This window comes from Coptis chinensis, chromosome 9, assembly GCF_015680905.1.
Source record: "Coptis chinensis isolate HL-2020 chromosome 9, ASM1568090v1, whole genome shotgun sequence".
In the NCBI taxonomy this organism is placed as follows: Eukaryota; Viridiplantae; Streptophyta; class Magnoliopsida; order Ranunculales; family Ranunculaceae; genus Coptis; species Coptis chinensis.
The window spans coordinates 64,589,096-64,661,184 of NC_141464.1; the positions used below are offsets into that span (position 1 = coordinate 64,589,096).

The following is a 72,089-nucleotide window of genomic DNA, read 5'->3' on the forward strand; positions in this document are numbered from 1 at the left end:
CTCTCTCATATGCAGGTGGTGACATGCGAACTCTGGGTCCAACCCTGTAACATCCTCTATCGTCCATGCAAAGACGTCTCCATTATCCGACAATAACTGTATCAACTTAGTCCTCCACTCCGCAGGCAAACTTGACCCTATCGACGTGATCTTCTCCTCTCCCCCTATACCAATATTCACTACCTCTATCTCGTCAAGCGTCTTGGGATCCGCCGACGCTTCTTCACCCCCCTCCCCCGAGGTGCACTGTAACTGCTATGTCAGCCTCTTCCTAGGGTTGGAAGTCTCTCCTTCTGACCCGCCGATCAAACGTTTCACGGTTTCTCTGTGACTATTCTTAGCTATTACCTGATCCCAGTAAACCTCATACATGCCGGTAGGCATGGGGAACCGTATAACCTGGTAATACGTAGATGGGACCGCCTTCATCTCATGAATCCACCGCCTTCCCAAGATTGCATTATATTGTGAAGCCGCATCCACTATCATAAAGCGGGTGAAGACGGTCACTGGCCCCGCCGTCACGGGCAATAAAAGTTCCCCCATGGGCTCTGTCATACTCCCGTTAAATCCATACAAGTTAGTGTGCGAAGGGTGCAGCTGCTTGGGATCCACTCTCATTTCCTCCAAGGCTCCTCGGAACAACAGGTCTACTGCACTTCCGCAATCGATCAACACCCTTTTCACCATGTAGTTTCCCATTGCCACTGTAATGACCAGCGTGTCCTCGTGTGGCGAATCCACTGCCTGTAAGTCCGCATTGCTAAAGACAATTTTATCCTTCTCGGCCGCTGCGACCTCTCTTTGCCATGGCCTATTTGTTCTCTCATTAATTTGTTGGATGCTCGTTGTCCACCGTATCTTGTCTCTATGGGCATTATGACTCATCACTTCCCCACTGTAAATCACATTGATGGTTCCCAATATTCTTCCTTGCTGCGGCAGTAGCTCTTCGTTCCGGCCGTCTCTCACAAATTCTCCCATCCTCCCCTTCTCCACCATCCTCTGCACCAACTACTTGAGAGCGTAACAGTCATCCGTCTCATGATTTCTTATCTGATGGTATGCACAGAGTGGTTTCCCAGGTATTTCCGCTGGCATACTTCGCGGTCCTTCATACCCCGGTAACCCCTTTATTAAGGGCAAAATCTCACTGAGTAGTTTGTTCAACGGAGTTTGTTCCACTTGGCGGTATGGCTTCCTCTCCCTGTACTCTCTCCGAATCCCTTCTCGGCTCCTCTCCGTTCGTGCCCCGTATCCGCGGTATTGAGCTCTTTCTTTTTCCGACGCCCCCGATCTCCGCCGTTCATGTTCCTTCTCCAAAGATAACACAGCCTTCCCTGCCCTCTTAGAATCCTTTTGCATAGAGTCTTCATACCTTATATACTTCTCCACTCGTGGATACAGCTCATGCAACGTCGCTATCTCATTTTTTGCTACGGACTGGTGAACCCCAGTTCCCGGACGCAATCCCCTTTCAAACGCTATCACCGCAGTCCTCTCATCTAGATTTTCCACCTTCAGTGCCTCCGCCTTGAATTGACATAGGAACTCTCTGATTGACTCCGCGGATCGTTGTCGCACATTGAATAGCGCCGCGATATCCACCACCTTCTTTTTCTAGTGTATAAAATGATCCACGAACGCCTGCTCCAACTCTTGAAAGTTCTTAATGCTCCCAGACGGCAGTCTGTAGTACCAATCCAATGCGCCCCCTTTCAGACTAGCTGGGAACATCATGCACTGCAGACCGTCAAACCGAGCCTCCTGCCATAGCGGCATCTGCTGTCTAAAATGATGGATGTGGTCTGCCGGGTCTCCTTTGCCGTCGTATCTCTCAAACCTCGGCTGGGCGAATCGCTTGGGAACCTCCGATGCCCATATGTCATCTGCTAGCGGGTTACAGTTCAACCCAGCCACCACCTGGCTGGCCGCTCCCCCACGCTCCTTCGTCTGCCGCCGATTGGCTTCCCTATCATTGTCTATCATTTCTTGGACTTGCTCCATTGTTAATCCCGCCACCGGGTTTTCCACTAAATATGGTCCGGTCTCCTCCTCGTCTCCAGATTCCTCACTCTTCTCTTCCCCTGCCTCCTCCTCCATCTTCTCTCTCTCTCTCCGCAGCTCATCGTTTTCCTCTCTCAGTCTTTCGATCTCTTCGCGCATCAGACGCGCCTCTTCCGCCGCTCGCCCTCCTTCCAGTTCTTCCCCCTCCTCTATCATAGCTTCCAGCGTCGGCTCCTGATCCCTAACTTTCTTTGGCCTTCCCGCTGCTCTCTTCGATGCCATTTCTGAATTGCTCTTCCCGGTTCTCCACAGACGGCGCCAAATGTATAGACCTCTAAATCACTATTCCTTGAATGCCTAAATGTTTCCCTCACTCTTCTCTTTTTCTTTTTGTTCCTCCTCCTCTCTCTTTTTCCAGCGGCCTCTCCCTTTCTTTTCCACATCTTCTCCTTTTTATATTCCCCTTTCCTTCTTCAGGACCGTCCACCTGTCCTGTCATCCTACGACCCGAAGTCGACCGTACACTTGCCACCGTGGACTAAGGTTCCGCGGCCTTGATCCGCTGCTCCTCCTCTCCCTTGCATAGGTTACTCCCTATCAGCTGCACCGCGGACTCGGTCCAAGAGGTGCACCTCATGCTATTAAAGAACAAATTTACGAAAATAACAGTACTGCATTGGGAGATGCTCTTCTGAATGATGCCAACTTCTCACTAAGCCTCATTCGATTTTTCTCATCTACTTTTATATTATCAGAGTAGCGGATAAAAAATTTCTCCAACACGCATGCCCTTTCAAGCAAAAATCTCACAATATCATGTTCTGCCTGCTGCCCTTCAAAATTCTTGACTCCAACTGTCCGAAGGTGCTTCAGGATAGCACCAGCAAGCATCTCATCTGATTGCCAATACTCTTCCATATTTGTGGATGACGAACCCTCCTATTAGCAGTAAAAATTCATGAGTTAAGCATGCCAACCTTGCCTAAATCATAACGCTGAAAGCATGACATGTCAGATGATCTAGTATTACCTCCATAAAACCTTCTAATTCCAGCTCTTCCAGATTGGGAAAAATCCTTAGTAAAAAGGTTATCACTTGGAGATGGTTTGTAGTAGGAAACATGTGGAGATTCAAAATCTTTAGGCTGCAATATGAAGAAGGTAGATATGCTAACAAATCTGGATTCCTGGAGAGGTTCTGAAAAAACACCATAAACGTATATTAACAGTTTTTTTAACTGTAAACAACAACTTCCATGCTACAACAGAATAAAAGGACCATTTATTGGTGTTTAAGGCCATCAAGGATGTATTCGAGAATTAAACTCTCTGTTGCTTGGAAATGGAGTATGGTTGTGCTTAGGTTACATGTCGCCAGAGTGGGCATCTCTCCAAAGGCACAGTAAAGAGCGCAATTGATAAGGCAATATTGAGGGGTTGGGGAGTTACGATCAAACTTCCCAAAGCACCCCAAATCAAAACTTGCTTCTGGAAAGCCCCTAATCATTACACCATCAAAATCAACTGTGATGGTGTTGCAAGGGGAAACCCAGGTCCAGCAACTATTGGAGCAACCTTCAGAAACTCTAATGGAGATTTTCATTTGGTTCTATGGAGGAAAATTGGTGTCAATACCAATTATTTCGCGGAATGTATGGCTATATTGGAGAGTGTAGAAATGGCCGCAGTGGCAAGGGGATGGAGGAAACTCTGGGTAGAATATGATTATGATGTAGCAGTACAAGCATTTAACTCAGATATTTTACCATGGCAGATGCAACAGAGGTGGAAGCAGTGCAAAAAGACAATACAAGAGCTAAGGATCTTCAGCACTTGGAGAGAAGCTAATGCATCAGCTGACACAACAACAAATTATGCATTTACAATGACTAGCAATATGGCTTTCTTGTTTGAAGGGAGACCCAACTGTGTCACCAAATGGGAAATGCCTTTTATGCCAATCTATAGATTTGTAAACTAACCCAGGGGTGTTGTGCATATGATTGGTAAATGTATATAAGACCTACCTAGTAGGGAAGATATGCTATTTACAATGACGCAGTCCTCCCCTTCAACTAACTTGATGTGTAATGTACTTATGTATATTTCAACATATTAATACAATCTGCTCACTTAGCCAAAAAAAAAAAAGGGATATTTAGACTTTGGTCCTAACCATACTTGGTTTATTAGGGTTTGGTCCAGAAAAGGTTGAATATTAGGGTTTAGTCCTAGTTTTGGTTTTTGACCAATAACAAATAACCGAGTTGGACCGTGGTCAATCAGCTTGTATTTTCGAAATGGCAATAATACCCTCGCGTGTAATATCACGTGAATAACTAAAGTTGTCGTTGGAATCTCACTGAAATTGACTTGCCACGTGTCACAAATCTAGCTAACAAATAAATCAACGACCAAAACAATAGATCCGTTGGTGGTCCTCTCTATAAGAGAAACCAAATACCCATTTCATCCTTTGCAAATCTCACTTTCGTAAGGAAATATGGGGAGCCTCTGTCACAAGACTTTTGTTGCCCCGTACACTTTTTTCTACCTCTTCACCTTCAAAATTCAAAATTCTAATGGTCTGACAAGTAGGACTAAGCTCTAATTTTTCAAGTAACAAGAGGGACCAAGTCCTAAAAGATGGCCTTATTTATGTATCAAAGTCTAACTTGTATATAATCTTGGTTTTCACAGATATGTCAGCTATGTTACCAAGAAGACCACACAGCTCGTAAGTGTCCATACCTAAAAAAGAGATGCAATATGGAAAACTGTAGAGGCATTATGGATTTGCACAAGTCTGAAGATAAATCTGGCAAAGTACTTGAGTTATGGCTCTGCTGTGATTGGGTTGGATGTTTCAATAAGGTTCAACTAACTACTGCTGATAACCAGCTTCTACTGCCCATTGAGAAGGAGGTCACACTTGTCATTAATTGTGATGTTTGTGGGCATGAGTGTTGTTGCGTTGTGGGGTACCCATAGGGTTTGTTGTGTCTTTGTCATTTTGTATTTTGAAGGAAGCATGTCTGGTAGTAGGATACTATGTCAGTTTGTCTACATTTTGTTGCAGACGTTTGCATTGCACTGTGGTGTCACATGTACATTTTGTTGCAGATGTTTTTAATGTTTTTTTCTAGTGTTTTTAATGTTTTTAATGTTGTTCTTCCAATGTTGTTGTTCTTCTAGAGATATTTGAGTCCATGTCCCAGTCTTGCTGTTGTTGCTTAATGTTTGTTAATCTACTTATCTGATCTATTATTGTTGTTGGTACTCCAAATAGCATAACATTGAGAAATTTCAAACAAAACATAGCAGAGGACATTAAACTGACAAATTTCATACCAAAATATAGCATTATAAATCAAAAAGTACATCTAATCCCAAAATAACATTACAAATCCAAAAGTACATCTAATCCCAAAATAGCATTACAAATCCAAAAGTACACCAGACCAATAGCATAAGTACCAAAATGTAACTAAAACTAAAAACTGAAATGATAAAGAGTTTGTTTTCACAACAACATTCAGTCTTGGATTTGCTTTCACTATGTCTGACTAAGTGGCTCTACAGCTCTCTGACTTAAATTCATTGGAGGTGTTGAAGGTGTTGGTACATTGTCATCTCCAAACATCAGCCTATATAAACCCCTTGTCCTCACTCCTGTGCCTGGTGTTGGTCCTCTTGGCCTTCTACTTCCTCCTCTGGATTCTTCATCTTGTGGTGGTGCTGCTGCTGTTGTTGCTTCCTGTTGAACTTCTGCTGCTGGTGCTCTTCCTCCTCTTGGCCTTGTGCTCCTTGCTCTAACTCCTCCTTCTGGTGCTGCTGCTGCTTTAGGTTCAACTTCTGCTGCTGGTGCTCTTCCTCCTCTTGGCCTTGTGCTCCTTGCTCTAACCCCTCCTTCTAGTGTTGTAGAAGCCGCTTCAAGTTCAACTTCTCACTGGTGTTCTTCCTCCTCTTGGCATTGTGCTCCTTGCTCTAACTCCTCCTTCAGCTACTTGTGGTGCTTCATGTTCCACTTGTTGTTCTTGTTGTAGTGGAGCACTCTTTCTTTTCCTCCCTCTCCTATTGGCTTCTTCAGGTGGAACATGTTGCTTTGGTGGTTGTTGTTCAGATGGTTGTTGTTCAGATGCTGGTTCAGTATGGTCTTGTCCACCTTCAACTAAATCATTACTCATTAGTTAACTACCATTACTAACTTTAAATACTCATTTGTTAACAATGAAAAGTTACCTTGGCCTTTACCCTTCCCTCTCTTGCCATGAACTCCTTTCTTTCTTGCGTCACAAGTCAAGGTATTGTGACCAGGTGTTCCACACTTTGCGCATTTTCTATGAGTCTTAAGTGGTTCATCTTCACTCCTAATTCTCTATTTTTTTGGCCTTCCAACCCTTCTAGTGTGTTCGGAGGTAGAACCAATTCGATGGGGCTTTCCTCAGATAGAGTAAGCAATAAGTTATCAAGTGGACTTACTATATAAGTAAGCAAGTGGACTTTCCCCAGATAAGTAACTAATAAGTTATAGGGGAGTTATGAAAGTTCCCTACTAGTATAGACTTACTATTTCTCGCCACCCTCAATATTATCAAGTGGATAAAGATAATTTGCATAAGTTGCTCAATGCCTCCACACTAAAAATATGGACTGCAATACACGTAAAAAAAATGGACTTAATTAATAACAAAAACAAAACAAATTAAAATAATATGCAATGAAGTAAATCACTTAAGGGAACCCCATTACTTAATTACCTTGCCCATCGGGCCTCCTTGGTCTAAGGATCTGAACAAAGATGTACACAAGGCACTCCTCGACATTTGCCACTCAATGCAAGAGCATTGAAGTTTGCCAATATCAACATTGTACTTAGTCCCAGTCTTGGTGTTGATTGCTAAGTATTCAACATCCGAAACACCCTTTATCTCATACCAATTAAGTATCTCAACTCTCTTTTTTTTATCATGAACAACACATTTGGTACAACTTCACGGGGCATCAATGACAATGCCAATTCCCTTCTATCATAGACCATTTGCAGCAAATTTAGGTTGTACTTATCCATAAAATGAACCAATGGTTTATCTCTCGATGCAATATCCGTGAATTGAAGCTTTCACTGAAATTATTGGTTAACTCATCACACTTTGATGTCCAAATAAAGTGTGCCCTAGCCCAACAACTCCTTGGCTCGGTGTCTAACCAATCCAAAGCTTTACTTGTTTGTTTTGTTGATAACACCCAATATCTTTATCGGTTCTTGTTGTTTATATGCCTTAGCCGCACCCCAAGCTAGATTCTCCCATAATTCACCGCCAAAATTCTTTTTGAAGTTCTTATACATATATGTCCGAAGCAATACACGGAAGAAAACCAACATATACATATTATCATTATGACTGAAATAAACAACATATACAAACAAAATGGCTTATTATGCATATACAACATATACATATACAAAAACAAAGATATACATATACAAAAAACAACATCACCTATTAGGCATTACCTGTGATTTGAATCTGGAAAGTACTCATCAACAGCACTTATTAATCCTTTTTGTCTGTCACTGATGAAGGTAAGCTTGTCTTTATGCATGTTGATAAGCGCATAAATATTACATTATTCACGCTCAATTTTATATTAGTTAGTTCGTTTAATTTATTCGTTTGATTTAGTTAGTGTATTTTTGGTGGTTTTACAGGAATTGGACTTAACATGATTAAAAGTGTGGAAACTGTCGAGATTCGGGATGTCAGTGGCAGGAGTTCCCCTGGTCTGGTTGGGTCTTGTTAAAGCATGTGAGTAAAGACAAGAGGAAATAAAAGAAAATGGAATTTGGGCCTAAAGTTTAGTCTAGGTCCAATAGCCTAAGACTGGACCATGTGCCACTAAAGACACCAGCCCATGACCAAATAACAAAAGCCCATACCCACTTACTAAGGGTCACCCCATTTACTGTCCACCCGAGGAGCACCATAGCACCTATCATTTCCTTCTCCATCGCGAACAAAAACTGAAACAACGAAAAAATCCCACCGATTTTATCCCACCAAAAGAGAACCTTTCCATAGACAAAGAAAACGCCAACCCAATACCGAAAAAACGAAAAAGGAAGAAAAACCGCTAAAAGGGGGATAAAGGGACGCCAAGAACACAAAGAGTGAAAGAGGTCGGTCTTGGCTGGAAAAACAAAGCGAGAGAAACCAGAGAAAGGAAAGCAAAAAGCTAGGACCGAACCAGAGAGAGAGGAGAAAAGCAGTGAACAGGACCTCACAGCGGAAAGGAAGGCGTTCTTGGCTGGGATAAAGAGAGGAACGCGACACAGAAGAAGAAGAAGGGCGCGCTTGGCTGAAAGTGGGGTGCTGCGAACACGCTAAGAAGAAGAGAGGCTCGGCTACCGGTGCTACGAAAGCACGACATTGGAACCAAGGAGCAACAAGAGAGGACTTCACAAAGGGCTATGGATCTGTTAAGGGAGTTTTATTTCTTCCGTTTTATGGTTCCAGGTTAGCATGTGTAACTAAATTATTTACTAGGGCTCGATGAAGCTCTAGACTTGCGTAGGTTTTTTTTATGTTTAGTTGATTCATTGTTCTCTAACGTAAAGATTCGATGATCGTTTTCAGTATTGATATTAGTGGTATACTTTCATTAATTATATCTTGCATGACTTGACTAGTTAATCGTTAGATACATATTCCGCTCTTATCAAAGCATCGTTTTTATCGTTTACGTAAACTTGTGAGAAGTCGTACTGTAAGAAGACGATTTTTGCTAGGAGTTTATATTTTCGTTTGTTGAAATTCGATCAAACCAATATATAGATTTATATAAGAGCTCAACGTTCACATCTTCGAGAAAGCTAGGGATTCCTTTCCCTCGTGCTACTCGTAATTAAAAGAGAACTTTGAATTAATTGAATTAGGATACTTACAACGGTCTAGGGTGGATTCGAATGCCTTAGTAGTCTCTCCATTGATAATTTAATATAAGTTCTATAGTTTTCATAAGTAAGTTAAATAGGACTAGTTATTAGTTAATCAAAATTTCATAAACCAATATAGTTCGGAATAGGTTAAGTAGTATTTTAATATTCAATTGTTCCTAAATAGCAATCCCTGTGGGATCGACCTCGTTCTTGCGCACCTATTACGATAGACCTCGTGCGCTTGCGAGTATTAGTAATATTAAAGTAGGGTTTAATTAGCCTGTTTATTTAGGACGGTTAAATTCCTATCAAGTTTTTGGCGCCGCTGCCGGGGATTGTAGTAGTACAATTGAGTTTTAAAGTTTTATTTATCGTGATTCGTAGTTTAAGTTTAGTCATAGTTATATTATTTCATAGTTTACGTGTCTAATTTTAGTTATTTTTGCAGATAATTAAACATAGATTTCTTCTTATAAGGGATAGTCGTGACTTTGTTGTGGACGTTGTGAATTGCTTGCTGTCGTCACCCGGCGTCGCAAGTAGCCCTCGAAGGCTCACGCCGGAGGTACGTCTTTTTCCTTTGTGGGGTTGAATTTTGTTTGTTTCGTGGGTTGTGCTTGTTTTATTGTTTCTTGCATTTAGGGAGGTTAAATCACATTGACCAGCCTTAGGCATCTTGCATTAGAGATGGTTTTAGCCCGCTCACTAGGAAAAACTTTTTTTTTTACGCTGCGTGGATCGAAAGTGACGGTGCTTTTTGCACAAGAACTGGGAATCGTGTGATTTGGGTTTAGGAGCAAATATATATTAAACAAGTTTTAAAATTCAATCTGGGTTGTAATTTTTGTTTGGTATTGTTTGTGTGAATTGTCTGCATCTTTTATTAGAGTCTTAGGTTTTAGAAGTAGTTTATGGTAGTAACTCGGTCTGATAACACACCTGTTACACCGTTTGATCCTGAGATTGAACGCACTCTCCTTAGGAGAAGTAGGCATCCCGAATTAGAGGTACCCGAAACTTTTGTTGGCAATACACCAATTTTTGCTGACATGGAGGGTAATAACAATAACGTGGTTGCCCAAGTACCTAGATCTATTAAGGAATATATATATCCTACTAGGACAACCCGACCATCTTGCATCGTTCCCCCTGCAACCAATGCTAATCACTTTGAGTTGAAGCCCAATCTGCTGGGGCTCCTTCCTAAGTTTAGGGGAACGGAAGAGGAAGACCCATATCTTCATGTGAGGGAATTTGAGGATATTTGTGGGACTATTAAGCTTCAACAATTTAGTGACGGCTATAAAATTAAAATTGTTCCCTTTTTCTCTTAAAAGAAAAAGCCAAGAGTTGGTTTCACACTCTCCCATCAATTCCATAACGGGATGGGAAAAGTTATGCATTGTGTTTTTAAAAAACTTTTCCCTAATCATAAGGCGGCGATCGCTTTTAGAAAAGACTTGTCATCTTTTTTGCCAAACCGATGGAGAGTCATTATGGAAGTGTATGGAGAGGTTTAAGGACATGCTCTTGCAGTGTCCTAACCACGGCCTAGAGAACGGTAGGCTAGTGCAGATTCTCTATGAGGGTCTCGATTTTAATTCTAAGGCTATGATTGAGACCATGAGTACCGGAGATTTCGTGATAAGATCAGAGAAGAAGCGGGACCTTTTAGAAGAAGTCTCCGAAGGTCCAGCAATGGGAAACTAGTCGTGAGCCTAAGAAGGTGGCTAGTAGTACTACTACACAGAAGGGTTTGTTCCGCGTTGACAAGGAATTCGACACGAACGCTAGGATGGCCGCTTTAATTAGAAGAGTTGAAGCTCTCGAGCTAGAAAAAGAGACAAAGTCTCTAGCTCCAGTAGCCAATGTTGAAGTCCCTGGGTGTCTGTTGTGTGAAAGTCTTGATCACGTTATAGATAATTGCCCTGGTGTAAATGCACAAGTCAATGCTTTTAATTCATACCAAAAGCCAGGCAATAATCCTTTTTCTAACACGATAACCCCGATGGCGAAACCATCCCAATTTGTCTTGGTCTAAAGGTATACATCAGGGAGGCCCCGTGGTTAACTCAAACCCAGTACCACAGTATGCACCTCAACCACCTAAACTTTCACCTATAGAAGAGGCCATTGCTCAATTAACACAAAACACCATGAAATTCCAGGACACAACGCAACAGTTTATGCAAGCCAGTCAAACGGCTACTCAGGATAATGCTCAAGCCATTAGGAAGATTGAAATCACCATAGGTCAAATTGCTAATACTTTGAATGAGAGGGACAAGGGCAGGTTTCCTAGTCAACCAGTAGCTAATCCGAGGAGTCAGTTGGAAATAAGTTCTAACTTAAACCAAAGCTCACTCGGGAGCAAGCCAAGGCTATCACTGTTCTTAGGAGTGGAAAACGTGTTGATAATAGGGTTGAGATGTCTAAAGACGCTGAGGTCAGATCTGATCCTATAGAGTGTGAGAAGGAGGAAGGTGAGGTGAGTGAATCTAATAGTCATAATACTTCTAAGAAGGGTGTAGAACCTCCTACTCGTTGTGGAGACTAACCCCGTGCCATCTTATATACCTAAAAGCTCCTTTTCCCCAACGCTTGATTCCGCTAAGAAAGGTTCTAATCTTAATGAAATAATGGAAATGTTTAAACAGTTCAAATAAATATTCCGTTACTTGATGCTATAAAACAAGTTCCTTCCTATGCCAAGTTTCTTAAAGATTTGTGTACACAAAAAACGTAAGTTGAATGTGCACAAGAAAGCTTTCCTAACCGAAAGCAAGTGAGTTCTATTATCCAAAACCAAACTCCACCTAAGTTTAGAGATCCGGGATGCCCTACTATTTCTTGTGTTATTGGTGATCATATGATTGAGAAAGCATTACTTGATTTAGGAGCTAGCGTTAATTTGTTGCCTTATTCAGGTTTATTTTTACAACTTGGTCTTGGTAAATTGAAACCTACATCAATTACTCTTCAATTGGCGATAGGTCTATTAGGATCCCACGTGGTGTTGTTGAGGATGTTTTGATTCAGGTTGATAAATTTTATTTCCTGTTGACTTTGTTGTTCTCGGATACACAACCTGCTCAAGATCCTAAACACCATATTCGGTCATTTTAGGTCGTCCCTTTTAGCCACTTCTAATGCTATCATTAACTGTCGTAATGGAGTGTTAAAACTTTCTTTTGGTAATATGACTACAGAACTTAATGTATTTAATGTGGGTCAAGAACCTCCCCGAACCCGATGATTTTGGGATGTTAATCTTATTGATAGTATAGTTCACGAGACTTTCTTGGAGAGTTATTCGATGACCCTCTTGAGTCTTGTTTAACTAATTCGTAGTGGTTATGATGTAGATGATGTAATTTGTGAAGTTAATGCGTTCTTTGGATGCAACCCCAATTTTAGAAAACAGATACGTGGAGAGCCACAATAGAGCACGACTCCATCCGAAGTCTACCCCGTCTCTTCTATAGAAAGTCCTCCTAAGCTAGAGTTGAAACCATTACCTGACACTCTTAAGTATGTTTTTCTGGGACCTGATGATTCTTTGCCGGTTATTATTGCTTCTAATCTAGATAATGAACAAGAAGGTAAATTGATTAGGGTTCTTAAAGAGCATAGAGCAGCTTTAGGGTGGAATATTGCTGATATTAATGGTATAAGCCCAACTGATTGTATGCATCATATTCATCTTGAGAAGGATGCTAAACCAACCCGTGAGTTTCAGAGACGGCTTAATCCTAACATGAAAGAGGTAGTGAGAGCCGAGGTTCTCAAGTTGTTAGATGCGGGTATCATTTATCCCATTTCCGATAGTAAATGGGTGAGTCCCCGCTCGTGTTGTCCCTAAAAAGTCCGGGCTTACAGTAGTTAAGAATGCGAAGCGGCGAGTTAGTGCCCACCCGTATGACTACCGGATGGCGTTTTTGTATTGACTATCGTAAGTTGAATTTGGCTACTAGGAAAGATCACTTTCCTCTTCCGCTTATTGACCGATGCTCGAGAGAGGTTAGCCGGTCATAAATATTATTGTTTTCTTGATGGTTATTCCGTTATTACCAAATATGTATTATCCCCGAGGATCAAGAAAATACTACTTTTACTTGTCCTTTTGGAACTTTTGCCTATCGTCAGATGCCTTTTGGATTATGTAATGCACCCGGTACCTTCCAAATGATGCATGCTTAGTATTTTTCTTTTCGATATGGTAGAAAGGTTTCTTGAGGTGTTTATGGATGACTTCTCAATTTTTGGGGATTCTTTTTGATGAGGGTTTGCACCGCTTAGAATTAGTGTTAATTAGGTGCAAGGAGAAGAATCTTGTGTTGAATTGGGAGAAGTGTCATTTTATGGTTCAACAGGGTATTGTTCTTGGTCATATTGTTTCTAGTAAAGGAATTGAGGTCGATAAGGCCAAGGTTGATGTCATTTCTGGTCTTCCACCACCTAAGACTGTGAAAGATATTAGGTCATTCTTAGGTCATGCTGGATTTTATAGGCGTTTTATTAAAGACTTTAGCAAGATTTCTCGTCCCTTATGCAATTTACTTGGTAAGGACGTCGCTTTTGTCTTTGATAATGATTGTTTGAAAGCTTTCGAGAAGCTTAAGCATTTATTGACTACCGCTCCTATCATACAGCCTCCTGATTGGAGTGAACCTTTTGAGTTAATGTGTGATGCATCTGACTATGCGGTTATATTGTTTTAGGTCAACGGTTTGACAAGTTGCCCCATGTTATTTATTATGCTAGTCGAACCCTTTAATGATGCACGATGAACTACACTACAACTGAGAAAGAGTTGTTAGCTGTTGTGTTTGCTTTAGACAAATTTAGGTCTTACCTCATAGGGTCTAAGGTTGTCGTGTTTACTGATCATTCGGCTTTGAAATATCTCCTTACTAAGAAGGACGCTAAAGCGCGTTTGATTCGCTGGGTACTCTTGTTGCAAGAGTTTGATATAGAGATTAGGGATAAGAAGGGTACGGAGAACGTGGTCGCTGACCACTTGTCTAGACTTATAGTGGAATCTTCTACTGATATTTTGCCTGTAAATGAATCTTTTCCTGATGAGCAACTTTTTGTTATATCACAATCGCCTTGGTATGCGGATATTGTTAATTATCTTGTAACGAAACAGTTTCCCTCTCATTGGAGACAACAGGATAAATCTAAGTTTCTTCTTTTGAGGTTAGGAATTTTTTCCGGATGATCCATACTTGTTTAAGTCATGCCCTGACCAGATTGTTAGGAGATGTGTCTCTGAGAGTGAGTTTCATAGTATCCTCTCTTTTTGCCATGACCATGCATGTGGTGGTCACTTTGGTCCTAAAAAGACGGCTGCAAAGGTTTTGCAGTGTGGTTTTTATTGGCCTACTCTATTTAGGGATGCACATGAGTTTTGTTTGAATTGTGATAGATGCCACCAGATGTGTAATATTTCCCATAGGAACATGATGCCTCTTTCCCCTATTTTAGTTGTGGAGCTTTTTGATGTATGGGGTATTGACTTCATGGGTCCTTTCCCTCCTTCCTTTGGTTATCTTTATATCCTTGTCGCCGTAGACTATGTTTCTTAGTGGGTTGAGGCGGTGCCATGTAAAAACGAATGATCATAAAGTCGAAGTTAACTTTTTAAAATATAATATATTTTCTCGCTTTGGTGCGCCTTTGTGCAATTATAAGTGATAATGGTACTCATTTTACACACCGAGCATTTGAATCTTTAATGAAAAAGTACTCTATTACTCATAAGCTTGCTACCCCATATCATCCTCAAACTAGTGGCCAAGTTGAAGTATCTAATAGGGAGATTAAGCGGATTTTAGAAAAGACTGTACGACCCGACCGTAAGGATTGGTCTCAACGTCTTAATGATTCCCTTTGGGCTTATAGAACTGCTTATAAGACTCCTATTGGTATGTCCCCTTATAGGCTTGTGTTTGGAAAGGCATGTCATTTGCCTGTAGAATTGGAACATCGTGCTTTTTGGGCCATTAAAACGTTTAACTTCGATATGCGTAAGGCTGGTTTACAACGTAAACTTCAGTTGAATGAGTTAGCTGAGTTAAGGAATGAGGCATATGAGAATGCCAAGATTTACAAAGAGCGGACTAAGATTTTTTCATGATAAATCTATTCTTCGAAAGTCTTTTGAACCTAATAAAAAGTCTTGCTATATAATTCTCGTTTAACTTTTTTTCCGGTAAGTTACGCTCTAGGTGGACTTGGTCCTTTCATTGTTAAAACTGTTTTTTCCTCATGGTGCCGTTGAGATAGAAGATCCTACGGATGGTCGTGTGTTTAAGGTAAATGGTCAACGTTTGAAACCATACCTTGACGGTTTGGCCGGGCAGGATGTGGAAGAGGTAAGTCTGCTTGATCCTATTTATCATGACTGATTGAGTATCCGGCTTGTTGATAAGCCCACATAGCACTGATCAGTTGTGTGAAGCATTCGTCTGCTAGAGACGTTAACTGTAGCGCTTGTGGGAGGCAACCCATGTTTTTAGTATTTCCAGAGGTTTTAAAAAAAAAAAAAAAAAAAATAATAAAAAAAAAAAAAACTCCGAAGGCTTTCGCCAACGGCTGGCGCGACCAGCTTCTAGCCTTTGTCGAGAATTTTACACCGAAGCGCCAGCGCCATATGACGCGACTTCGCTCAACAAACAACCTGGAACCAAGATTACATTGAGCGCCGCCAGCAAATGGAAGCGCGCGATCAGCGCAAAACATCAAAATCCAAAATCACCCGAAGGCCTCGCATACCATGTGGAGCGCGACCAGCCAGCCCTCCCGACGACCGAAATTTTCCAGTTTTCTGAGGAACGGGTCGTCGAACACCACCGAACTAAGCAAAGACAACCAAACAGAGTTCAGTGAAACGGGATGGAGCAATGAATATGGCCATAATAGTTGGGAATTTATTTTCCATTTTATTGTTCGCATTTGCTTATTATATATGCATGTTTTTATTTTTAGTCATGTGTACCTTTCGCGATACCTCATACATTCCACTTTAGCACCTTTTCTCCGTGTTTTTGGAGACGGTAACTCTATGGAATGAGATATGTGCCACGTGGTAGTCGTCATAGTAAATTGGTTCCTTTTCTATTTTATCGATATTATATCTTTAGTGAGGTACTAATTTCTACAGTGACTCGAAGTTTTATTTTTCGCTCATGGAGCTATTGGTAACTTCTTTCCTTATTATTTTACTTGTCCATGTTATTACTTCTTTCCTTATTACTTTTTGGAATTAAGCATATCTGTCAACATTGAGGACAATGTCTGAACTAAGTTTGGGGGTGGGAACAAAATGTTTTGTTTAGCGAAAAATAAAACTTAGGTATACTATGCACTTAGGGGTAGTGGTATTGTTTCCTTTTCTATGATGATTATAGTCTAGAAATCTCAGTTAGCATGAGAATTAAGAGTAGTTATTAAGAAACTTAGTTTAAGATATAGGTAATAGTCTCTGCATCTTTTCATAAATATCTTGCATGAACGCGTTATATTTGTACTTGGCGATTTTTTTCGAGACCTAGGTTAGAGTGCTTAATTTTACATATCCGTGAGAATCTAGCCTAAAAGCCTCATATGAGTTGATATCTGAGTGATGACACAAGGGAGAAGTTAATTCCGAGTAGAGAAAACACACGTCCACTTGCTTGATCACCATACCATATCCTAAAAGAGAATTTAGGCAATCTTTGGATCGATATAGCCAGAAATTCAAACCTAAAGAATATTTTTTCCGCTAGTCGCCCCACTGAGCCTTTTATTAGCCTTTTCATAAACCGCAAATTCCTTACCCTATATAAAATAAAAAATAAAAAAAAAAAAAAAAAAAAAAAAAAAAAAAAAAATAGCCTACCCATTTGATAAGTTTGAGAAATAGGATGAAATGAAGAAAAGAAATGAGAAAGACCTGTGGAAAATCAATAATTTGTTAGTTGCTTCAAAAGAAAAATAAAGAAAAGAAAGTTTCCATCCAAAGAAAAAAAAAAATAGAAATAAAATAAAAAGTTAGAACTCCAAAAAAATAGAATCAAAGGAGTCAAAAAGCCAAAACAAAAAAGGGCTAAGGATGGAAACAAAGTCGAAGGAAAAAGTAAGAACATGACTTTCTCTAGTTCTGAATTTGAAGACCTTATTTTCTCGGACTTGTCTATTTTGTTTATCCATTCCATTTATTCTTAAACTATCACCTAAGCTATACATAACACCTAATAAAGACCTTTAGCTCAATTAGGAATAGGTTGGTGTGATAGTAAGTGGCGATGTGTTTGATCGACCTCGGCTCCTTTGGATGTCATTGAGATTGAGAGGAAAAGTGTGCTCACCGCACACTGGAGTGAGCGAAACCTGAGCGGAAAAATCAGAGTATTTTTGTCTTGACATATTTGTGAGGACCTACTTAAGGGACGCTTATTCCGAGTTTTAACCGGACACGCCAACTTTGCATTTCATAGTTTTGTTCATTGCATGTATGTTTATTTGTAGATGATTTGATTATTACGCATATGTTAACTTAGGTTTTAAAATGAGTATTCTTTATTCCTTGTTAGTGAGAAATATGAATATCTGAGATAAATTAAGGAAACATTACTATTATTTCTTAGTCATTATAGTATAGATGAAGTTTGGGGAGTACCTTCTCTGAAAACTCTCACGAGACTAAACTCGTCCACTAGGGTAAACCTAGGGGTTTAAAAGGCTTGTTGCACATGCTAAGTGTAATCGTGATTCCTACGAAAATGAGTTAGGATTTTTAATTTTTATTATTAGTTTAGATTTAGTTTTGCTTGAGGACTAGCAAAATGTAAGTTTGGGGTATTTGATAAGCGCATAAATATTACATTATTCACGCTCAATTTTATATTAGTTAGTTCGTTTAATTTATTCGTTTGATTTAGTTAGTGTATTTTTGGTGGTTTTACTGAGAATTGGACTTAACATGATTAAAAGTGTGGAAACCGCCGAGATTCGGGATGTCGATGGCGAGGAGTTCCCCAGTGCGGTTGGGTCTTGTTAAAGCATGTGAGTAAAGACAAGAGGAAATAAAAGAAAATGGAATTTGGGCCTAAAGTTTAGTCTAGGTCCAATAGCCTAAGACTGGACCATGTGCCACTAAAGACACCAGCCCATGACCAAATAACAAAAGCCCATACCCACTTACTAAGGGTCACCCCATTTACTGTCCACCCGAGGAGCACCATAGCACCTATCATTTCCTTCTCCATCGCGAACAAAAACTGAAACAACGAAAATCCCGCCGATTTTATCCCGACCAAAAGAGAACCTTTCCATAGACAAAGAAAACTGCCAACCCAATACCGAAACGAAAAAGGAAGAAAACTGCTAAAAGGGGGATAAAGGGACGCGCAACACAGCAGTGAAGAGGTCGGTCTTGGCTGGAAAAACAAAGCAGAGAGAACCAGAGAAAGGAAAGCAAAAAGCTAGGACCGAACCAGAGAGAGAGGAGAAAAGCAGTGAACAGGACCTCACAGCGGAAAGGAAGGCGTTCTTGGTTGGGATAAAGAGAGGAACGCAGCAAATGAAGAAGAAGCGTCGTTCTTGGCTGAAAGTGGGGTGCGAACACAGCAGTGAAGAGAGGCTCGGCGCTGGTGCTACGAGCACGACTGTTGGAACCAAGGAGCAACAAGAGAGGACTTCACAGCAGGCTATGGATCTGTTAAGGGAGTTTTATTTCTTCTGTTTTATGGTTCCAGTTAGCATGTGTAACTAAATTATTTACTAGGGCTCAGATGAAGCTCTAGACTTGCGTAGGTTTTTTTTTATGTTTAGTTGATTCATTGTTCTCGGAACGTAAAGATTCAGTGATCGTTTTCGTATTGATATTAGTGGTATACTTTCATTAATTATATCTTGCATGACTTGACTAGTTAATCGTTAGATACATATTCCGTTCTTATCAAAGCATCGTTTTTATCGTTTACGTAAACTTGTGAGAAGTCGTACTGTAAGAAGACGATTTTTGCTAGGAGTTTATATTTTCGTTTGTTGAAATTCGATCAAACCAATATATAGATTTATATAAGAGCTCAACGTTCACATCTTCGAGAAAGCTAGGGATTCCTTTCCCTCGTGCTACTCGTAATTAAAAGAGAACTTTGAATTAATTGAATTAGGATACTTACAACGGTCTAGGGTGGATTCGAATGCCTTAGTAGTCTCTCCATTGATAATTTAATATAAGTTCTATAGTTTTCATAAGTAAGTTAAATAGGACTAGTTATTAGTTAATCAAAATTTCATAAACCAATATAGTTCGGATTAGGTTAAGTAGTATTTTAATATTCAATTGTTCCTAAATAGCAATCCCTGTGGGATCGACCTCGGTCTTGCGCACCTATTACGATAGACCTCGTGCGCTTGCAAGTATTAGTAATATTAAAGTAGGGTTTAATTAGCCTGTTTATTTAGGACGGTTAAATTCCTATCACATGTCAAGAAATGGCTTCATCTCACATAAGAACTGCCTCCATGTATCCCCATTCTCCCCTTTGCATATGAAAAAACCAAGAGGGACAATCCCATTCATGGCATCCAGTCCAATAGCAGTTAAACAACACCCACCATACTTGCCTTTGAGAAAACAGCCATCCATACCAACAATTGGTCTACACCCATTCAACCATCCATCAAGTGATGACTTGTACGCAACAACAACACCAATGAAACTATGATTCTTTTCATTCACAAAATGTTTGGCAAGGCTACCGTGGTTTGACTTTATAATCTGCCTACACATCTCTCGGACTAGTCTATAACCCTCCTCATAATTGCCATTGATCACTTCAAGCATCAATGTCCTAGCATTCCAACTAATCCAATATGATATGCTAACTCCATACTGAAAAAATCTCTACGCTTGTATATCCTTGTCTATAATCTGATGCTCTCTCATCTTATTTTCAAGTGCTTGAGCCACCCATGGTGCTCTAGCTCGTAAACTTGTTCTTCACACTAGCTTCACATGTATGTTCATCATTATAGTTTCTAAGAACAAAAGTGTGCATGTCTTTTCTGGTAAGAGTAGCGCTTATAGTCCACTCACAACTAGGATCTTTGCATGCCAAAATGTATCTCTCTCTCATTTCTCACTTGTTGTGTACTAAACTTGTGCTTAATTGCCATTGTCCGAAGAACTCTCTACAATCCTCTACAGTTGCCCATGTCATTTTAGGCTTCAACTCACACGAGCCAAACCTTTTAGAAGCTTCAACAGGTCGAAACCTTAGCCATGTCCTCAATCTCGAAAACATTTGTTGTTCCCATGGACCAATTTCCCAAAAACAAAGGCCTTGTAATTCTTCTTCTAAATTGTGAACTTCTTCATCAACCATCATTGGATCAATATCATTATCTAACTCATTCTCAGAGTAATCACTACCTGGAGGATATACTCTTCATCACTATCTTCTTCAGTGCTATCATACCCTACATCCAAACAAGTACCAAAACCGCCCAAAAATATTGACCATACCGATACAAAGGCTCTTCAGTATCCCTTTTATCATGATTCAAATCCTCTAACGCATCAACACTTTCAGCATGAGTACCATTATGATTCAAATCCTCAACACCTTCACCATGACTACCATTAGGATTCAATTCCTCTAACACATCAATAACTTCAACATGAGTACCATCAGGTTCATTCAATTCTTCCAGAAACTCATTAATATTCGAAAGTACGTAAAACCATCAATCAACGGGATCTAATTGAGACAAGTGCACATCATTCCCAGATGGCTGAACACCATTGTGCCCCTCAACCACACTCTCAGTCACCTCCTCTCTTGCTTGTGGCTCACTAATTTCTTCATCATCGGAAATGTCAAAGACCAATGGCTCTCCATTGGGACCTACAAGTGGTTTAGTTTTCGTGATGTTAAGCCTGTTGGACTTTCTTATAGGTGTCATTGGTTTTGTTTTGAGTGGGAACCGGTTTAGGGTTTTGAACCGGTTTAGGTTTTTTTGAGTGGAACCGGATTAGGTTTTTGAGTGGGAACCGGTTTAGGTTTTTGAGTGGAACCGGTTTAGGTTTTTGAGTGGGAACTTCAATGGGAACTGGATCAAATATAGGTGATCTTCTAACACTTTCAGGTGACTTGTAAAGGTTTCTTGGGTGTTGTGGGTAGTTGTGTTGGGGTGGAGTCAAGAGGTGAGGGAGAGTTATGAGCAAAGTGATGCCGGAGTCAAGTGGTGGGGGAGAGTTATAAGCAGCGATGATGTTGAAGTCAAGTGGTGGGGAGAGTTATGAGCAGTTGGTGGAGGTGGGAGGACAAATAGGTGGTATTGTTTAAGTGTAAGCTTACCCCACATATCCATCGATGTTTGTCTTCTCATTATGCTACATAACTTCCCTTCAATCAAACTTGCAATCTCAAACTTAACTCCTTCACCAACCAATTTCTGCAAATCCTTTTCGCAAAATCTAGCGTAAATATCTCATCCCCATCATATTTCACACACTCTCTCTTACCACCCTTTGTATTGACTAGCTTTTATCTTCCCGGGAATAGTTCTCCCCACTTACCACCATAATGTATCACAAATTCCTTTACACCTAGCAAAGGATTGGCCATTCTTCCTCTTCATCCACAAACATACAAACAAACAACATATAGGATAAATCGGTTAATAAGAAACAATTCAAACAAGGGGACCCTTCTCACAATTACATTCAATCAATTTAATGCAAGACAAATATAAACTTGCAAATATAGATCATTCAAATGCATATAATTTCAAACATTTACAATATATCCATCCCAAATGTTATTACTTCCTAATTTCAAACATTTACAACATATTCCAAATGTTATTACTTCCTAACAAAGGATCAGACTCTCAGACAAACAGAAGAAAAGACCCCAATTTAGCATGTCCACATATAGAGTTAAGTACTTGTAATTACTTCCTAATATAATCATAGTCCAACTGAATAGTTAAAAATTAGGTTTTAGTCCATGTTTTCTAAAGTGTACGGCAATAGACTAAGCCATGCACCATGCAATACAACAAACCACCATTTTAATTCACGCTTTACTGAAAATTAACAATAACAGTATAAGAAGCATACGAGAAAGCCACCATTTTTCCAACAGATCAAGCTAACACTTTCATGTTTATCATACAACTTTATATAAAAATTATATTTTTACTAAGATTAACATAAAAAACTAACCTTTAAGCAACAACCTTCAATTTTATGACGACAACAGATGATGATGACCTTAAATCAACGATTATGACCTCACAACAGCTTCAAAACCATAAAACAACGACGATCAACAGGTACACTAGATGAAAATCATTAAAAAAAAACACGATCAACAACTCCAATGGAGGTTCTTCATATTTCTTAGTGGTTAGAGAAGAAGAGGGGTGGTTTGGTTTTGTATGCCCGGTGTTAAACTTGGTGTTTTCACACATGAGAGCTAGGGTTTACGTGAGAGAAGTCGAGAGAGAGAGAGAGAGTGAGTGATCATTTCCTCCTTATTTCACCCTGTCGTATTTCACATCCAAAACAAAAAATCTCATTTGTATTCTCGAGATGCGCAAATTTCAGATCTGACGGCCACATTGAAAGTCGAAATCAGATGTCGACACGTGTCAAATTAATTTGATTAAATAGAAGCACACGTGATATTACACGCGAGGGTATTATTGCCATTTCGAAAATACAAGCTGATTGACCACAGTCAACTCAGTTGACTGGCGGTCAAAAACCAAAACTAGGACTAAACCCTAATATTCAACCTTTTCTGGACCAAACCCTAATAAACCAAATATGGTTAGGACCAAAGTCTAAAAAGCCCAAAAAAAAAAGATTACTTGTCGCCAAGGACGGAGACAAGGGGTGGAGGGGGCAGTCACCCACTCAAACATTTTGAAAAAAACATGAAAATACACAACAATGAGCACAAAAATTCCTGAATCTATAAGGCTTCGCCCCTCCAAAAAATTTCGGGATGGTGTATTATTTCCCCCTCATATACCTTGCCCCCCTAACTCAACCCTCCAAAAAATTTCTGTATGGTGTATTATTGCCCCTCATATACCTTGCCCCCCCTAACTCAAATTCTTGGCTCCTCCATGCATGTCGACCTGCAATCTGGTTTCTTTAAGGTGTACAGGCTGGAAGCCGGGAACTCATCTACTCATAATTTTAATAACCTAGTTGAAACAGTAAGGAGAATTTAATAACCTAGTTGAAACAGTAAGGAGAATAGGGTATCTTGCGTGGGCTATAAAAGTTGCAGCTAGGTTCTTCTTCGTGAGTGGTTTATGCATTGAAAAATGAATGAGGCAGGGTTGAGTTTAACTTGTATTTTCTTCAACTTCAAGAGATCGGCATATTGATTAACTAGGATTACCTTCTAGTTGTTAATGTTCCGTGTCTGTATTAATTATTCATCTGGGTGTTATTGCAAAGTGAAAGAGAAGAAGTTGTTCAAGGGTACGATTTTTAATAATTCATTTTTTATGAAAACAAGGGTTGGGTCTGCCCAACCCCTCAAGCTTATGAAAAAGAAAGAAAGAAGAGACGTACCTCAATAAAGCCGCTTCCCAGATCTAGTGTGCGCACATTACACAGCCCTTTCAGTATTGTACTCGCAGAATTATGAAATGAACTGCCAGATTTGTCGTTTGAACTAATATTCGGCTCATGAAACTGAAAATGAGCACTTAGAATAGATGAAAGATCCTCAGAACTAATTACAGGAGCTATGTTACTAAGGTAGTGAATTTTTTGAAGCGTTGGGCATGTCAAGCTCACGTTAAGGTCATCTTTGTACTGTAGCATTATGAACTTAAGGCTTGGAATAGATATGGAAATATTACGAATATTATGTAGAGAGCAATGCATAACGGACAAATATTCAAGCACAGGACAACTGAAGCTGGAAAACAGATTGTTAATTACGTTTTCATTGTCAAAATTAACACTCCTAAGTTCAAGGGATTTGAGGGCTGGTAATTTAATGGTTGTAGGCCATTTGAGATCAGGACTATGAAGCAAAGACAAAACTGTTAAGGTAGTGCAAGTAAAGAGGGAACAAGGAAGCTTTTCAAGGTTTTTGGATGAAAACGAGAGCTCTTTGACGTTGTGTTGCAACGCAAAAGTGAACCATACATTGACATTATGTGACTTTATAACTTGACCGTCAACATTAGCACATAGACTAAACGTCTCGACATCTGATCCATCGTGGAGAATAAGCATCCTATCGACAAAATTTCTAAAATCAAATCTTCGCTGAATTCTTTCTCCAGACTTGGCTGGAAAGTCAGATTGACGAAATTTCAACTTTGAAAGAGTAGAGCATATTTTACCCCATCTTCGGGAAAGAATTGTGCTTCGGACTGCGTCTTTGATCGGGAGAAAGGAAATGATGCGACTCCGAATTAGGTCTGGCAAATTGCTAATTCTGTCCTTCTCATGGGCACAACAACAGCGCAACCTCTTCATATTGGCAATGTTATGGGACTATATATATGAGTAAGGTTATTATGAAACTTAACAGGTATTCTTGGGAAATCTATATATATATATAAAAGCTCGCGCACATTTTCTCTCCTCACCATATTGCTCTATTTTCTAACCCAAACAATATTAGTGGTTCCTAAAAAAGAGGAGACCCTAATAATTAGAAACACCTCCCGTGTTTTGTTTAATTCTCCTTCGTTTTATCAAAATTATTATTATCTCCCTTAAAACCCAAAACAGGATAACAAGACGTAATAACCCAAACCAACTCTCTTATTAATACTTTTGGTTATCGAAAAAAAAAAACCTCTCTTAATACTTTCGGTTTCTCTCAAACCCAAAAGCTCCATACCTTTATCAAATTTTAAAAAAAAAAAAAATCCATAAACCAAATTAGTTTCTTATGGTATTTCATCCAACCCCTTAAACCCTCTGTTCCTACAAGCTATTCTTTTCCTCATATCAACCTTATCAATTATCCCCACGTACTTACTGCTTGCCGATACAAAACCATTTACCATTATAGCGGTTGTTATTTTTCTTGATTAAGCTGGCTTTGCATCTTCCGATTGATATGGTTGGTCTTAAGTACTTTTAATTGATGAGGATTTCAATGCTTTAAATATTCCTTGGTAAAACTTTCAGAAATTTATTGTTCTTGCCCGTTGTTTAATGTATTCACTTACTTCTATTGTGACTATCTATGGTACATTAGTACCAAACCGTGCTTGATTTTGTTACCTATCGGAAAAACATGTAGTTTGTCGTCTAGCTTGGTGACCAAAGTACTTGGCACTAAAGATTTGAATTTTGGGAAAAGGGTTTTCTTACCAAGATTATACTCTCCAAGAGACCCTTTATTCACCCCTCAACTCTCTGCAATAGCACGAAAGTTCACGCCATGGCTCTTATTTTAATCTGAGAAGCGATAAGAAGGAAGGGCATTCACTTAGTGTCAAAGTGTTGCATCCGTCGGTCCAAAAACGGAAGACTTGGAACATCTATCGTGGACATGCCCCTTGCCAAAGTTATTTGGAATTGGATTTCAAGCAAATTCAAAACCACGAAGAAACTTTCGAAACCTCAAAGAAGCATGTAATGCGAGGGAAGAGCTTCCTCTCTCATAAGTAAAGCCTTGCAACCGGTTGCTACCGCGCCTACTGTTGGAGATTGCATTAAGATAAACACTGACGGAGTGGCAAAAGGCAACCCAGGCACAGCTGGGGTGGGTTCTACCTTGAGAGACTCCAGTGAAAGATTCTTATTCGTATACAACAGAAAAATTGACAACACAGCAAATTATATTGCAGCATGCTCGGCTATATTGGAAAGCACCAAGGAGGCAGTAATAAGAAGTTGGCATTCTTTATGGGTGGAAACCGATTTTGTTGCAGCGGGAACTGCTTTCAATACAAGGAAGGTACCGTGCGTGGCATATGCAAACAAAGTGGAGACTACAACAGGAGCGGATACCTGCCTACAGAATCACCAGCGCTTGGAGGGAGGTGAATTTCGCAGCAGACATTGCAACCAATGTAGGAGTTAAACATTGCAGCCAATGCAGCAGAATTACCTATTATAGGTTTTAATTTGGTTGTAAATGCACATTCACATTCTAATTTCCATTCTTCTTCATCATCTTTTCTAAAAATCCCCTTCAACACCTTTTCTTCTCTTATATAAACCTCGAACGGTACCGCTTCGCTTACACGAACATGTTCGCGAGTCGCGTAAACTGATTTTTTGTTCTTCTCAGCCAACCTGACTCGGTGAAGAGTTATGAAAGCGTCTGCATCTGATCGAATCTTGGCACCATGGGTACAAAAGTTGGGCCGTCGGATGAAGGGTTTTTGAGTCCTAATTAAAATAAACTTTCTATTAATTGGAGGCCAAACTCCAGTGACGTACTCCTCAACACTGACTCCTCACTTTGATTGTGTTGTAAGAGAGAGGGTTACTGATGAAAACCATTACTATACTGTGTTGTAAGAGAGAGGGTTCGTTGAAGGGTCTTAGTTTATCCTTAAATCTGTTGAAGATATTGCATTGCTGACATGTCAAAATACAAAAAGGGAAAGGTATGCCTCACTTCATTATATATAAAATGTGTCAATGTTGCATTGATTTTCTACCATCACCGTTATTTAGGTGGAATTTTTTATAATGGATTTTTGATAGATTGGGCTAAGGTGGAGAATAGAGAAGGAAGTTATATCTGGTAAAGGTAATTTATTATTTTCATGTTCCTTTTTTGGACCCCATTCTTTCTCATCAAACTTACAGTGTGGTTTTTATTAGTTATTTTATTTGAACTTAGTAATGCTTCCAAAAGATCAAATGACTCATTGCATTGCACTTAATTGGCAGGGCAGCTCATATCGGAGAGCAAACAAGCAGTGACGAAAAAGATGGAATAGCAAGTTACGAGGTTAGGGTTCTCCTTATATTCTCATTGCTGGTATGTGATTGAATATATTGTATTATTGTATAGGGTTATGCTTTAAAATATTATGACAGTATTCCAGAACATAGTGAGGCATAACCTTTAAGAAGATGCAAGGCTTAGTGTAATATTGAATGAGAGAATGCTCAAACAGTTGTAGCAATGAGAACATTTCAAAACAAAACTAGAAGGATGAAAGAGAAGCTAAAATACATTATATCTAGGCATGTTGAACAAAATCAATCCTAATAAGCCTAAAAGTATGAATTTTTTGATGCACCTTTATAAGCAAGAAAGAACATTTTATTATATTTAAAATATACTACTACTTGAGATACTTTGCTCATATACATATTCTAATCTCATCATAGGTTGGTTTGGTCTAGAATTTGAAGTTAACTACAAGCAAAAGGATCTGTTTTGTTCATTGAACGGGTAGTATATCTTACCCAATTTCCAACCGGGTATTGATAGGTGTTAATGGGAATGAGTTTTTTGGATATCAACTTCTGTACACTATGAAAGAAGCATAGCTTTTCATCACAGATTCACATGTTGGGAATTCTTCTCTTTATTGATTTTTAAAGTAGGGCTCAACTATTTGTTAATGATTTTAGTGGTAACAAGCTGTTGGCATATCTACACAATTTATAGTTCATAATATCATGTAACAATTGTATCAAAACTACTAGCAAAAGCTTATTAGGGAAAATGTTTGTATTACATTGGCTTTTACATTATGTAGATATGCCAACAATTTCAATTGATAAGCCTAAAACATCAAAATAACTTCTGGAATGGAAATCGTTACTTCAGAAATTCTTTTTACTTATTGATTAGATAGATTGTTTTTGGTTTCGGATAACATCAAAATAACAACCCTTGCAATTCATTATTCCGGCTAAAGTCCTCTAATAAGCAAAGCTGCAAGGGTTGTCTATTTGAGCTATTGATTCAAATTGATAAAGTCGTGTTGATTCTATCATTTTTTTTTGTAAAAACTTAACTAGGAAAGTATCAAACCTGGTAGAGAATTATAGTTAAGTGTCTTCTTTAACTCTTTGCAATCATATTTATTTTGTTTTTTGCTCAGCAAGTTATTGCTTATCAATATTTTGTAGTTTGCCATGTTCTTAAATTTTTTTTTTGTTTTCCATTTTCTCCTCAGCATGGATAAGACACAAACTACTTCTACCAGTGATCGTGCTGCATTTGCTAAGGTATTTTTTTTCCCTTTGGTTCCGTTTTATTCTTACATGAATTGTAAAACTCCACAATCTATATAATGTTTATTTTCTGCTTACGTTAATATTGTGAATTTGTGATGTATTTAACCTTTCACCGATTACAAAATAAAGGTTATGAACAAACAGTTACATGAAAACCATCAAGTCCAATCAGCTCATGAGGTTGTCGAGATACCTCCACGGTCAACTCTGCTTAGTGTTATTTCTTCTAAGCGCAAGTTGGCTCAATGCACAAGAAGAGAGAGAGAGAGCGCAAGTGCTAATTAAATCAACCTCATAAATACCTTTACATCAAGTCCAATCAGCTCATGAGTTTAAAGGATGATTCATAAACAAAATTTGAACGACAAAAGATAACAACGCTGCCACGATGTATGATCAAGTGCAAAAAGTTGTTCTCTAGATCATTCATCTTCCTCGCTCACATAACCTAGCCGTTTGTTTTAGGAGAACAATATCAAGTTGTGCAGCTCGCGCTCAACATGATATTCTTTCAGATATAATTTTTTTTTATCTAAGTACCCTTGGTTTAACTCTAATTTGATTATTCACTTGAATCACATGCTCTGTTCTTGGCTAAGCAAATTTCTTTTTATCTTTTGGTTTTGTTCTTCATTTCTAATTTGTTGTTTTCTTTATTGAATATATATGGGATTAGAATTAAACTTCCCAGACTGTTTGTTGAAGTGCCTAATAAAAGCATTTATATTCTAATCTTTAATATTGTTTGTTAAAATGCCTCAATGAAGTAACTTTTTTGTTCTTAACACAGGTCCAATGAAGAACTTGCAGTCGATCAAGTCCAGCAATCAAAACTCAACTTTGACCATTAATTGGAAAGGTTGCTTATGGTAAAACGTGCTTTAACCAGTAAAGTTAAATTGGGCATCACTTTTCTGTCTTAACCAGTAAAGTCTCAGGTAAGTTTTACATTACAGATTACATTACATTACGTGTCCTTAGTTGACCATGCTTGACGAAATGAAGTTTTGCTATGCTTCTTACTATTTTTTCTTAATGTTATTAGTCCATTTTTTTGCATGTTTAGTCAGTAATGGTCGTCGTCTTGAAACTGTTGAAAAAGTTTGGTTATCAATGTAGGGTGGATTTTGTGTGTCCGGGGTGTTTAGCTAATGAAGTTTTTAAATGGAGAAGAGTATCGGATGATTTTCGATTTGGGAGGGTGTAAAAGATGGGGGTAGGTCGGTGAGGCTACTCAGAATTTGATGGAGGAGTATGAGGAGGAGGAATACAGAGTTTGGCATTGGCTGCTTTGAAGAATTGTTTTTTGGTTGGTGGTTCTGGTGTTAAGGTTGTTAAGAATTTTAGTAATGGGATTAATGGAAGGGTGTTTATGTGAAGTTTGATAATGAGAGTTCTAGATTTGGTTCACATTTTGGCCATTTGGTTTCGACACCGAAAAAAGTTATTCTAATTATGAGGTTAGTTCTCCTTCGATTGGGCTTCATTAGCTTGATATTGAAACGGGGAGGATGGTTTCAGAATGGAATTTTGAGAAAAAGTGGCATGATATTAGCAATAGTAAGGGATCTCAGTTGGACCATTCAGTATCGACATTCTTGGGTTTGGATAATAATAGGCTTTGTAGGTGGGATAGCAATAGTAAGCGGTCTTGAATTGGACTCAAGGACATCAGTTTTCTAGAGGGACGAACTTTCGAAAATTTGTTGCTTTATATCCCTAAAGTCTGCTTCATTTATTTAAAGATTCTAAGCTATTACTCTTGCCAAATGATTTGCAGGTTGAATAAAGCTTGGATGATGTTTAGTATATGGAAAGGTAATAATTATCTAAGTAATTTCCCCTTTCAAGCAGTACAATTTGAATTTATTTCTTTTAAGCGAGCGATTCTAAGTTACTCGATTTAATTGCAAAAATCAATGTTCTTTATGCTGATTATGTTCTTAAATTTGGGTTTCTATTCTTTAAATTTTGTAGTCATTATGGAACAACAAATAGTAGTTGAAATTCATTGGGAGTGGGTATGATATCAATTTCGCAATTGAATTGCGGAAGATGCTCAGGTATGTATACTATTCGTGCTATAGTAACATATTATTTCTTCAATTGAGATTACATTATGATATGTGAATTAAGAAAACTTTTTGAGTTGATTTAGGACTGACTAGATAAGAGCATCTATAAAGAAGCGTCGAGATTTATTCAAATTTTGCTACCCATATGAAGGATTTCTAACCCTAAAAAAATGCATCTCTAGAGGAAACACAATCTGGTTGCAAAAGGCAGCAATAGGTGCACACTTACCCGACAATTGATTTGTGATTCATGTGCGCGTTTATTTGTATTTCTGTTATTGTATACCTTTTTTTTTTCATTCGTGGGAGTTGTGCTGCCACAGTGAACACAACCACTAATGAACACTAACTTGGTTGGATAAATAGTATTAATTAGCCACACGAGGTTGTACGTGGCTACGTGAGGTTGTAATTAGCCACTAAGGTTTAATTTCTATTATTTGTATGTGGCTTCCTTTGAACTTCATTTGTTTCTTCATCCATCTAGGTTATATACCCACATCAACCATTTTGAATTTTTGTGTCATGCGGCCCGTAATTTGAGAACACATCCACATATTTTATTTCATAGTTTGAAAGACATGCATGGCAATGTGTTTGCACTTTGCTTAAGAGTTGTTAGAAAAAATTAGGATAAAGGCCAAGCTCAATATTTAGAGGTTAAAAGCACCCCTTGGGTTTGCTTTTTCGAACATCTTTTTTTATCTTATTTTTTGTTAGTTGTTATGTTCCTTTTTTATCTCTTCAATTTTTTTTTTTTTTTTTTTGCTTAGTTTCGGCTCAACAATTTATGAGTTTGTTTCATACCATATTTTAATTGCTACTTTGTATTCGAAATATGTGACTCATAAAATTGTTATTGCGCTTAGGTTAGTGGGGTATCGTCATGTTTATGGATTGAGTATTTTTTTTTTGCATATGTCTTGCCTATTTTAATGGCAACCAAAAACATATGGTATAAAGTATGGTAGGAATTCATTTATGGCTATAATGCTTGCTTTTTGGGAGAAATATTGCATAGAGATTATAACGGATGTGGAAGGTAGCTAGAAAAACTTTGAAGGAATGAAGGATTACGCTTTATAAGTTGTAGGCATATTTTGCTTCGTGCTTTTTTCAAGGAAGGCAAAGATGTTTTGTCAAATGTTGAACTATTATTAACACTCTGTACTAACTAGATGGTGATAAATAGGATGAATATGTAGTGCCCCAATAGTGTTTGGTAGATACATTGTGTGTATGGTGTACTATTTTCATTGGAAGATTTAATTTAAAATTCAGTTTGATTACATAACTTGAAGACTTGGCAAGGAGATTCTCAAGAGAACATGTATTAAATATTTATTTAAGACTGCATGCAGGCCTTATAGCAAGCCCTGAAATGGGCATCATTTATGTGGTCTTTCTTTTCTTTGCTTTTCCGGCATATTTTTGGTTGTTTGTTATTGGCCACACTTTGAGACTTGGGATCTCAGCAGGAAATGCAAAAAAGTTGTTTAAAGTCGATGAGGACAGGGCTTTTAACGCCTAAGATTTGAAATGTTTTAAAATCGCCCTACTTCTCCTGGAATTTGTGGTGTTTCTCTTATGACCCCATTAGTTCCTTGCTTCTTTGGGCTACCATGCCTACTCTCAACTGATTTCTTCCCTAATTGAAGGCCCCTTTCAGTTTCATATTTACTTGCCTACATTAACACCAACTTTGAAAATGAGATATGTGTTGTGAATTAATCAATATACAAGTTGGTTTATGAAAAATAAAATGGCATCTATAATGCGCATTACTGCATTGTGTGATTGTGTCTAGAGTGCTGACTGTGTGCAATCTCAACGCACAATAAGTCCTGTTGTGCATCATCACGATCTAGAGGTCTGAGACATTGTGCATGCACCAAAAATTTCTTGAAGCCATTTGGTAAGTAATGGCAAGTCTTCTTATCTGATCCATAACCAATGTTGGGCATCAAGGTGACCCCCTTGAACTTTCTTCTGACCCAAGAATCAATACCCTTGGGCCTTCTCCAGTTTTGCTTGACACATATCTTATGGTCACTCTGTGTAGAAATAAAAATGACATGGATCTCTTCTTTCCAGTTCAAGTAGCCTTTCGTCTTGGTATCATATCCTATCAAGGTTATATATGACATATATTAAGATTGACAAGCCATTGTGAGAATTCATTAGAAGCATAAAGACACACTTTCTTCTGCATTGACCACTGTGCAAGTGAGAAGCGGTTCTACTTTTCGTTTATCTCCATGAGTATTTTTTTATCAAGTAGAGCAACACTTGGGTGCCTCTTAGTCCCACTTGGCCTATATTTTTACCCTACGCCTTATAGTGATGAGTTACTATAACTTAATGTAGCAATTGGATTGCCTTTTAGTCTTTGTAAGTTACGTTTAATAGTGATACGAAATGTTGGAATGCTACTTTTGGTTTATTTTGGATTGTTTTACTATTTGATAAAAATGATGAAAGCATCAAACTTGATTTTAGCATAGGTAGAATGTGATTATCTTCGGGTAGTGCTTTCGTCAAACATATTATATCACTATAGAATTAGATATGGTTTAGCTGTTTAGATATGCTAAGTATGGTCTTCGTCATTTGGGGAAGTTATGCATCTCATTGAGCACAAAAGATATAACGTAGTTGAGCATATTCATCTTCGGATAGTGCTATTCATATTTAAGCTAAACAATTGTACTGTCTACAAAATTTTATTCTCCTGAACTTTATTTCTTGCTATAGGTTGCAAGTATCTACATTGATGGCTGATTTTAGTATTGATTATGTGTTTAGTCTTTTTTTTTAAGGGTGGATTGCAACAAATTTCTTGGTTTCAGTTTCTCCCTTATGAATTTGAATTAAACACTGTTTCTGAAAAGAGGTAATAACTGAGTTAGTTTTCCGTAGCTTGAACTGTATCGTAAATATCTAAACATCTGGGCACATCTATAAAACACACATCAAGTATTACATACAAAAAAGGTTGACAAAATTTTGTTCAACTTTCGATGTTGATTATGACCGCTGTCACTCATTTTTCAGTGTTATTTTATTTTTTATTTTTATTTTTTTTGGAATGGAATAAGTTGTTGATTATATTTGATTGCTGGAATTTTTGGTTGAATAGGATTTGGAGTCACTGCAATTATCTTCTTCATCGCCATAGAGATCACACGGCTTATGTAATCGGTGGCATGGGTAATCTCCATTTTGTCAATGTTTGTGTTTCTCTTTATATACACTTAAGTTGCAGTGTTAAGTGTATAAAATGTTGACTAATCTTTAGATTCTTTTTTTTAAAAAATAAAAAATAAAAATCGATGAAAGATCGAATATGAGGATTCTCTACTCATATAATCTTTTTCTTAACCACGTGTGTATGGAAACATTTTGTCACGAATCTGATTATCTAATATGTAGATGATGATCATCTATTGGCTTTGATATATTATATGAATATAATGTTATAATGTTAGTTATTAAGTGTGTCCATGCACATGCATCTAATTGTTACCAATACTTTTTTTTTACAATATAATGTAACACTATAATGGGATGCTTCTGCATGAAATAAGAATTTTGTAATCTGATGAATATATTTGTAACTCAAATTGTAAGTGTTGATTCCTATTGTTTGTTATCGTGGTTGCAGAATTTTTTGGAGCAGTTCAAACTGATGGAAATCATATTTGCAATCCTACCAAGCCATTACAAATGTAAGCATTCTACTTTTATCGTGTATAATAAATGAAATATCGTTATATGGTTTTTATGAACCTTCTTACAAATGGTCTCACCTTCTATATCTGGAAGTGAGTATTGGCAAAACCATATTTTGAAGTGGTTCAATATTTTGGATGCTACTGACTTAATTACCCAAGGAAATTAAAGATAAAACACAACTGAGTCATTTTTTAGGTTTAATGGTTTTACTTCTTAAGAGTGAAATTAACTTATGACCGTTGTATCTCAAATTCACAATGTTTTGGTTAACCCACTTGGCCAAAGGTGTTGTAGTTGTAAGAAGGGGATCCTTATATATGGTGCTTTTACAATATGCTACACAATTTGATAAAATGGTGATAATCATGGCCAGTCTTATCAAATAAAAAAATGTAAAAAGAGTCTCTTCGATATAAGCTTTATTTTTAGGCAAGTTTTGTTCTTATGAATTTATTGTTTCTCATAGTTTTGATCTCTGTGTCGGTTGAATTGATTTAATTGTTTAATTAAAAAGATCAATTTTAATGTTAGTTTAGTTACTGCTTACCCTTCGTTAATCATGCACAACATGTAAGTGATGAGATGAAGAATGTCCACTAGCAGGATTGAATGGGAGATGGATGTTATGCTTCCAAAAAGAGAGCACATAATGGAATATTGGATTCTCACACTTCATCTCCACGAGGATTTTAAACTTTGTACTATGTACTTCAGCGTTGCCTCTTAATTCACTTTGTGGATAATCTCAAGCAGTATCCATTTATAAAGTTCCTAGGATAAAGAATACTATATACATACCAGATATTCGCAAATATCATTGGAATAAACTATTTAAGTTGTGAAGGACCTGACGTAGTTAAGGAATACATGTGGGGTTTAAATCGAACTCTTAATTGAAGCTTATTGATAAGCTAGATATGGTTATGGGTTAGTAAATTGCTTACTGACGTGAACATATTTATTATCGAAATGTTTATAGGAATGTCGCGTGGTATGTCAGGCTCTGTGGAGAATTAACACATGCATAACATTGTAAAGGCTATCGTATATAGATCACTATAGCATCTCAACAAAATGGCCATCTAAACAATGTTTGATTAAGGTACATAAAAATGGCATTAGTATTCTTTCCTTCCCTTTTTCTTTTTGGGTTCAGGCCACATTCCTCATATTTGTCTTTAACGGACTTCAAATATAAGTCCATTAGTGAAGTTCCTGAATTCTTTGGGAAAATGGATCTTTGAACAATCTTGATTTATTACCCTCTTCTCAATGTTCTCATGGCATGTCAAGTTCTTTATGGACCTATTGTGTGTCAATGCATACCATTCACTAATTAAATTCTTTGGTGATGCGGGAAGATTCAATTCACTTCAGGGGGAACATTGAGAAGTGTGGAGCAAGGTTGCATATTGAGTTTTAGAGCAATGAATTCAACAACCATAGCATAAGAGTGATATATAGGGCTGCCATTAGATATTTGTTTTATACTATGTTGGCGTTTAGTATGTTTGTTTTTCTTTCTGAACTATAATAACTATTATCACAAAGATAGCTCATTGCACAAAAACTACGTGCACCTTTCAGTTGAAGCAATGCAGTGCAACGTTCGACAAGTGCCCATGCCATAAGGCAAGTTCTTTGGTTGTCTGCAAAGTTCAAACATAAAAGAAGAGTTGGTCTTTACATATACCTGAGGCCTTCAAGTGAGTAATTCATTTTTAATAGGCTAAATGTGACTTTCTTTAAATATTAATTTGCATGTCCGTAGGTCAATGAGATTGGAGAACTATACGTCTTTTATACCAATTTAAGTGATTATATATACATTTTTCCCCCCGATAATTAGTGATTATATATGACTTTTCCATATTTTTATTTTATGATTCCATAGGTATGGTATTTTTTTTTGTAGATCTATTGACCGGAGGAAATATTTTCCTTTTGTAGTAAATTGCTTATGTTTTAAGTGATTTGATCATCTTAACTTTTCAATCTACTGTTGAACTTGAGGTTTTTTGCTAACGACACTGTGCACAATCAACATGTCAATAAATCATGAGCGAAAGATATTTTTTATACACAGGAGGGTCAAAGAGATGAGTAAGTATTGTACCAGGAACTCAAAACAATGGAGCTAGGACTTAATATCTATATGGGTAGCAAAGCATCAATAAAGTCTCTGTCTGTTCAAACACTTTTAAGAAAATTCAAAATCTCAAAGGGCTTAGAGGATGCGCACCATGGCATTGCAGAAACTTGCTTGCAGCCATAAAAATATATCTATTGGGATCAAACTCTCAACTACAACCATGTGTGCTGAAAGTAAATGGTGCACCCGATGTAATGGCTAACTTATCTCATTCCATAAAGGTTCTCATGTATGTACTATTCTTCCACTGGATAAAAGTCTAACTGATATTGTAACAAACAAAGTTAATCAATTGATTTACATAAGGTTTTAATGCAGGCGAGGGTTTGCCTAACCCTATTATCTTTGTTTTTTTTCTTCCTATTTTAGTTAGTTGGTATAAAATTGGAGAATACAAAATGAGATGTATATAATTGATTAGCACAGATTCAATTGGAGAAAGCCGAAAGGGATATATAATAATCAACATAGATGACAACTTGATCAAGGTAGATGACTATATTTGAAGTCATTGGACTTCAATGTACTTGCAAAAAATTGTTTTTAGTGTTATTAATCTTAATCGTTGGTTTATGTTTTCATTTCCTACTTTTATTGAAAGTGTATGCTATTCTGTTGAAGTTAGTGGCATTCTGTTGTAGTTAGAGAAGTTTGCACCTGTAAAATCATCTCTTACTTTTTACGAATATGCGAAGGTATATCAAATTTTTAACTCTCTCAGATCATTTCATTGAGCGTGGCCTAAGCTTCATGCACTGACTTCATAATGAAACTTATGTTGAATAAGTAGATATTGACTCAAGATTTTTAGAGTTCATGCAAGTCATGTATAGACTGTAAATTGTTCATGATTTCATGAATAAATGAAATTTTTATTGAAGGAAAAGTATATAATCTACTGATTAATGGCTAATGTGTCATGTTTATAGCTTTACTACAAATACTTGCAAGTCTTTTAATAAATACTTGCAAAAAATAATTTCATTTAATGGCACCCGTTCAGTAAATTCCAAGAGAACCTATAAAACAATAAATAAATAAAAATACATATAAGACATTGGAAAAAACTTTACTAAAATTTGACAAGAAGAACTTCAAACAAAACATTCTTCAAATGTAAAGATACCTCTAAAAACTAAAAACAATCAAGATATCAAAACACTAAGAATATTATATGATTTAAATATCCAAGTACACTACAACTATATGGTATACAAACTTTCACTCAATGAAAAAAGCATAGGATGCTTAAGTAGCCGTTTCTTATCTACAAAACCTTCATGATCAATTCCCAATTTACCCACCAACAACCTATAAGTTTTAGCATATATTGGATTTCTTTTTAAGTGACATGATGAAAAAGGCAAGCTTCATACATTCTATGTACAACATCAAGCTTATCATGAACTTGGCAACGAACAACTAATGATGAGATCTTCGTTTTATGAGCACCACAAATTAAATGTCAATAAAATCCATTTCCAAAAACATGATCAAGCCTTGAGCACAAAAGACATAGAATTTTCAATTTGACAGAAATTAGCAAATTTTGTTACTAAGTATGAGAACACAACATTAATTAATAGTAGAAAAATAAACAACTACTCAAGGACACCAGCAGATAAACCAGCCGTAAACCCCTCATAATACATCAATACTTTGACAGATTTAACTCTTCGTGTAGTCATTCCTAGCGCAAATGCTTTAGAAATCAATCAAGAGATGAAAAATCTATAAATATCCCACCAACAACCTATAAATTTTAGCATTGGATTTCTTTTCCGTGACAAATGAAAAACTTTACTTTACACATTACGTGTACAGAACCTTACTTTACACACTACGTGTACATCAGTAAGCTTATCATGAATATGACAACGAACTAACGATAGAAAATTAGAAAACTATAAAAACGAGAGCGAGTTCAAGGGATATTGGGAAAAATAAAAGTACATTTATGAGCGACTGAATTTACTTTGTTGCTAAAGTCAACTGAAGATAGATACTCGAGAGATAGGTTAATAGGGCAGGGATCGGGTCGGGTTCGGGTCAGATATGGCTATATCCAAATCCGAATCCGAATAGTTTCATAATATCCGAATCCGAACCCGAACCTGATTATATCCGAAATTTAATATTCGAACCCGACTCGAACCCGATTATATCCGACTAATCCGATCGGATAACACTAAAAATTCAAAAAAAGCCCAAAAAATATATCCGAACCTGAATCCGAATCCGACAGACCCGACCCCGACAGACCCGACCCCGACCCGAATAAATAAACGGATATAAAAATTGATCCGAACCCGAATTATTCGGGTTCAGGTCGGGTCAGGTTCGGGTCAAACCTGACCGATTCCCTGCCCTATAGGTTAACCCATTTGTTTTCTTAAAAAAATAAGAGTGAGAATACACGTGTGGAAATTAGAGATACAAGTGGTGAAAGTGAGACCACATGCTAATTAAGTATACAAATGGGCTAAGAATTAAGCCAACATTTATCATAAAACCCATTAAAAAAATGAAAATTAAAAGACAGCCCAAAATTTGGATATCTTAATACACTATAAGGCCTATTGATAAAAAATAAATAAAAACCCCCATTTAGTCTAACAAATTATTGGCGCTGGGAACTTCAATCAATTAATTTACTTTCCGAGTTTCAATATAGTTTGGAAGTAAGATTTTTTATACATAATAAAACAAATGAAAAAAATTATATAAAAACGGTCCCCATTCGTTGAACGGGTCCAAAAATCTAGTTTTAACAAACAAGTGCCGCCCCAAAGGGAATTACTAGTGAGACGGACGTGGAACTAATAACGTGCGATATAATAAGACGAGTGTTTATTTCTTACCTCAATACAACAATTCACAAACAGCACGAAAAGTCTTTAATATAGGGAGCTTCGATTGAAAGTCTGAAGAGTCAAGATTTGGAAGGACTCCTATTTAACGTAAAAATAGAAATCCTCTCCGTTTCTTTTTTATTTTAAAAAATCCCCTTACCAGTCATCATATAACAATATCTACTATCTACTATCATCTCTCTATATTAAAGCAGAGTACTTCTTGTGTAGGCTATCTTTTTCCTAGGTGGCACGCTCTTGAGAGAGAGGTATGCCATATGGACACTCTTAAATCATAAGAAGTTTCATAATACAACATGAGCTCTTAATCTTAAGAAATTTTCTAATACAACCACAACTCTAATAAGTCAATCAACATCTCGCAAGGAAATTTTATACAACTCCAATCGTTAAATTAACTCTAAAATATTATGCTAATAATTATTCGTCATATATTAAAGCAGAGTACTTCTTGTGTAGGCTATCTTTTTCCTAGGTAGCACACTCTTGAGAGAGAGGTATGCCATGTGGACACTCTTAAATCATAAGAAGTTTCATAATACAACATGAGCTCTTAATCTTAAGAAATTTTCTAATACAACCACAACTCTAATAAGTCAATCAACATCTCGCAAGGAAATTTTATACAACTCCAATCGTTAAATCAACTCTAAAAATTTATGCTAATAATTATTCGTCATTGAATTTCTCGCAAAAATTTATGATATGTGAATTTTAGAAATGATTCCGGCCATATGGCCGGGTCTAAAACCTTGTCTATATACTAAAACAGAGACCTCTAATGGAGGATTTTCTCTCTCCTATGTAGCACTATAATATCTCCTATGTTTCACTCTAATACAAAAGATAGTCTTTTCTAATAGCCTACAATCCCATGTACTTGTAACCTCTTTGAAGAGTTTGAGTGTATTTCTAATTCTTATATTTTGAGAGTTTAAGTGTATTTTCAATTCTTATATATTTGATCAAATAAAAAAAATTGTTAAAAAATAGGTGATTTGTAAAAGGTAATTTCCTATTACGAATCAAAAAAATTTAGTGTTCCAATTCTTATATATTTGATCAAATAAAAAAAATTGCTAAAAAATATGTAATTTGTAGAAACTAATTCCTTATTACAAATCATACCATTTTAATGTCAATGATAAAGCACCGACTTATTTCGAATATATCCTTAACACGGCCTTAAAACATAGTTAAAAACAATTATACAAAAAATAACATCACAAAATATATAATAGAAAATGAAAAAAAAAATAATGGTAAAGCAATAATGATAAATATTTTAAAAAATATATAATACTGAATGAAACTAACGTCAAAAAAAAATAATGGGAAACCGAAAAATAGATGCAAATGCATCAAACTAACCTCAAATAATATTTAGGAGGGTCTCCCCCCTAAATACACACAAAAAAAATTCGGTTAACCCACTTTGACTTTTTTTTTGTGTGTATTTAGGGGGAAGACCCTAATTTCCCATCTAGTAGGGGGGGAATCCTAATTGGCTCATCTAGTGGTGGTGGGGTGGGTAATACTAGTTAACCCTAATATTTAACCGGAAATCAGAAACTGGATGCAAATACAAGCATTAAACTAATCTTAAAAAGTAATTAATAGAAAATTGGAATATGGATACAACTGCATTAAACTAACCTCAAAGAATAATTAACGGAAAATCAAAACTTGGATGGAAATACATCAAACTAACATAAAAAAAAATAATTGTCAGAAAATCGGAAACTGGATACAAATGCATTGAGCTAACCCTCAAAAATTTAATTAATGGGAAATCAGAAACTAGATGTAACTGCATTGAACTAACCTCAAAGAAAAATTAATTATAAATTGGAAACATGATGCAAATGCGTGTAACTAATCTTAAAAAATAATTAACGAAAAATCGGAAACCGGATGCAACTGCTCTGAACTAATCTAAAAAAATAAACTAGATGCAAATGCATTGAACAAACCTTAAGAAATAATTAACGGGAAATCAGAAATTGGATGCAAATTCATTGAACTAACCTCAAACAATAATTAACGGAAAATCGGAAACTAGATGCAAATGCAACTTTATCAAATAATAAACGGAAATAAAAAACTGGATGCAAATGCATTAAACTAATCTCACAGAATAATTAACGGAAATCAGAAACTGGATGCAAATGCATTGAACTAACCTCAAAGAACAATTAATATGAAATTGGATGCAAATGTATTGAACTAACCAAAAAGAATAATTATCAAGAAATCAGAAATTGGATGCAACTGCATTGAACTGATCTCAAAAAATAAATAACGGAATTTGGAAATTTGATGCAACTGCATTGAACTAACCTCAAAATATAAATAACGGAAAATCAGAAACTGGATGCAATTGCATTAAACTAACCTCAAAACATAGTTGGGTTATATGTTGTGGGAATGTTTCGATAAATATAGTTTTGCATTTAAAATGGTGTTTATCTTATCTCTTTTTGTATGATTGGGAACTCCTTGCTATTCAAGTAGCTTCCATATATATATATGAACTTCACCTTATTAGGCAATCTCACAAAACTTCAATCAAACTTCTTTTATTAAACAACAAAATGAATTTGAAGGGTTTTATCAAAGGTGAGTGTTTTTTTTTAATGGAGAGTGAGGTTTTCACGTTATAAGAAATTTGGTTGAGTGATCAATATAATATTAATATATAATAGTTTTGTATATTTGCAAATATTTTTTAGAATAATTAATATAACAACACCCGTTCGTAAATAATCTTTGAAGATTTCACATAGTGAGTCATGCATAATTTAAAGAATAATTAATGGGAAATCGAGAACTGGATAATCTTTGATGATTCCACATAGTAAATCAAGCATAATTTACTTTTTATATCATATTTGCAAGGACACTATAGATGGATCAGTAGAAGTTGAAGTTGGTATTACACACCATATTGGATAATTAAAAGGAAATCGGAAACTGGATTCAAATACATAACTAAGCTCAAAGAGTAATTAACAGGAAATTGAAAATTTTATGCAAATGTAATAAACTAAACTCAAAAAGTAATTAACTAGAAATCGGAAACTGGATGCAATTGCATTAAACTAACGTCAGATAATAACTAACGAGAAATTAGAAATTAGATGCAAATCCTTGAAAAATATTTAACAGAAAATCGGAAACGGTATGCAAATACATCAAACAAAACTCAAATAATAATTAATAGGAAACCGAAAACTGAATGCAAATGTATTGAACTAAACTCAAAAAAATAATTAACAGAAAATCAAAAACCGAATGCATCTGTATTGAACTAACCTCATAGAATAATTGATAGAAAATCGGAAATTAAATGCAAATGCATTGAAATAATCTCAAAGAATAAATAACAAGAAATCATAAACCAGATATAATTGCATCGAACTAACCTCAAAGTATAAATAATCAGAAACTAGATGTATTAAACTAACATTAAAAAGTTTTAACGGGAAATAGGAAACTGAATCCAAATGTTATGAATTAATCTCAAAGACTAATTAACGAAACATTGAAAAATGGATGAAACTGCACTGAACTAACCTAAATAAATAATTAACGGGAAATTATAAATTTGATGTAACTACATTGAACTAACCTCAAAAAATAATTAACGGGGAATCAGAAACTTGATGCAAATGCATTGAACTAACCTCAAAAAACAATTAACATAAAATTAGAAATTGGATACAACTGCATTGAACTAATCTCAAAGAATAATTAACGAAAAACCAAAAACTGGATGCAACTGCATTAAACTCAAATCAGAGATTAACTAACAAGATATCATAAATTGGATGCAAATGCATTGAAATAACCTCAAAAAATTGTTAACTGGAAATCGAAAGTCGGATGTAACTGCATCACACTAACCTCAAAGAACAATTAACATAAAATCGGAAATTGGATGCAACTGCATTGAACTAATCTTAAAGAATAATTAATGAAAAACCAAAAACTTGATGCAACTGCATTAAACTAAAATTTGAGATTAACTAACGGAAAATCATAAATTGGATGCAAATGCATTGAAATAACCTAAAAAAATAGTTAACTGGAAATCGGAAGTCGGATGTAACTGCATCGCACTGACCTCAAAGCATAAATGTTCGTTTTTTTTAGCCTTCTCACATGAGTAATTACGAGTAATTAGGAACCCAAAATGAAAGTGAGTTTATAAAAATAGACTCTTACATGTATGCAAAATGTATAGAAATTGTAAACTATCGAACTAACCTACAAAAACAATTAACGGGAAATCAGAAACTGGATGCAGATGTATTGAACTAACATCAAAGAGTAATTAACGGGAGATTGGAACCTGGATGCAAATGCAATGAACTAATCTCAAATACTAATTAATAAAACATCCCTAGATTCAACTGTACTGAATTAACCTTAATGAATAACTAAAGGGAAATTATAAAGTGGATGTAATTGCACTGAACTAACCTCAAATAATAATTAACGGGAAATTAGAAACTTGATGCAACTGCATTGAACTAACCTCAAAGAATAATTAATGAGAAATTGGAAACAGGATGCAACCTACTACATTAAACTAACCTCAAAGAATAATTAATGGAAAATCAGAAACTTGATGCAAATGCATTGAACTAATAACCCCTAAAACATATTTGTATTAAATGTAGGGGGAATAAATGTCTCAACAAATATAGTTTTGCATTTTAAGTAGAGTTTATCATAATTCTTTTATTGTGATTGGGAATGACTTTCTATTCAAGTAGCTTCAATATTATCTTCGCCACATTGGGCATTCTCACAAAACTTCAATCAAACTTCTATTGTTAAACCTAACAATAAAAAGAAGTCGATGAGTTTTATCAATGTTTGATGCTTCCTTTTTATAGAGAGTGGTGCAAGAAATTTAAATGAGTAATTAATATAATTTTCATATCTCATAGCTATGCATAGTTGCTAATATTTTTTAGAATAATTTAATATAACGACACCCGTTCGTAGGACATGTTCATATGATAAATTTTTTTCAAGTGGGAGTGATTAAACGCTCTTAATTCTATGTTTATTGGTTTTTATACTTAGTTTCTTAAGTCCGAAGTCCACAGTCCGAAGTCCAAAGTCCAAAGTCCAAAGACCAAAGTCCAAAGTCCAAAGTCCGTATAGTCGTACGTTTTAGTCAAGTTACCTTACTCACGTGGGTTTGGTATGATAGGTCGAGTAAGGGATCGTCCAAACCTTAGGGCTCGGAAAAGGTTCACAACTGGAATTACAACTTTGGGTGAGTAGGATTTTAGGTTTTTTAGTTGGTTTTAATTAAATTAACGGTAATGCAAATAATGTAAATTACTACGGTGATTTTGATGTAGGTAACCAAAGATAGAGAACAGGGAGAGAGTTAATCATACTCATCCAAAAATCATTTTTCAACAGTTTATATTACCACGTCACTACATCTCTAATTTGTCTCGGGTTTGGAGACGACGTCGAGTATTGATCCCTAGCGCATGCCTACATCTCTGAGCCACATCGCACTAGCATAAGGAATTTAACTAATATTTCATCTCTGGAATATCATTTCAGCTCTTGGCTCGATTCCACATCAGCTGGACAAATTGGAGAGTCAGTCGACACCATAGAGTTCTTGGCCAAGACATTTTAGGTCGATTGCGAGAGATCGTTTCAGAAGATCGGCATCCAAATTTGTACAGTCTCAGTCATTTTGGGACCGGATGTCTAATCTATGCCTAGTTCCTAAGCAGTGATTCTAGAATATTAAAAAGTCAATCCGGATTCTCACACGAAGCAAAGATAACCCTCCCCACGGGGGATAGCTCATGGTCATTGAAGGAATAATAAAACTTGCTGTATACATTAAGTAAATAGATGCAGGACAGGAATTACACTAGAAAGGAAATGATTGTTATTAAGGGTAAATTGACTTACAATATTTAAGCTGCTGGAATGAAAATGACGGAATGTAAGTGCTGAAATAAAACTAACTAATTGCTAAGCGGATGCTAGAGCATGAAAATGCTGAAGGAAGAATATCAAAGGCTACCCCTCATATATATAGGCTGATGTCTCGTGAAGGATTTAATTGACTTTTGTTTGTTTGCTAATTGAAACGTTCAAAACTTTGAGAATCAAAGTTTTGTTTTTACCTGTTTTAAATTTTAGCTTTTGTCTTTTTGCTTATTAAGGTTTTGTTTTTTAGCCAATTTCAATTCAAACCACCTGGTTTGAATTGGTACATGTCTTCTATATTGTTAGGTGGCACCAAATTAAAACCATCACTTGTCACCTGCCTATGCTGAGTCGTCATGGCTTTTGGGCCCGCAGAGTGGGTCTACTTAGTATGTCTAGTGGCGGCGCCGATTTTGGCATTTTTACAACTTTCTGTCTTTGCGTAGAGTTTGTCGCCCTGGTCGCTCTGGCGGTTCACTAGCCAACGTCGGCACCCAGATTTATCAGATGTGAGCTTCGGAAGTTTGTTACTTCTTTACATGTGGACCCGTTCTGCACTGGTTTTGTTCTTTTGGAAACTTCGGCTCTAGTCAAACTTTGTTGGGCTTTACTGGGGTTGAGTGGGAAACTTCAAATATTCCAGTATTCCCGTACTTCGATGCATATTTTATCATTATATTCATTTTAAATGCGGAAACCTGTAAAAGTACGAAAATATAATTATTACATGATTATTAAACACATAATCGACCAAAATGCTATGTCTCTCGGGGTTTAATATTACAGTTTTGGGTGCTTATCACACCACCCCCAAACAACATTTTGCTTGTCCTCAAGCAAAGATGAGACATTAAAATGATAAGTGGTCAAAAAATGTGTTGTCCTAAGCTAAATCTCATTTCGCAGAGTGCGGTTGCATTGACCGTATGCAACAAGGCCTTGAACCACTAGGAATTCCCTAGTGGACGAGTTATAGCCTCGTGAGGGTTTTCCAGAGAAGATACCCACAAACTTCGTTTATATTACAACGACTCAGTAACAAAGGCTTGTTTCCTTAATTAATCTAAGGTATCTAGACATCACACTAGCGGGGGAAACAAGGATTTAATTCTTTCGAATTTCAAGTTAATATACATACAATAATCAAAACATCTACGTATGCACTACTAAAAAAAAGGTTTTATCTCGGTTCTAAAATTATCCTTATCTCAGTTATGCTGATGACCGAGATAATATGTCCCATAAACTAGTTATTATCTATGAGTTGAAATATGTTATCTCGATTCTTACATATCCGAGATAAACCAAAATATAATTATCTCCCATGGTGTGGCACTGATATAATAGGAAATTTCAGTTATCTCGCACTCAATCGAAATAATTGAAATTATACCAAATATCTCGGCACTTAACCAATATAATTAATCTTAAACCAAATATCTCGGAATAGATAGGCAAAATAGAAAACAGAAATCGCAAAAAAGAGGACACGATTAGATAATGGCAACCGCCCTTTTCACACTCTCTCGCACGAACTCAGGATGGCAACCGCGCGCCCCGTTGTGCTCCCAACCTCCCAAGTATCTCGCTTCTCCACTCTTGAGCTTAACAAGGTAAGTACCGATTTTTATAATTGCAAGCACCGATTTTTTAAAATTGGAAGAACGAATGAATTTAGTCCCTTCTCAAAGGCTTCAAGGTACGGTTTTTCTTTTATATTGATTGGAGACTTTGGATGTAGCATTTTAATTATTCTCTACTCACATTTTGAGCTTCCTCTTTCACTATCATTGCAGCACTCCAAGATACTCAGAAGGCAGTGTTTTCCATATCAAAAACTCCGTCTGAAGCACAGGTACTTATTGAGGTAATTTTTTTATTTACTACAAAATATGAATTAAGAAAAGCACTTTGAGGGTAAACTGCCTGAAACTTGTTAAGTTTCTAAAATAATGTTATTTCAACAGTATGCAGTCAAACTGCACCTGGGCTCTAGCTTACCCATTTTGCCTCATGCCCAGGGGAGCTTAGTATTGCCTAGACTGGCAAATAGACTATAACCAGTCCTTGCATTACACCATAAATTTATTTGGACCTTATGAGGCATTTATATTCCTTTGTCTTTTAGGTCTTTGAGCAAGGACTGCGTGGAGTTGTTTTACAGGTCGAAGATGTTGATTTTGTCCTTGATTTGAAGATAATTTCTCTTGGAGTAGAGGTTTTCAACTATAGTAAGGTGTTGGTTCTAATCGTGGCTGGCATTATCAGGACTATATTGACAAAAGATGTGAATCCATTGAACTTGGTTAAAGCTACTGTTACACGTGTTCAAGTAGAATGGGTGATCACATGTGTTGATTTGTGCACTCTCTTGAGGCCCAACGAGGGAATTCTGGTCTGATCTAGACTCTGAATTTGTCATGTCGCTCCAATTGAGAAAGAAAGAACAAGGACTTGTCGATGGTCCCTTCACTGACATCAGGTTTGCTTCTTAATTCTAGGTGCTTTCTTCTTCATTTTTTTTTCGTTTGTTTCTGCTACTATAGTGGCTAGTATCTTACTTACCAGTTACCATTAGTCTGGCTAAGCCAATATACTTTGACAGCAAGTTTGTTAATAGCGTTTGTGAAGCCCACTCTTTTGTTAATGGAGTTTCTTAATAGAAGTTTGTTCAACAAGATGTTGCTAGAAATTTTTTGGTATCTAAGGACGCCTGATGAGTTTACTCTTGGGGAACGAAGGAGGGATTAGCCTCTAAGGAAAACTGAGAAAGAGGGGATATGGAAGAAAATAATAGGAGAAGGCTAGGGACCAGTTTTATCTTTCTCAAGATTCATTAATATCAAATTAGCATGTGCACGGGGTTATGACAATACTTCAAGTAGTGGGGGTGGGGGGAACGGTTTCATTAATGAGTTTCTCTATTTTTCAATATGGCAACAAGGTAAGTTGCAAGCCAAAGTACCTGGTTTGATAATTCAAGGAGTATACATTATCTAATGAAGATTAGTAAGATACCATGGAAACTTTCCTGACTTTCTGAAAGCTAGAGGCACTGTAGAAGATATGAGCAACTTTGATATAGACTTGAAAGTACAAAGAGCAAAGGATATCCCACTTGAAAAAGTATCTGTCCAGAAACAAATTGACCTACTCACAGCCCAAGCATGGATTTCTCAGAGTAAAAAGCTTGAGGACAAGGTTGCAAAATGAAGCGTCTGAGTTTGGTTTCCCATCCGAGTATACCCATATGATCTTACTTGAGACGGTAGGAGGGAAGCGAAACGTGCAATCAATTGATATACAAAAAGATTCTAAACAAAGTTGACCTCTGAAACTTGTCGAATCTAAAGGTCGCAAGATTACATTTATGAAAGAGAGCGAACGGGATTGGCTTTGGTAACTTGGTTGCGACGGGCTGATAATGTTCCTCCCAAGATTCGGGAATCCCGATTGCCGAGCTTCATGGGGAAGTCTTTGCAAAGGCAGCTTCGAGTTGATGCGATGAAATCGAAAATTGATCTTTGTTGCATGTCTTTGCGATTCGGACTTGTTCACGATGAATGATCGGTGTGCAATTGCTATCACACAACTTTGCACTTTGCCTTGGTGTGTTTGGGCTGCCTCGGCTGTTTTTCTCGTGTTGCAGCGGCAGTTGATGACTTCATTGTTTGATCTTGCAAGTTTGTTGGCAATCATCACGATCCCTTTAACCCCGCCACGGTAGCAATCACACTTCCTACTTTCCTAGTACAAGTTAGTTTACAAATGATGTATATATGGCCATTGTATCATGTTCTGGAATATATTGCTATTCGAGATTGTTTTAGTTTTCAAAAAAAAAAATTTTGGTATCTCCTTTTTAAGTGTTTTTGGTTGTAAATATGGATGCCCCGGTTCTTTATTGTTGTTTTGGGACTGGGAACCATTGTATCATTGCTTTAAGTTGAATAAGTATAATGCATGATTTTCTGTTGATCCTACCTAACGTAACGTAATATGTTTGCTTCCTTATCAATGGGTTTTAGACTTTTAGTTAAGGCGAAGTTCATGTTGATAGTTACAGATTTGGAACTATTGAAATACTGGTCTGAAGGATTGGAATTTATGGCTAATTACAATATCGCTAAAATCTCTATCGTATTATCAAATTGAGAAATTCTAACTTTGAAGGCTTATTATTTTGGTGTTAAGTTGAATGATATTGCTGCAATATTATCATTTCTTGTTGATTTGTTATTGCCTTTGGTGTGAGGTTTTAATCATGGATTCTCAATGACGTAAGAATGTAACTTAAGCATGCATCAACAAGAAGCATAGCTATAACACCAGGATGCAGTAGGATGATAAAATGAAGGGTGCTGATAAATTAAGCTTTCCTTCTCAAGTTGTCCTTTTGTCTCCTAGCGATCTAGCTTGTGAATTCAGGTATGCTTTTCGTCCTTCATAATACGCTATATGGTAGTGTAGGTTAACTAGCTATTAACTTCTTGCTCATGCCAATTATTTATCTGATTGTAGTTGTAGGTGATGAATGCAAATAAGATCGGAATAGAATGGTCTGCAAATCCAAAAGCTCGCTTGGAGATCCCAATTTGATGCTCGTGCCTTTGTCACGCGTAAGATCGATCACACATCGATCGACAAACAAGCCCAGATGGCAAGATAGCAGAGGTCCATCTTTGAGGGTTCCAGCAAGGCCGCAAGTACTTGACTTTTAGTTGATTGCACCAAGCTAGGCGATATCTCATCTAGTAAATTTTACCTCCTGAGAACTAAGCCTAAACTTGCACCTCATCTAGATGATAGTTCATATTGGGAGTTGTAGACTATGGACTATTGAAAACACTAGCTAGGCATCATTAGTGGTTTAGGCTTGTTTTTGCGAATTATGTTCTCTATTCAACTATTGCTACCATTTTCTATATTGGAGCTCGTCTTGTGAAAGATAAAATATCCACATTTAATAAATTTTTCACGGTAGAATGTTAATTGATTGTTGTTTTTCTTCCATATCGATTAGATATAGTTCTAATCTACATCTGTTTGCAGGTTTTCTTTGCTCTGACCATTGGGTCATGAACATTTCTCAAGCCAATGCAATGGTTGAAAAGTAAAAAAACCAAGGACTCCACTGCGTCTATTTTCAACATTCTTGATTGTAAACCAAAGATAGATTCAAGAAATGATGAAGACGACACACTAGCCAGTGTGAGAGGTGATATTGACTTACATCATGTCCGCTTTAAATACTCAACACGCATGGATGTGTAGATCTTCCAAGACGTGTCTTAGTATTCCATATGGAAAGGTTAAAAACATGTCTAACTATAGTTCAAAGATTATTTGATATATATTTGAGTTATTATCAATGATTGATCAGTGGTACTCTTTGGAAGTTATGTTCATGTTTGACATTGTTCATTCAATAAAATGAGATTCTTTAAAGAAATTGACTTATGTTGGGTTGCTTTTGTTGGTTGATGTTTAGGAATATAAATGGTAATGTGGTGGTTGTTCGGGAGAGTGGTTTCTATTTGTAGGTTGTCATAATAATAACAAAACATTAAAATAAAAAAAAAAAAAAAAAAAAAAATGACAAACTATGTCGGCCAAAAAAAGAGGTGAGATAAAAGGTTGTACATGTGATCACCCTTTCGAAAAGAATTTATCACGGTTTACTTTTATTATCTCGGTTTCAATAAAAAACATCTCAATTTTCTTCTATACTAATTGGTTTCAATCACAATTCATCTCGGTTTTATTCCATATAATCTATGTTTGATTGAGAAAACTGAGATAATAGGTTTAGATAAGATGTCAGACTTCTGAGATTATTTAGTAGCTTATTATCTCGATTTTATAGAACTCTATTATCTCAGTGGTTTTTATCTCGGTTTGTTTTTCCTAGAAAACCGAGGTAAAAGCTCTAACATCTCACCTTTTAGCTGAGTTTATATGCCCTTTTTTAAGTAGTGGTATGAGCATGCATGCAGTGATCTTATAATGAAATGTACGAACAGGACCGTTTCTGGATCCTTTGGATAGCGTTCTTAAATAGGTTCTCACAGGTATGTGTCGAAACACAATTTCTCTCTTATTTTTCCACTCAAGTTATGCTATCTCCAGTGTGCAGTGGGCACACGTTTCCTCATATATATACTCAATGACAGTTAGAGGAGCCGAGGTCGAGAAGTCACAACTACTACTTATTATCACACTATCCTACTCCTAATTGAGCTAGAGGTCTTTATTAGGTGTTTATGGGGCTTAGGAGGTAGTGTAGAAGAAACTGGAATGGAAAATTCAAAAATGATAAGTATGAGAGAATAAGGTCTTCGAGATATTTATAGTAGAGAATCATTATTTTCTTTCCTGCTTCTAACATGGGTTTCCATACTTGGATTTTTCAAGTTTTGTATTCCCTTTTGATTTGATTTTTGGGGAATTTTTGATATTTCTTTTGATTTTTGGAATTATATATATATATATATATTATATATTTATATATTTTATATATATATATATATATATATATATATTTTTTTTTTTTTTTTTTTTTTTTTTTTTGAAACATGTAACTGATTTTGATTTGTGACAAAGTTTTTCTCTTCATTTTTCTGCACTTCATCCTATTTCTCATACTCATCATCTAGGTAGGCTTATTTATTTGTGGTTAATAGATGGGTAATGATTTTTTTGGTAAAGTAGAAAGGATTAATGAAAGGTTCAGTGGAGCGATTAGCGGTATTTTTTTTTTTTTTTCCCAAAGAAAGCCTAAATTCTCGCCTAGGCTTTGGGTAGTGATCAAGTAAGTAGACGTGTGAACTTCTCTATTCGGAAGAATTACTCCTCTGTGTCACACATTTTGAGTTTTTGGTTAGATTCTTACAGGATATGGAAACTAAGTTGTCTAACCGTGGGTCCCAGAAACTTACTGTTGTGTACATTTAATGATAGTCAGTGCATGAATGCTCATGAAAAGATATAAAAACTATTGCATACGTATTAAATTAAGTTTCTAAGAACAAGTCCTAATTCTGATGTTAGGGTGAGATTTTTAAATATTTTTCATCATAGAAAGGGAAACTAGAATTTGTCACTAAATACGTTTATTTAGACATCAAGTAAACTATATACAGCTATGCATGCCTAATTTTTGCAAAAAGTTCTCACCACCCCCAAACAATTAAGACCTTTGTGTCCTCAAAGTGTTAAGAGGAAGAAAGAGTATACTTGAGAGGCTTTGAGCAAAAATATAGCTGACATCTTCCACATAAATTTATTGTAACACACTATATATTATACATCATAAAAGTAGAAGCACACTGTTAGGTTATTTATTTATTTCACATCAAAACGTAAAACAAATATGTACATACATCAACTCACATTGCCCCAACCTTGAACTGGGGGATAGTCCATCCTTGCCTCGTCCCTGTAGAAATGTCATTCCTTTGCATCACGCCAATCTATCATAGCTTTCCAGACTTCGCTCAACTTCCTCTTCTTTGCGTTGTCCAGATGAGCTATCATTTTATTATCATTAGGGAAAGAACGAACTTTCTTTAGATACCTTGCAGGGCGTCGCCATGTCCTAAATCGCAAAGAACGAATTATCTTGTTTGTTGGACACATAGAGTCGACCTTTACCCGATCCGAAGGTGGCGCAAAACTGCGGGAAGTACGTCCTTACTATCCTGCATGTTGTAACTGGCAGGGTGATATAGTGCTGCCGAAAAGACCGAGCCTTCTTAAGATTCTCAATTACTAGGTCTGTAATGTCAAAGGCGGTATGTTGCTGGGCCAATGCATGGAATGTCTTACATCTTGACTTTGATCAATGAAAAATGCCAATCCCCCATGATGTTCAGAAGAATAAATAACATGGCAGTTCCAACATTCATGGTCATACTGGCTAGTGGAATAGTGAAGTTTGGCCATCGGTTAGCTTCGGCACGTTCACTGACGTGGGCAATGTCATTGCCATACCGGGCAGCAAAATCTTCCCTAGAATAGTCAGGTGTTTTTTTGCATACTTCTATTAATGCTAAGGTCGGCTGTCGGCAAATCCTGGCTAAAAATTGCTTTTCTTTATTGATTTTTTGGTGTCACTTATTTTAATTCTCGCTTCACCCTCTATCAATTAATTACATTGCAGTCTCATTTAAATTAGTTTAAAATTATTTAATACACAATATATCACGATTTTTTTTTTCTACAATCAGTTTTCCTATCATTTCCTTTTCGCCCGCGACGCCGTTTTACCTTGCTAGTTGGATTCTTATCTAACCGGGATTCTTATCTAATTCGTTCAAGTTTTCACATTTGAATCCAATTCGTATTTCATTTCTTTTTCTTCCTATTCTTACTAAACTGCCCCTACGTATAATTTCATCGGTCTAATCCTAGTATCGCTATTCGGTGACACGTGTAGTTAAAATCAACTTTCATTATTATTACATGACGCTGCGTTGATGCGGTTTTAGGCAATCAATTTCTTTTCGATTTTTTTTACGTGCATTTTTCAGCCATTTTTTAACTACAATGCGTCCCGTGTATGTTAGTTTGACATTATTTCGTTTCCGATATTTTACAAATTTTTTCCGATTGTCCATTTTCCTATCGTTTACGTTCACACGACACTTTGTTATACATTCCGCTTACTCTTTTCTTATTCCAAGTTTTCCTTGATTTTTCTTCTCTTCTTTGCCATGTGAACTTTGTTCGCATGACAAAGAAAGAAGTGTGTTTCGACCCCCACCTATGTGGCAAACGTCCATTAGTAGGGGTCTCTATTTTATTTATTTAATCGACAGGGCTAAAGCCCAATTCGCAATACCATGAATCGATGTACAGTCCCATTAACTCATGTGTCTAAGGCTGAACCTTAGCCACATGGCTTGCCACTAATGTACGTTAATTTATGTCCAGATTTGTTTCTTATCAAAAGAGATAATTATCAGTTGAGAGTTATATTCTATCACAATGACTCAAACTACAAGAATACTTGAGCTACAAGGATTCTCTACTCTACCTATATAAATACCAAACTATTTTTCATTCAGAACTACATTCTTGAGACTTGATCCCACCGATAATTTGGGTACGTAGGCAACCGAAAGGTATAGTCTCATCATTCTCTCAATCACCATCACTTTCCTCATTACTCTTCTACGTTATTCACCTCTTTCGTCATCACTTAGTGTTTTGATCATATTTGCTCGAAACAGTGCCTTCAACTGTTGTCCTTCAAAATTCCATTGGCATAAACCTATCTGACGTGAAATTTATGACCGGATGGATACTACCGTTGGATTGAACATGAATATAATTCTCGCTATGGAATTATTTTTAAGATTGGCAAAGAAACTTCTACCAATGTTTTTGATGCTAAGTCGCTAAGATAGGGAGAAGGATGAATTAGTTTCCATAAAACTTTGTTTAGCTAGTTGCAATACACTACTGGCGAAGTTAATGTTCTTGCACTACTTGGAAAAACACGATCACAGTTCGACTTATTGTGTTCAAGTGCGGAACTGGTTTCTGTTCCATAACCATACCTGCATTGTGTTTGAGAAGCTTCGATCCAGCTTATAGGATGTGCATTTGGAACACAATTCTAACTTTATTTCGATCTCATTGATGCATGATGCAAGCTTGGCAGGCAACTGTTGGAATGTGTTGCATTTTATTCATGACTTTGCTGATTTGAAACTTGGCAGCATACTTGTCGAGTTAAGTAATCCTACAATCAAGTGTAATTAAACTAACAGATTTTAGAAGTTCATTTTTTTCGTTGAGGACCCGACTTATAGTTGTAGGATATTATCATCACGAATTATACAGAGGTTATTCTTGTTGGTGTATGCACAGTCTGAGCCCTGCAGCACACCCTAACAATCACCTCTATATGTGTCGATTACTCTTCTGGTCTCTCTAATTGATGCTCTTCTCTGCCTAACTGATGATAAGTAAATTTTTAGTCACACCTCAATTCCTACTAAGTACGTAACATCTAAAGTAGGCACTCTCAATGCTGGACGCCCTAGAAACCAACAATCATCGTCATCTACATATGCTGTACGTACAGTTTTAACTTAACATTGTGGTATTAAATCCTGAATTTGCACTCGATGCAGTAAATTAAGTCCCACATCGATTCTTTCACAGGCTCACTTAGTAAATTGATCAGCGTCCTTGCATTCAGGGGAACTGAATTTGGGAAACCTTAAACAGTCTCTTGTAGGAAGATTATATATATGAATGTTAATATAATAATATCACTATACGTCTATACTCCGATATATGGTAAGAGATACAAACAAATCCATGCAAAGAGCCTACTGAAAAAAAAAGTTCATTTTACATGGAAGATCGATCTTTCTGGCATTGATGATGTATTGTGACTCCTCATAATCTTCTGATATATACAACCCAGGGACAAGCTTACCCATGAAAATTAGATTGGATAGTTGTGAACTCAGTGGGGCATCAACTGCTTGGACAGAAGCAGATTAATTAACAATGCCAACTGGGTAGCGAACCTTTGATAACGAGAATGACACTACTGCTCCAGGGGAAAGTGTAGTGAATGACAAAATCTTCTCACTGATCCTCAATTGATCGTCTGCATCAAGTCCCTCTATCTTATTTAAGTAGGTGATGGTCATCTTCTCCAAGGTGTAAGCCTTGTCAAGAAAATATCTCACAACGTCTAATTCGGTCTCACGACCCCTAAAGCATGTGATTTTAACTGTTATGAGGTGCTTTAGAATACCTCCAGTAACAACTCTTTTGCCTGCCAATACTCTGCCATACTGATGGTGCTTGGGGATCGACATTCTTCCTGTATACAATTTGAAGTTTGTCGGTTAAGGAAGCCGTTAATCTTAACTAATAAAATTAAAACGTAAACAACTTGCAAAAGTTTATAGTACTACCTCAGTATCCAAATCTATGTCCAGAGCATGCTGGTTGGGAGACCTGCGTAGTAGCAGCGTTATCACTTGGACATGGTTTTTGATAACCCACATTTCAACAACCAAATATTTCAGGTTGCAAAATGAGGCAGGCAAGCATTGTAATAAATCTCGATCGCTGGCGAGGTTCTGGTTCTGGAAAAACAAATCAAGCATTAGCACAAGTTCTTGGTTTGTAATTAACAAAACTATTAGTATAACATGAAAGAGAAAATTAATCTTACCTCAATAAAGTCTGTACTCAAAATTAGTCTAACCACATTGCGCACCGCTGTCAAAATAGCCTTACTTGCAGCGTTATAACAATATACGCCATCTGTCATTAAAAGATCACAATAAGTACTTACCAGAGATGAAAGGTTAAAATTGCTAATGTTTGGTGGTCCAAGGCATGAATAAATAATGTTTTATAGGGATGGGATAGAGAGGTTAGTTTTGAGCTGATCAGCTTCATAAACTAGCGTCAAGGACTTGAGGGTAGGATTACATATGGAAAGAGGTATCAATATTGTCAAGGTCACATGACCGGATTATCAAATCCTCAAGCGCAGGACAAGTAGAGCTTAGAAGTAGTGTGGTAATTACATGTTCATCAAAAACTGTGGGAGAAGAAAGAGAATGCGCGGGTCGCGCTGAAGGTACTGGAGGTCGACCAAAGGCAAGAGCGCGGGTCGCGTCTTCCGCAAGCCTAATTGGAGCACAGGGCGCGCCCTAGTCGGTTTCGACAGAGATTTGTCAGATTCGTATGTTTTCTATAAAGGAAAGTCTCCAATCCTTTTGGAAACTATAGACACGAATATGCACTCATGTTGTATTATATAAATACCTCTGTAACACAAAAACCATATCAATCAAGCAATATAAAACTTTTCTTCTCCCGTGGACGTAGGTCACCGCATTGGCACTGAACCACTATAAATCATTGTGTTTTGTCTATTTAATTAGGTGTTTAATTCTACATGGTATCAGAGCGGGCGCTTAATATTTCTCTAAATCAATCTAGATAAACACAATACACTATATTAGATCCAAAACCAAACCCAAAGTCTGCTGTTACAACAGAGACTGATTATAATCCTGATTGGAAGCTGTCATCAGTTTTCTTGAATGGAACGAACTATATACCTTGGTCTAGGGCGGTTTCGCTATCGCTTGGTGGAAATAGGAAATTAGGGTTCATTAATGGTGCAAAGGTGTGTCCTGCCATTGATGATGCCGAATATGAGAATTGGGTTTCCAATGATCAACTTGTTCGATCTTGGTTACTCAATTATATGGAGTCTACTATTGCTGGGATTTTTACTTTCTCTGATTCTGTGAAGGAGATGTGGGATTCAATTGAAGATTTATATGGAAACCAGAACAATTCTGCCCATGTATTTGAACTTCAACTCGCAATCGGTGCTTTGCAACAAGGTGAGAAAACTTTTACAGAACACCTTGGGAATTTGAAGAAATTGTGAGACGATCGAGTTAAACATATATCGTCCACACACCACTAATGCAAAGATTCTGTTGAAAAGGGCTGAAGAGGATAAAATCTTCATAGTATTTTGTAGTCTTAAACCAGAATATGAAAATCTAGAAAGCAACATTCTAATGGAAAACACTCTTCCATCACTTGCTGCTGTTTGTGCAACTATTCAAAGGGAGAAAACAAAGAAGAAAACCATGAACTCCGAGGTAAAGTCCTCAATCTTTAAATCTACTGTATTACTTGCAGAAAATGATTTTAGAAATAAGTCACAGGGATTTGAAAAAGGTAAGGAAAAAAGGGAACCGTCTCACTGTGATCATTGTGGAAAGAACTAGCACACCAAGGATCGTTGTTGGGAATTATATCCACATCGTAAGAAGGAAAAGGAACTGTCAAAGAAAGAGCATGTTGTTGTTGCCGAGACATCAATGTCCAACTTAGATATTAGTCATCACTTGAGTCAAATTCTCCAATAACTCACTAAGTCCATGTCTTCTAGCAAAGGTTAGTTTGCCTCAACTCATGTGTCAGGTAATTTACATACCTATTTTACTATGCCAGAAAACAGTAACTCATGGATAATTGATTCAGGGGCTACTGATCATATGGCTAATTGCCCTGCCTCTGTCCATAATTTTGTGTCCAAAACTGAAAATCATAATATTTCCATAGCAAATGGTTCCACCGTTCCCATTCTAGGTAGTAGTCAAGTGAACTCTTTTTTATCAAAAACTCAAGAGTGATGCTCTAGTTGTTCCTTCATTCCCTGTTCAACTTCTATCTGTTGGAAAACTTACCAATTCTTTAAATTGTGATGTCATTTTTTCTCCTAACTCTGTCGTCTTTCAGGATCGAAAGTCGAAGAGGACGATTGGTGAAGGAATTTATTCCAATGGACTCTATTTGTTGAAGTCGCATAAGAAGGCGTGTCAAGCTAGTGATTTACTTGAGAGTAATATTTTGCATAAAAGACTTGGGCATGCATCCATCTAGTCATGTCCTGTCAAATTTGTTTCTGCATGTTTTTTAAACTCTGATGATGTTTGTGATGTTTGTGATGTTTGTCAATTTTCTAAACAAACTCGTTTATCATTTCCAAACTCGAATTCTATGTCAAATAAGTTGTTTGAGTTAATTCATTCTGATTTATGGGGACCTGCTCATGTTAATTTTTATGATGGCTATAAGTATTTTGTGTTGTTCATTGAGGATAAATCTCGTGCTACATGGTTATTGTTTCAGCAAGATTTGCTAAAACACACCAGTTGAGGGTCGAATATAATATTTTTTTGGAGATGGTGAAGGAGATGGTGGTTGGGAAAAGATGAGACTGGACTTCGGTTTTGAAGTTGCCTACGTACCCAAATGTATTGCTTGGGATCAAGTCTCGATGCGTAGTTCTGGAAAAATGACGAAAGTTGGATTTTATAGGTAGGATTGGTGATAGTTACTTTCTCGTTCTCCAATATTCCAATCGTGGGATGAAGTTGGAGAACTGTCAACTCGTGGGATGAAGTTGGAGAACTGGTGGGATAACTGTCAACTCGTGGGATGAAGTTGGAGAACTGGCGGGAGAACTGTCAACTCGTGAGATGAAGTTGGAGAACTGGCGGGAGAATTGTCAACTCGTGGGATGAAGTCGGAGAACTGGCTGGAGAACTGTCCAATCGTAGGATGAAGTTGGAGAACTGGCAAGAGAATTGTCAACTCGTGGGATGAAGTTGGAGAACTGGTGGGAGAACTGTCAACTCGTGGGATGAAGCTGGAGAACTGGCGGGATAACTGTCCACTCGTGTGATAAAGTTGGTGGAAGTTGTTTGACTCGCAAAACATGTGCGGAATTGATATTGATTTTACGTGTATGTATGTAGGCTTTGAGCATGGGCTCTGAGCGTGGGCTTTATGGTTGATAAGCTCTGAGCGTGGGCTTTTTTGTAGATAAGCTCTGAACATGGGCTCTGAGTGTGAGCTTTTTTGTAGATAAACTCTGAGCATGGACTTTGTGCGTAGATTTGTATTGATTTGGGCTTTTATTGGGCCACATTTGTGGGGGCCGGAACATCGCCCTCTCTTTGTTACATGGGCAAAGCCTGTGTGACAAAGAAGTAATTTTCTTTGTTTTGTTTTTTGTTTTTTGTTTTTTGTTTTTTTTTTTTTTTTTTTTTTTTTTTTTTTTTTAAACAAAATGCTTGGAAATTTGTAGTAGGCAAAGACTCCTATTTATCCCTATCTAAAATAGTTTGCAACTTAAGCTCAAGTTGGGGAAAAATAAAACAAAATACCATAATCTACATGCGTAGAACAACTAGATAAGGGGGACCGTAGATAAGTAATCGGCAGCTTGATTTCCTTCTCTGAATGTGTGCATGAATGTAGTGAAATCAAATAATCATTTCTGGTTGTTGATAGCAGCAACAATGTTGGAGCAGTGCCAAAGGTGTTGACTCAGGACAATTCAAAATGTTTATTGCCCTCATAGAACTGACTGCAAGCCTTTTAATACCCAGTCTGCCTGCTCCCAAGTCAGCTGATTCTGTAGCTTTAAGTTCTAGGAAGAGAACTGACTTGCTTTTGGAATTACTACAGTATGTAGGCCAGATGGACCTCTCCTTCACTCCTTAGTAGACCACCCAGTCCACGTATATGCTCACTAACAGAACCATCTGAAGTACAGTATGACCAGGGCATGGCTTACTCCGGTTACACCAGTTTTCTGCCTTTGTATTGAAAGTTAGGTTTAGCCCTAGTTTAGTTGGTAATTAAGCTTATCAGTTCATAGTTGTCAAAGACTTCTGCGAGCTTTCTGGAAGTAAAGCTCGAGTTCCTGCAGTAATTTTGTTACCATTACTTGGGAAGATCTGGTTACATTCTCAAGTCTTCTCCTGTTTATCTCCCCCCATATGGCATGCACAACAGTACACGTTATAGCTCCACTCACCTCTGAATAACCCGAGTTATTTCTCCAGTACCTAAAGACCTTGTACCGTACCATTGAGCATTGGTATCAAGTATATCACATTGTAGAATTGCTTCCACCCTTTTTTATCATGTCTTTCGGTCTCATGCAAGACTTCCTACCTTATATGTGCCATGACTATTAGTGCCTCAATTCATTCTGCCATGGAACTTGTTAGAATAGTTGTATGAACACAGCAACTAAAGTAGAAATGTAGAGGAAGAAAGATAAATAAAGAAACAAGGACGATGAATGAATAACCAAAGCCAGCCGGATTAGTCAGTCCTTAAGGAAAGATTTAAGCCCTTCCAATGGTGCGAAAGGCAACAACGGCGTCTTCCTCACAGGATTCAATGGTTAACAACGAAAAAATGACTTTGCACTAGAACACTACCTTCTAGAACGACAATATAACTCTCTCTAAACGGCGGTTTGGATATTATCCCTCTTCTTTTGGAAGAAGAAGAGAAGAAGAAAAAGGCGGTGGTTTTAGTTTTACGTTTTCTCGAGTTGAGTTTTTGATCAAGTCTCTTTTCTCTATGGACTCACAGGTCCCTTTATAGAGGTTAGGAGAGAAAGAGACCAACTCCTAATAGAACATTTTTAATTGGATCTGAAACTTGTTTGCTCAAGAAAAAGGCAAAACAAGTTTAGGCTATTGGTCAAACCACTACCCACAACAGTAAGCCCAAGCCCAGGCCCGAACCCTACCCGATGTGGTGGATAACCAATGTGGGACTATCTACTATGCACTAAAGTGGCGAGAATACCATTTGTTCATCTCCTCCACTTTGCACACACACACTAGTATTTAGAAATACACAAGAGATTCCAACAGAACTTAGACCACCACTTCCTAATGCACACATGACTACGGGAGTAAGCAACACAAATGATTGGATCAACTCTGCAGATGACAACTCCAGACACAATGGTTGGGTTTCATCGAAAGGTTATGCGCGCACCTCCTTTCAAGGGTAGTAGCAGTGGATGGGATGTGCTTCAACCTGGTCCCAGTAACACTAGAACTCATACAGCAAAACTTCCGTTGTCGCAATGACTATTCCATCAGCTCCACCGGTTCATGAGGGTGCAGAAAAAAGGCCAATAGACTATCCATCAGTTGATTCCAGTCCAATTGATTTCCCTGCGCAGTCTATGGACAGCGGCCAATACTTCATATGTTAGAAAACACAGCGGCAATTTACTACAGCCAGCGGAAATCAAGTAGCGGCAATTCATTCAGCGGATATTCAAAGGAATCAGCACACCAGTGGCAATTCAAAGTATCGAGCGGCATCGGCAATTCAAAGAATCGGCATCGGTGGTTCAATGGGATCGGCAAAAGTGATCGGAAAAAAGGGATAGGCAAAAATGGATCGGCAATTAATTAAATGGGTTGGCAGTTCTTTGATCGGCAAAAAGGATGGGCAATTCATTCAGCGGCTATTCAAAGGAATCAGCACACCAGCGGCAATTCAAAAAAATAGCAGCGGCATACAGCGGCAATTCAACTTTTCTACAGCCAGCAGAAATCAAATAGCGGTAATTCATTCAGCGGATATTCAAAGTATCACATCGGCAGTTCAAAGAATTGGCATCGGCAGTTCATAACATCGGCAATCAAAGGATCGGCAGTTGATTTATTGAGTAACAATTATTCAAACTCTGATTAGCATGTTCAAATAAACTGATCGGTTTGGATATTATCCCTCAGTTTTGGAATGTGTTGTTCAAAGTTCGAACCCAGCAATTTATTCGTCGGTTCAAAGTTATAAGTGTTTGAAAGTTCGAAGGATCGGTTTCAAATTTGGTATAACAAAGGTAAAATGGAAATCAAATTGCAATAGGTCGGTTTTTGAATTTGTTATTGTTCGGCAACTTGAAGTGGTCGGTCAAGTTTAACCATACTAATTGGATGTGGAGAAGGATTTTGATATAGAACCGGCTCAAAGAGTTACATATATAAATAAAGGTTGGATGGAGATCAAAAGGAAGGTTGGTATTTCAGTAGCTAACAAATAGGATATTGATCGGGTAGTAAACTAATTAGTTTATATTGAGGGAAGATTTTGACAGAGGCGATCTAGGTGGGTAAAAGGGATATTGTGCGCGACATTATAAAAGATAGGTTGATCTATTAGAAACAGTTGGGGGTTTTTATCTATATTTTTTAATTGGATCAGGAAATAGAGGCAGAAAAGAATATTTCAGTTCATCGAGAGATCGGTTATAGACCGTTCAGTTGTGATTGGTGATCGGCAATTGGGAATTGGGAGATTTTTGGAGATTTGTTGTGAAAGGATATATATCTGTTATGAAGATAGATTTGTGGAGAGTTGTTGCAAAGAGATATATATCTAGAAACGTAGTGAAGTGGGAGAGTGGAACAACCATTTGTGACTCTAGCTTGCGATTATTTTATAAAAGGGAGAGACGAAAGGTATTGTGTGTTGGAGTAGAGATAAAAGGAGAACTTGCTGGGTTGGAGTTACAGACTATTAGACCGAAGAGAAACTTGAGAGAGCAAAAATGTTTGATCTTCTTTTCTTCGTCTAGCGTCAGTTAAGTGTTCGAGACTTCTTTGTTTATAGTTAGTCTATTCTCTGTTTGGATTTCTCTTTTAATCAAAACCTGATATTTTTTGCTTAATGGAAAGAGTTTATAATTTGAAGAGGAGATGGGGTGATAAAGGGGATTTTAATATGAATAAGGTGGCGAAGGGTATTGATTATAATAGTTTGAGAGCATAGTATGATATTAGTGATGATGTATCTATTGAGTATGTTGGTAGCGATATCAACTAAAAGTGTGAAAATGGCGAGATAATTTTATTGTTCTCACATTTTTGGCTTGGTTGTAGTGTTCCATTCCGGAAATTAGTTTCCGAGTTATTAGCTCGATGGAGATTGCATCCTTTACAATTATCTCCTGGCTATTAGGCTATCTTTGCTCGTATCGCGAGGATTTGTAAGGTTTATCAAAGGAGTATGCCTTCAGACCTTTTGTTTGAGTTATTGAAACCTCTGCGGCAAAACAAGGCTTCTTTTAAAAGTTATGCGTTGGGATATCATAACCATCACAACCACAATTATCGGTATTATGGGATGCCTTCGAACTACAAGAATGCGAAATTGTATGGTTTTAAGATAAAAGGCAATTGGAGGTTCGAAAATATTAATTATCCTAACAATATATCTGATAAGATGTTAACTCAATATTCTTATAATTATTATTTTAAATAGTTAGCAACACATTATGATTATCTTTTTTTTTTTTTTTTTTTTTTTATTTTATTTTTATAGGGGATATTCTGAAGTTTCCAAATATATCATTGTTTAGTAGCGAGATGATAAAAAAGAAATTTGTTAGTTTGTTTAGTCATAATGCTGATGTCTATGATCTGTCGTTTCCAGACGATATTGTAGATTATTATCATGATATAGAAACTGGACTGCTTAATGGAGCCTAGGGAATTAGCACCTTACTGTGGCTCAAAGAAGAGAAAGAATGTTATTGTAGATGATAGCAGTGAAGATGACGAAGAAGTAGAAGGAGATGACTCGGAGGATAGCAGACAAGAAAATATTAGAAAGAAGAAAAGAAGCGTACGTCCAAAAAAGAGGGAAAAGAAAGCTAGGGATAACTCAAGTAAAATTGAGGAAGGAATTGAGGATCGAGAAATGGTATGTATATAATATTTCTTTTAAAATATCATATATGTAATACATATAATATGTTTTGGAATGACGTTTCATTATGACAGGTTTTTTGTCTTCCTACACAAAAAACTAATGATGTGCATGATATTGATGATGATAATGATATCGGTGGGAAAGCGATGACTAACATTATATTTGAACTTGATGTTAGTTTTGATCTTGTTTCTGTGATTTAGATTTATATTCGTTACTGTTTGTTTAATGGTTCTTTTGGTAATGTAGATAGAAAAAGTTGACGATGGTGGAGATACAATGGGTTCAACTTCTGTTGTCAGGATCAATTTTAGAGTGCCAACTACTTTTGGTGGAAGTAGTTTTGGAATTCCAACACCTGTTGTTGGCACCAATGATGGTGTAGCAACTTCTGCCGATGGCACCATTGCTGGTGTGTCGAGTTTAGTATCAAATGTTGTTTGCACTAATGCTGGATTGCCGACTTCTGCTGTTGACACCGATGCAGGTGTGTCAACAGAAGTGTCAACAATTGTTGGTACAAATTCTGAAGTATCTACTATTGTTGGCACTAATGCTGGATTGTTGACTTCTGCTATTGTCACCGATGCAGGTGTGTCAACAGAAGTGTCAACGATTGTTGGTACAAACATCATTGTTGGCTCAACTGTACCTTCTTCATTGCAGCCAGGGATGAGCGGCAGTTCTGCAACGCCTGTGCTCATCACTCCAGACGTGCAAGCCTTGGCAATTGAAGGTTAGATGTTGAATAGTTATTTTTATAGTATTTACTTATTATTATATATTATTATTTTAAATCATTTTGTCTACTATTTCAGATCCAGAGTTATTGTGTTTGGATTATCAACGAAGTGTAGATTTTGTAAAAATCGTTAATATGTTGAATTCAAAGCTTACAGAGGTTATTTTGTGTGTGTGTGTGTGTGTGTGTGTGTTTTTTAACACATTTTTTTTCTCTTAGGCTTCGAAGCTTGGGGATTGTGCTAAAGAAATCTTAGAAGCTAAAGAAAATTATAAGATTAAAACTAGTGAATATGCGAGATTGAGAAATATTTGGAAGGAGAGAGAGCTCATCTTTCAGGAGAATGAACGTATGAGAGGAGTACTTAAGAGAAATGAAGTAGTTTTGAACGACTATGAGATGAAAATGAATATCATGAAAGCTAAATTGTCGAAATAGAATCAAGAAATTGTTGTTCTCAGGGAGCAGAAGGTTTTGAGTGATGAAGTTAAGATTTTAAAATGTGTAAATTGGAATTGGCTAAACGAGTTTGCGAGGCTAAGGGAATCCTCTCATAGTCGTTAAAGAAAATTAAAGAAATCCTTTAAGGGGATTAGAGGAGACTACAAGGTACTATTGGAAGAGAATGCATTTTTGAAAAAGGAGTTAGATGAATATCATGAGAGGGTGGAAAATTTTAGGGTTGGGTGTGAAGAGAAGGATGATATGATTGAGAAGCATGCAGTTGAAACTAAGAAATTTGGGGCGTTGTTGCGTGAAGCATTGGCAAGTGTTGGACTTTGGAAATCGAGATTCCGGTGAAACGAAAAAATTGTAGCAATATTTGTCGATTATTATACTATGTGTTATAGGAAGTTGGAAGATGTATCACCGTCGGATCTAAAAGGTGTTCCAGTTCCAGTGGAGGATAGCATTATGCCGCAACTTCTTGAGTGAAGTTTTTGTTTTTTATTGTTAGGATGATGTGAGATTAGGTTACGGTTTTTTCTTCCTCGATTATGTTTATTTTTTCCACTGTATTCATGATTATTGGATTTTATCTATTTTTTATTAGATTGGCAATCAGAATAGGTCGGTCAAAATATATAAGAGTTGGGTAATCTGGCTTTGAGGTAGGTTGGCAAAATAGATATAAGTATTAAGGATAACGTAATTGGGGTGTCGCCGACCCCATAATATAATAATAATGTAATGAAATTTGGGGTGTCGCCGCCCCCAAAGTGTAATGATAACATAATGAAATTTGGGGTGTCGCCGCCCCCATAGTGTAATGATAACATAATGAAATTTGGGGTGTCGCCGCTCCCATAGTTTAATGATAACATAATGAAATTTAGGGTGTCGCCGCCCCCATAGTGTAATGATAACATAATGAAATTTGGGGTGTCGCCACCCCCATAGTGTAATGATAACGTAATTAAATTTGGGGTGTCGCTGCCCCCATAGTGTAATGATAACGTAATTAAATTTAGGGTGTCGCCGCCCCCAAAGTGTAATGATAACGTAATTAAATTTGGGGTGTTGCCGCCCCCATAGTGTAATGATAACGTAATTAAATTTGGGGTGTCGCCGCCCCCATACTGTAATGATAACGTAATTAAATTTGGGGTGTCGCCGCCCCCATACTGTAATGATAACGTAATGAAATTTGGGGTATTTGATTCTTAGTTAAAACAAAAGATGGATCAAATTTTATTGAATTATGAAATGATTACAATGAATGAAGAACAAAACATTCAACGATAAAACTTTTTCAAATGAAAAGCATTCCATGGCCTGACAAATTTTTCTCCAGTGATTCTACGAAGGAAATATGACCCTTTAGATGCTGGCCTATCAATGATGAACGGTCCTTCCCAATTCTCTGACAGCTTCCCAGATTCAATGAGCTTCTGTTTTCAGCTAAGTACTCAATCTTCTGGTTCAAAACTCTTGAGGTGAAGCTTTCTATCATATTTGTGTTTCATGTTTGCCTGATATTTTATTAGACATTGTAAAGCTTCTTCTCGAGTTTTATCGATTGAGTCTGCCACCAAAGTTAGAGCAGCATCATTGTTTCCAGTTTGTACCGCTTCTGTCCTTGTAGTTGGTGCAATTAATTCTGTTGGGAGGACAACATCAATGCCATAAGCTAGGTTGAAAGGGAAAGATTGGTAGAATGCTTTAGAGTTGTGCGATAATCCCAAAGCACTGCTGGCAACTCTTTAACCCAATTTCCTTTTGCTTCATTGAGCTTCTTCTTCAAAGTCGAGAGAATCGTCTTATTGGTTGCTTTTGCTTGTCCATTTTCTTGTGGATAATATGGAGCGGAAAAATTATGTTGAATTTTTAGTAAGGCGCAAAATTTGTGTATTTCTTCTGCATCAAATTGTTTACCGTTGTCAGAGACGATGTTAGATGGAATTCCAAAGCGACAAACGATGTCTTTTCATAAGAAACGCCGTACGTCTGTTGCTGAGATGTTGACAAGCGGTTGAGCTTCTACCCATTTAGTGAAATAATCAGTCGCAACCAATAAGAATCATACACTTCCAGGAGCCTTTGGTAGGGGCCCCACAATATCCAAGCCCCATTTTGCAAAAGGCCAAGGGCTTAGAATTGGGTGGAGTTCCGTTTCTGCAAGTTTGCCCATATTTGCATGTTTTTGACATGGTATGCATTTTTGGGCAAATTCACCGAAAGTGTCTTTGCATGCTAGGCCACCAGTATCCTTGAGTCATGGCTTTATGTGCAAGACTACGTCCCCCAGAATGGTTTCCACAAAGTCCAGAGTGTATTTCTTCGAGAACTAGATGACCATGATCTTTGGAAAGATATCTGAGAAGAGGACTGAAATTGTTTGCTTTCCTATAAAGTATGAGCTTGCCTTTAGAATTTGGAATTATGGCAAATTTCCAGGCATCTCTCTTAATTTTGTAGGAAAGTAACGAATCCTCAGGTAGAGTTCCATGTTGCAGAAATTCTAAATAAGTAGGTCTCCAATCATCTGGTGAAGAATTACTGTCGATAGATTGGAGATCCAAATGTGGTACTTCTGGAGAATTATCTGCTTCATGGGACTCATCTTCCATATCAACATTGCTTTGGTCGGCATCCTGTATGAGTGGAGAATCACTCTTAAAACGATGATCGGCCAAATCTTGATGGTTGGCTAAATCTTCTTGAGCTACTTCCTCTGAGTGAGATTCTGAACTTATGCCGGCCGATTGAGCTAGCTCTTCTCTCTTTCTTTTCCTTGTTGTTACGGCATTTACTTGCTCGAATTCGAAATTCCGAGATGTCATCTGGAAATAGCATAGATGAGCAATATATAAGTTTTGAACACGTTCTTCTATAACAGTTATGCTTGGAAAAGGTTGGAAATCAATATAGATTTTTCTTTCTTGTTAACATCAACTGCGATAGAGAGATAGGCTAAGGCATCAGCGTGATGATTATCATTGATAGAGCGTTGGTGAACTGCAATGGATAGCTCATGCATTTTTCGGACATATGCAGCCATCCTATCATTTCGAGCAACAAATGATCCGCCAAATTGATTCGCAACAAGCTTTGAGTCAGTGAATAACTCGATCTTTGTCGCCCCCAGGTCAAGTGCTGTTCGCATTGCATAAAGAACCGCTTCATATTCAGCTTCATTGTTTGATGCGCAAAATCCGAGGCAAACAGATTTTTCAATTTTCTCGCCATCAGGTTGGATCAAAACACAACCAAGACCTGAACCTTATTTGCTCTTGGAACCGTCCGTGTGTAGAATCCATAAAGAAGGGTCGGCACTTGTGGATGGATTAGCTGATCCTTGTTGTGGATTAGGAGGAGGTTCCTCAAACTGCTCTTCCATAGTCGGTATGTCATCGATAGGAAAATCGGCCATAAGTGATGCCATTGTGTGGCCTTTCTCAGATGATCGGGCTTTGTAGATAATTTTGTAGGCACTCTAATATGTTTCCCATTCTACTAATCTACTCAAATCAGCATTTCGAAGAACTTTTCTCAAGGGGTATTCAGTGTAGACATTGATGATATGCCTTTGGAAATAAGGCTTCAATCTTCGTGCACTATGGACAAGTGAGAGAGCTATTTTCTCAATCTGTGAATACCTTGCTTCTGGAGCTGTAAGGGTCTTACTTATGAATAAAATTGGTTGTTCATTTTCGTCATCAATGAATAAGACGACACTCACAGCTATTTCTGATGCTGCCAAATAAATGTCAATTGTTTGTCCGGTGGTCGGACTAGCAAGAATTGGCGGCTGTACTAGGTATTCTTTCATTTTCTGAAAAGCTACGTCACACTCATCTGTCCATTGTGGGGATCCCTTAATGGCTTGAAAAAAGGGGTGGAGCCGATCTGAATATTTTGAGATAAATCTACCCAAAACGGCTATCTTACCCGTAAGTTGATGGATCTGTTTCTTTGTTTTTGGCGAGGGCATTTCGGTAATTGCATGGATTTGATCAAGATTACCTTCAATGCCTCGTTTGGTCATAAGATATCCAAGAAATTTACCCGATGCTAACCCAAATGCGCATTTTGTTGGATTTAGACGCATTTGAATATGCACAAGCCGATCAAAGAATTTTTGCAAGTGATGAAAGTGAGAAGACTCTTCATGCGACTTGATGACCATATCGTCAATATAAGCTTCCATAAATTTGCTTAAGAAGTCTGAAAATGATGTATTTATGAATTTCTGATATGTTGCCGGTGCATTTTTTAGACCGAAAGGCATTACCTTATAGCAAAATAAGCTTTGGTCTGTTATGAAAGTTGTAAGTTCTTGTTCATCTTCAGCTAATGCAATTTGATAAAATTCCATTGAGGCATCCATAAAAGAAATTCGTTTAAACCTTGAAGTGGCATCAACCATTTTAGAAATACGAGGCAAGGGATACGAGTGAATAGGACATTTTTTATTGACATCAGTAAAATCAACACAGATTCTAAGTTTCCCATTTTTCTTAGGGACTGCTACTACATTGGATATCCATTTCAGATATAGTACAGGCCTAATAAAATTAACACTTAGAAGTTTGTCGATCTCTTCTTTCACTTTGAGCTTTCGATCGGGAGCCATTCGGCGAGGCTTCTGACGCACTGGCTTTTGTGTTTTGTCGATATCCAGCCTGTGACATGCAAGTGAAGGATCAATCCCAGGCATTTGTTCGACCATCCACGCAAACATTGTGTAATTTTTCTTCAAAAGCTCAATAAGTTCATCTTGTTCCTTCTTGGAAATTTCTGCAAAAATAAAAGTGGTTTCTTCTTCCTTGTTACCGATCTGTACTTCGAGGAGGCTGTCGATGGTCGGGGGGCCACCTAAACGCTGCTCCATAGCGTTTACCCGGCCAATGGAATTCTATAATTGCTATTTTACCCCATCGACATTTAGGATGGTGTTGCCCTTGACTTCCGAATCTTTATAATCTTCGAGTACATACTCATGGCACTTCAAAGCTGCTATTTAATCACTTCAAACTTTGCATACCATACCATCACACTAGAACTTGATAGCCTGATGGAAAGTAGAAACGACAGCTCCCATTGAGTGGATCCAATCTCTTCCCAGAATGACATTGTAGGAGGAGTTACAATCCATGAGAAGAAAATCAATTGCAACTTCCTTGTTCATTAATGTCACCGGAAGAGAGCATATACCAATTGATTTTGTTGCTGTCCCATCGAAGCCAATGATTGGATTTGGATCGGGAACTATCATTTTCTCGGGGAGATTGAGTCCTTTGTAACAACGCTTGTAGATCACACTTGCCGAACTACCTGTATCGATCATGATTTTCTGCACACGATGAATTCCAACAAAAGCTTGTATGACAACAGCATTGATAGGAATTTAACCGGCCTAAATAAATAGACTAATAAAACCCTACTTTAATAATAATAAAACTCGCAAGCGCACAACGTCTATTGTAATAGGTGCGCAAGAACGAGGTCGATCCCACAGGGATTGCTGTTTAGGGACAATTGAATACTAAAATATTACCTAACCTAATTCGAACAATATTTGTTGATTTGAATTGATTACTACTAAAACTATTTTACTTAACTACGGTCTAAAACGGAGATATACTAAATAATTGGGTTTCTGTTACGTGGAGAGAATACTAGGACTATGACTCCATCTTAAACCATTGTTTGCATTTGTATGATTGGATTCTCTATTTCAGTTTTATCGAAATGCATTGGCAATGAGTATTGACTGCCGTCTCGATGATATGAACGTGGTAACTCTTAATCGATAAGTGTCTCCTAACAGTTCAACACTAAGGTCAAAGTCACATAAATATTCGTCTTCTTATAGCACGAATAGTACACAATCTTGACTTAAACAGTAAAAACGTTTTTAACTAATAACAAAAGTGACCAAACAATATCGCATGCATCACATACCATATGAAAGACTAAACCTTTTGCTAATTAATCATGAACAGTGAAGAGTTTATATAAAAATGAAGTATACTGAAAATCAGAGAACCCATAATCCCAAACACAAACAACCAGTTCCAGACTTCGTCTGTCCTAGTCTAGAGTTAGCTACGCATGGTATTTCGAACAACCAGAATAAAAGAAAATAAAGTTATCAGTAAAACTGATATCCTGATGTGCTCGTCTGGTTTCGTCCTCGTCTGTTCTTGATCTCGAACTTAGAGCGACTCCAATTTTCGATGTTCTGTTCTCTTCTGGTCTCTGCAGTAGCTCTCCTCCCAACTCCTTTTCCTCAGTATTTATCCATTTTTTTCAATCATGAAAGTGGTAGAATAGAATTAGGAGTTTCCCTTTCGGTCTCGAGATTTTTAGGATTCACCAAATTGGAAAGAGATGTGCTGGGGGTTTGTTTTGGTTTTGATTTATTAACGGAAATACTAGAATTAGAAATGCTTATATGATCTGGTGGTTTAGTCTGTATGGAAGGAATGATTGATGGGTTATGATGGTGTGGGGTTTGATTGGTTTGGTTGATTGGTTCGATTTGGTCGCGGGAATATGAGAGAAACTTTGCTCCTGTTCGTGAGAAAGAAAGGGTGGATACTGATAAGGTGCTTTAAGATGGACGGTGAATGGTATGGCCATTAGTTAGTTGTGTGGGCTTTGCTATTAGTTGGGCTTTGGTGTTTGGCCTTTGGTCACTTGGGTGCACTAACCTCATGGGTCATTTACCTTTTATTCCTTTGTTGCTTAGTTGGGCCCAAGATAACAAGGTTCAAACCAATAACCCAAACCATAGCCGATCCATATCAAACAAAGACA

General features: G+C 37.1%; 1 protein-coding gene and 1 long non-coding RNA gene across 2 annotated transcripts; one reads left to right on the plus strand and one right to left on the minus strand.

Moving 5' to 3' along the window:
- Positions 1 to 2,769: 2,769 nt before the first annotated feature.
- Positions 2,770 to 23,935, minus strand: LOC147477338 (uncharacterized). The gene is made up of 3 exons (XM_086584974.1): positions 23,547 to 23,935; positions 3,038 to 3,152; positions 2,770 to 2,946 (listed from the first exon to the last, which is right to left on the minus strand). Exons 1-3 carry the CDS (start codon positions 23,862 to 23,864, stop codon positions 2,900 to 2,902), a joined length of 480 nt encoding a protein of 159 aa, XP_086441100.1. The 5' UTR covers positions 23,865 to 23,935; the 3' UTR covers positions 2,770 to 2,899.
- Positions 23,936 to 47,309: 23,374 nt separating this feature from the next.
- LOC147477339 (uncharacterized) lies at positions 47,310 to 49,583 on the plus strand. Its single transcript, XR_015207501.1, has 3 exons — positions 47,310 to 47,453; positions 49,227 to 49,399; positions 49,493 to 49,583. It is a non-coding gene; the product is annotated as an uncharacterized LOC147477339 (long non-coding RNA).
- The last annotated feature ends 22,506 nt before the right edge of the window (positions 49,584 to 72,089 follow it).

Coding starts and splice junctions, on each gene's coding strand:
- LOC147477338 (XM_086584974.1), bottom strand. CDS start 23,864: ATGCATTGCTCTCTACATAATATTCGTAATATTTCCATATCTATTCCA. Junction 3,153..23,546: donor TGGGAAGCGGCTTTATTGAG/GTACGTCTCTTC, acceptor TTCATATTGCAG/CCTAAAGATTTTGAATCTCC. Junction 2,947..3,037: donor AATTAGAAGGTTTTATGGAG/GTAATACTAGAT, acceptor TACTGCTAATAG/GAGGGTTCGTCATCCACAAA.